General features: G+C 41.2%; 5 protein-coding genes across 6 annotated transcripts in view; all 5 read left to right on the top strand.

Annotated features, from left to right (window-relative positions):
* lgals3b (lectin, galactoside binding soluble 3b) overlaps positions 1–7,994 on the top strand; it is a 12,554-nt gene extending 4,560 nt beyond the window's left edge. Inside the window, exons 2-7 of the mRNA XM_042389064.1 lie at positions 606–627; positions 4,108–4,204; positions 5,236–5,579; positions 5,975–6,063; positions 6,746–6,914; positions 7,099–7,994. Coding sequence (XP_042244998.1) covers positions 622–627; positions 4,108–4,204; positions 5,236–5,579; positions 5,975–6,063; positions 6,746–6,914; positions 7,099–7,257 — 864 coding nt within the window. The 5' untranslated portion in view covers positions 606–621 and the 3' untranslated portion in view covers positions 7,258–7,994. The remainder of the gene's footprint in view (positions 1–605; positions 628–4,107; positions 4,205–5,235; positions 5,580–5,974; positions 6,064–6,745; positions 6,915–7,098) is intronic.
* Positions 7,995–13,974: 5,980 nt separating this feature from the next.
* On the top strand, positions 13,975–50,614 carry LOC121881322 (NLR family CARD domain-containing protein 3-like). The gene is given in 10 exon segments (XM_042389050.1): positions 13,975–14,081; positions 14,439–14,517; positions 14,694–14,922; positions 15,570–17,367; positions 17,469–17,642; positions 45,208–45,381; positions 46,022–46,195; positions 48,264–48,437; positions 48,966–49,012; positions 49,754–50,614. Coding segments are annotated over 10 exon segments (3,489 nt in total). The 5' UTR covers positions 13,975–14,016; the 3' UTR covers positions 50,329–50,614.
* Positions 31,195–45,292, top strand: LOC121881324 (NLR family CARD domain-containing protein 3-like). The gene is made up of 10 exons (XM_042389052.1): positions 31,195–31,264; positions 33,623–33,813; positions 34,167–34,277; positions 35,037–35,147; positions 35,281–35,359; positions 35,551–35,779; positions 36,019–37,810; positions 37,916–38,089; positions 39,681–39,854; positions 44,595–45,292. The coding sequence occupies exons 2-10, from the start codon at positions 33,725–33,727 to the stop codon at positions 44,605–44,607; spliced, it is 2,772 nt and encodes a 923-aa protein (XP_042244986.1). The 5' UTR covers positions 31,195–31,264; positions 33,623–33,724; the 3' UTR covers positions 44,608–45,292.
* A 713-nt stretch (positions 50,615–51,327) lies between the features above and the next one.
* On the top strand, positions 51,328–57,470 carry jmjd7 (jumonji domain containing 7). Of its 2 annotated transcripts, none has more exons than XM_042389060.1 (9): positions 51,328–51,514; positions 53,009–53,162; positions 53,253–53,391; positions 54,378–54,492; positions 55,658–55,714; positions 55,904–55,999; positions 56,090–56,166; positions 56,255–56,414; positions 57,270–57,470. In XM_042389060.1, the coding sequence occupies exons 1-9, from the start codon at positions 51,466–51,468 to the stop codon at positions 57,356–57,358; spliced, it is 936 nt and encodes a 311-aa protein (XP_042244994.1). In that variant the 5' UTR covers positions 51,328–51,465; the 3' UTR covers positions 57,359–57,470. The 2 variants fall into 2 exon arrangements, with proteins under 2 accessions (XP_042244994.1, XP_042244993.1); XM_042389059.1 differs by having other exon boundaries at positions 54,369–54,492.
* Positions 57,471–59,814: 2,344 nt separating this feature from the next.
* Positions 59,815–71,864, top strand: part of fbxo34 (F-box protein 34) — a 16,073-nt gene continuing 4,023 nt past the window's right edge. Inside the window, exons 1-2 of the mRNA XM_042389177.1 lie at positions 59,815–60,051; positions 67,240–67,408. The gene's annotated coding sequence lies outside the window, so the exon portion shown is untranslated. The remainder of the gene's footprint in view (positions 60,052–67,239; positions 67,409–71,864) is intronic.

The raw sequence follows: 71,864 nt of genomic DNA, 5'->3' as shown, positions 1-71,864 counted from the left end.
TACAAGGATTCTGTGCCAGTCGTCCACACGCTGCTGGTCCGGACTGGTTTTCTATGCCGACAGTAGTTTGTCCTGTTGATATGAAAAGATTTTCTCTTGTAGACCACGAACCAGATAGTTTAGTCATGTCAGGCGTTTTAGTGCCATTAAACTGGACATTTGAACCCAAACTGTGATCTGTCTCCGACTCTAACCAGGTAACCCAAACCACAGGAAGCACAAACGTTCCTCCTTTTTGAAACTATTTCAATTTTGTTCACACGATCTCGCACAATCAATACCGATGCACCTGTAATGATTCCATACCAATAATAAACGGAGGAATCTGAACCAATATTCACCTCATACATTAATATTTAATATCTGCTGCAAACTGGAGAGAAAAATATGAAAGTTTTCGTGTCATCGGTGAGTTGAGAGGGTTTGTTTTGGAGCGGAATCAGAGTTCATTTAAATAAAAGTAAAATAAATTTAAAAAAGGGGAAAATGAGTGAGGAGAGTTTGTGTGTGTTGTTGGATCAGTTTCATGTTGGGACTCGCCCACCACACCTTCACTCCTCTTCTGCTGCTGCTTTAAAACTCTCCTGTCTGTTTGTTTGTTTCAGATCACAGAGGAGCAGAATGAACGTAAGTATTATATTACATTATATTATATTATATTATATTATATTATTTGGATGTTGTTCATCTGTTTCACTGCATATGTAGAAATCAATGATGAGGTTTAGTTCAGTGACTTTAGTGAAAGTTTATTTTTTAATAATTTATTCTATTTGTTCATCTAGATGTGTGATTGTTTTCTTCATGGTGTAACCTTAATGCTCTTTATTTAAAGAAAAGACTGAACATCTGTCTTAACGTGTTGATTGAATCCGTTGTTGCAGCAACAGGTATCTCTGATAGATGATGTGTTAAATAATTAGTTAATACAGGTTGTAAAAACAGCTGTAGAACATTTTGGGTGCAGTTTTCTAGTAAGGCTCCCTTTATAGAGTTTACATGCTGTAACTAAAGTTTATAAGACATTGATAAAAACAACGTTTGGGTTGCCAGGTTGTTAAAAATCCTTCTGGCTGGTGTTTGTCCTGATCAGTCAGTTATTAAAACGTTATATATATATATATATATATATATATATATATATATATATATATATATATATATATATATATATATATATATATATATATATATATATATATATATAATCAGAATATTAACTCTGATTCACTGACGTGTTTGTTAGGAGGTCTTATCTACAATACTGCAAATTTCATAAAGTTATCAGATGTTTTCACGTAAATGGGAATACTTAAGTACCTCAAAATTGTGCTTAAGTACAGTACTTGAGCAAATGTAAAGTACTTAATAATAACAATAATAATAATAATAATAATAATAAACTTTGTATGCTTTTCAAAACACAGTTGCAAAGAGAAAGATAAAATAATACACACAATCAGATTAAAAACAACAAGAACAGAATTAAAACATAGAACATAAGACCTGATAAAACATATAAAAGTGATAAAAGGGGAATAGAAACCTGACAAACAACAGATTTACTATAAAAAGTCTTCCTGTGACTGTGAGTTTTGAGAAGCGATTTAACCGAAAACACTGAGTTTGCAGGAAGCTCCACAACTGCGGAGCTCTAACGGAAAACGCCGTTTACCTTTAGTAACGAGGAGGGAATAGTGAGGAGGGTCCAACCTGAGGAGGCAGCACGAGTCAATAAAACAACAAGTTCTCATCCCAGGGCGTCAAATACCGACGCTTTGTCATGGCCGTCGACCCTCGGCGTCAAATACCGACACACAAGGCGCCCTTCAGTGTCTGTATGAGACGCGCCGGGCTTTGTCCAATGACTAAATTCCTTCATCTGGTTAAAAAGATATAGTTAAAAACGACTTAGAGCTAAAAAAAAGCCATTGACCACCGACCAGATGAAACGGAGCGTTACCTTGATTAAAATGATGGATTTCTAAGGGTTTGAAACTTGTTGGGAATGTTGTTTGGATCATGTGAGGACACAACTGAACAAAATATATAACATAGGTCTACAGTTTAATGAAAAGTTACATATTGGGCCTTTAATATTATAGTTATGGATGATCTGACCCAAAGGAAGCATATAAATAAAAAAATAATACAGGACCGAGACATGAGCCCTGTGGAACACCACAGGAGAGCGGGGCTGGGCATGAAGAATTCTCCCATTACAACAGAGAAAGATCTGGATAGGAGAGAAACCAGGAAAGAGCAGCGTCCTTCATCCCAACACAGTTTTCCAGGTGATTTAAAATCATGATCGACTGTATCAAACTCAAATCGAGCAGAATTCAACGTAAACAGGCCTCGGAGTCGACGGCGAGCAGTAAGTCATCGGTAACATTAATGAAAGCTGTTTGTGTGCTGGACACAGAATCCTGAATGATGTTACTCAAAAATACTACAGTTATTCATATGAGAGACTGACTGAGAGGCAGCAGACTTCCAAAATTTTAGATAAACAAGGTAAATTTGAAATTAGTCAAAAGTTGTTTGAGACAAGAGTAAAGGTTTCTTCAGGAGAAGTCAAATTATTGCATTTTCAAAACTGGATGGGAAAGAGCCAACAGACAGCGAGCAGTTCATACTAGATAGAAACACTTTGAAACACCTCTTTCAGAAATCTAATGGGGATAATGTCTAATCGACAGGTGGAAGAACTGAACTGGGAGATTAACTCCTCTAAGTCTAACTAGAAATCTGCTTAAAGTGAAGCCTACTGGCTTCACTCAGTACAGATGAGGAGGTGTAATAAGGAGCCTAATGTCATCTATTTTATTTATGAAAAGATGGAGAAACTGCTCGCATAAAATACAGCAGAACTGAAACTGAAAAAATCTATTAACCATTAAGAGACATTTAGACATAAGACATAAACTTTATGGGAAGGAAGCAGCAGATTTTCCTTCGGAATTACAGGGTTGCGTTCGGATACTGGCTGAGATCTTAAAACCTCAACAAGTAAAACTACCTGCATGGAAAGAAATCATAGAGGGCGAGAGTGAATGAGGTTTTAAAAAATATTTAGGTGTGAATATGATTCGTTTTTGCTCAGTTTTACTCGACTGTTTCTTCTTTCTCTGTCTGAAAGACACTGAAACACTACGTCGACTCCTGGAGGATTTACTCGGATTCAGATTAACAAAAATAAAACACACACTGTAGCTGGTTATTTATCCAGTGTGTGTGTGTGTGTGTGTGTGTGTGTGTGTGTGTGTGTGTGTGTATGTGTGTCAACAAGGCAGCATTCATGTCTAAAAACAACACCTTCATACAGAACATTCCAGCTGAATCTGTCATCGGCTGCTGAACAGTGAACACACCCTCAGTCTGCACACACTCCCTGCACTGTGGGCTGTGCTGCGTTCAGGGACAGCTGGGACACTCAGGTTTACTGAGCTCACACAGAGGTGTCATTTCCACTGAGGTTGGGGAAAAAAACAACTTTAGCCCTGAATCAGCTATCTAGAAATAAATGAACCAATAGAAATATACAATAGACTTATAATTAATTCTGATTCTTTGAGTGATAATAAACACAAATGGTCATTTTGAATGGAGAGGGAGTTGAAGTTTGTGTTCATTAAACCTGATTTTGACCTTGACAGTGATGGTATTAGGCTATTAAACCATTACAGGCTGTAACTACACTGTTCCAGAGGTGGAAAGCAACTACGTACATTTACTCAAGTACAAAGCACAACTTTTAGGTACAGTTTTGACAGTTTTATTGTACTCTTGTTACTGTAGTTACTTGTTACTTTGCACATTCAGTTTTTCCATAAAAAAACATATTTGTAAAATATGATGCATTGTTACAAATTCACCAGCAACAACATGAAAATGCAGGACTTTTACTTGTAATGGAGCATTTTTACAATGTTATGTTGATGGTTTTACTTAAGTAAAACATCTGAATACTTCTTCCAGCACTTTTGATAAGACATTTAATGAATGTAACTGACTGAGTAGTTCAGTTTGATGTCAGCAGCATCTGGTGGACGTTAGAGGAACTGCAGCTCAGCATGTTTACCTTTCCTCTCTGTCTGTCTGCAGCTCTCAGACGCTCTCGGCGATTGGCCCAGCGGTGGCAACAACCAATCAGGAGGGGGCGGTCCTTGGCCTGGACAACCTGCCAATCCCACATGGCCAAGTAAGCTCACAACCATCATCATCATCTTCATCACACTCTTTTTGTTCTGATTCTTTGTCTTCTTCAAGTTCTTCAGCATGCAGAATATTCTGATTAATATGTGATAACAGCGTCTCTCACATTGTTCTGATGGTGCAAATTCTTCTTTGTGGAAAAATCAGATGACGTTTCGAGGTCTTCATAGGTCCAAAATTTTAGACTCAATCCAAAACAGATCTGTAGAAAACCAGAACCTGACGTGTATAAATCCACACAACACATGTTTGGATCCACTCAGGTATTAAGCCGAGTTACACCAGGATTTAAAGCATCGAAAGTTTTTATTTGTCAAGTTCAACTTGGTTGATTTTTGACCCACAAATTTGCAGCTTTGACCAATAACAAACCGTCCTGACAGAGCTGAGCTTTGAGAGAACAGAGAGTCCAAAATGGAGGAAGCTATTGTATCCTGATGGATGGATGTTACCAGTTACAGGAGGACATGATACTAATAAAGCTTTGAATGAACAGTTTGAACTTATTGTCCTGTTAGCAACCAAGCTAAGCTAACAGTGGATATAGTTTAAAGTGGCCACATTATGTTTTTTGTACTTTTCTGTTATATATTTCCTGTTCTGATGTCAGATGTTAAACATGGTCAAAGTTCCAAAACTTAAGGTGAACATATGTAGAAATGTTGCCTGCAAGTCAAAAGTCAGGGCTTCAGCCTGCCTTGTTTGCAACAGTTTTTTCTACCTTGTTGATGAGCTGATGTCGACTCGTCGCACATGCTCATAAACAGCTGTCTGTTCTGTAGCCTTGGTTGCTAAGGTTGTTGCTAAGGTGGTTGCTAAGGTTTTTCCGTGTGTTTTCACTTTTATATTATGATTTAACCACCAGGAGTCTCTAAAGTCAGACATTTTGAAATCCTACACATTGGGGCTTTAATAAAACTCAGACAAACAAAAAAAGAAAGGATAGAGAGATGTGTTTGTGTGATATTTGTGTGTAAAAATGAGCCTAAAATGAGAACTTTTAAAAATGTAAACCAGATCAGCCCTCCGCCAATCCGACGTGGCCTGGAGGTCCGGCTGGAGGAGGAGGAGGAGCATGGCCTGGAGGCCCAGCCGGAGGTCCAGCTGGAGGAGGAGGAGCATGGCCTGGAGGTCCAGCCGGAGGTCAAGCTGGAGGAGGAGGAGCATGGCCTGGAGGTCCAGCTGGAGGTCCAGCTGGAGGAGGAGGGGCGTGGCCTGGAGGTCCAGCCACAGGTCCAGCAGGAGGAGGAGGAGCATGGCCCTCAGGGGGCCCCAACCAGCCCGCCTGGCCCTCCCCGACCCCCCAACCCTCTGCACCTGGACCTGGTCCTGCTGTCCCTGTTGCCCCCCAACAGAACCTGGTGAGGAGAGTTTGAGGAAAATTATTGTATAAATATGTTTAAATGCTTGTGTGAACTTGTTCCTGTGTGAAAGAGAAGCAAAGAACATCCGTTTACTCTGAGTAGATCCTGCCATGTCTGTATAGTTATAACCACGCATAGAGAAGTCATGACAACTCCTAGAGGTTGGTGAGAAAGAGATAAAGGAGTCTTCGTCCTGCTGTTCAGAGCTCACTCCTCTGCAGCAGCTTGTCTGTTTGTATCAGTGGAGTGAACCGCGCTCTGAACATTAAAGACAGTCTGACAATACTGCACTGAGAGTTTCTCTTTCCTCATTGAAGTCAAGTGCAAGAGATGAATTACCACAACAAGAGACAGACGGATGGATATAATAACAGGTGTTTTCTTGTTGACAGTCGGTGCCGTACAGCCAGAATCTGCCCAGTGGAGTTTACGACAAACTGCTGATCACCATCGCTGGAGTCATCAAACCCAACGCTGATAAGTCAGTATTAACCTGTAAACCTTTAAACCTCAGCAGCAGACGGATGGATGTTGACTGAGATGAGAATTTTCATGTTCTCTCTCTGTGTCTGAAGTCAAGTTTCATCCCAATGTAGCTCAAATTTTAACATAATTTCCAGAAAATTATGAAAAGAAAATTCAAATTAATGTTTGTTTCCATCCGCTGCTGTTGTGTGAATATTAGCAGATAAACAGTCTGTGCCATCAAACCGTTGCAGAAGAAGAAGACACAACGAGAAGACGTCATTAAAAGCTCAAACGATGGGAAACATGATGGAAATATGAAATTTCTGTTTGTTTCATGTATTGATTTGAGGAAGGTTACAGTCTCCTCATCTCCAAAGGGGAAACTACAATAGTCACCACATGCCAACACATACGACAAGATGTAAAAAAACATATAAACAAAGACAATCAAAGCCGGGATGAAACTGTTAAATCAGTCTGACAGGAAAAAAGGACACAGACATCCGTCCACTGTTGGGTTAATGTCTCCATCCACCCTCCTCCTCTGAATAAAATGGCAGATGTCACTTAAACGAACTATAAGTAATTTTTTCTTTGGGCATTATGACCTGTTGTGTGGTTTTTCTTTGGAGGACAGTCTCGTTAGTTTGTGGTGACGGCTGCTGTACTCAGTGATCCTTTCTGCTGCCTTTCAGAATCACAGTGGATCTGTCTACATCACATGATCTGGCCTTCCACTTCAACCCTCGCTTCAACGAGAGCGGCAGGAAGGTGATCGTCAGGAACAGCTGCATCGGCAAAAAATGGGGCAAAGAAGAGCGAGAGCTGCAGAACTTCCCCTTCGTCCAGGGACAGCCCTTTGAGGTCAGACTCAGAGGTTTAGATTTACCGCTGATGATGATTAACTTTATACACAAACCTTTTAAAGTACGACCAAAGTCCTTTTTTTCCTTCTAACGTGGTGTCAGAGGTTCCTTGAACGCACCACAGTCTGAGGGTAAAGAGGTGAGCAGGTAGCTGACTGGTGTGTGTGGTTCTGTTGTTACAGATTAAGATCATGTGCACCAACAGAGAGTTCAAGGTGGCCGTCAACAACTCTCACCTGCTGGAGTACAAACACCGGATCACCGACCTGAGATCCATCAACAAACTCAACATCTACTACGATCTCAACCTGTCCAGGGTCAACATGGAGACTCTGCCCTGAGAGGAAACACTGGATCCACCACAGATCTACTGGGGATCTACTGTAAATCTACAGGAGATCCACCACAGATTTACTGGGGATCTACTGAAGATCTACAGGAGATCCACCACAGATTTACTGGGGATAATCAGAGATCTATTGGGGATCCAATAGAGATCGACCAAATCTACTGGAGACCCACCAAAGATCTACTGGGGATCCATTGGAGACCCACCAGAGATCTAGGAGTGATCCACTGTACATCTTCAGAAGATAAAACAGATCCATCCGAGATCTACATTAGATGATTTGTATATCTACAGAAGATCCATCACTGATCTACTGGAGATCCACCAGAGATCAAGTGGAGATCTTCTGTATATCCACAGGAAATTCACCAGAGATCTACTGTAAATCATTATCAGTAGATCTACAGGACATATCACCCTAGATATACTGGGATCGCTAGTGAATCTTTGGTAGAAAATCCCTCGAAGATTATCATAGATCTAAAATAGATCTACAAAACATTGTTGGTGGGTTCACAATAGATTTTCCCTAGATCTACTGGTGATCACTGTAGATCTATAGGTGATCATTGTAGTTGGAACAGATCCACAGAAGATTCTTGTTAGATAATATAATTTTCCTTTGACACATGAAACATTAACAGTAGATCCTCAGTAGATCCTCTTATACTGGTTTCCATCTGCATTTTGTAATCCTGTGACTCGTATAAATAAAGAGATCATCTTTAATCTGCTGGTGTTTGTGTGTTAATCTGTGCGACATGACCTCTGACCTCTGACCTCTGACCTCTGAACATTCACTAAACTAATTAAAATAAGTTTCTGCGACTTCCCAGCATGCATTGTTTGAGAGTTTAAACTCTCCAGAGACTTTTATTTTTTGTTGTTTAAAGAAAACATTCATGATGGAAACTGTGTCTTTAGTACATGTTAACAGAAGTCAGGATTGATTTTTTCATAATAATGAAAACAACACTAAAGGTTAGTGTTGAATTCAGCCTCTAAACTTTATTTAAAACACATAATGTAACAGAATTAACAGTAACTGACAGCTGAGAGATGAAGAAGTGACTCTTAAATCTGAGAAAATATAAATGGAGTTCTGACTGTGATGTTTGTCAGTGTGACTGAATATTTGTTGATTTACCTTAATATCTGTACGTTATTGAACTTGTTTTCTCTAATTGAGTTAATTTAGCTGGTTTAATATTTTCACAACTCATGAGACGACTTCAAATAATTATTCAACTCACATTTTTGAGGCAGCAGGGAAACTTATGTTACAGACATACCCAGTTTAAACTTATTTACAGTACAGACCTCTGCTGACACCATCAGAGCTGTAACAAGGCTGCAACAAAATATGACCTACATCACTTTATACAGTATGTGCTCTGTAAAAAGTCCTATTATACCACAAATATCATCATTTATTCTAAATAAACACAAAGTTCTCACAGACCCACAGGACTGCTGTAAAACATTTTGAACAGACACTCTGTGTTTTTGTCATATTTCTCTGAAGACACACTTCACTGTAAAAACTGAGAAGTTGATTAAAGTTGATTGAAGTTGATTAAACTCAAAACTGTTGGAGCAATATTAAGAGTTTTGAATTTATAAAAGAAAAATGTGTAGGATGCAGTATTTTGAGTTTGGGTCTGAATAATGTTATTTTGAATTATGACATATTAACATTAATTCAAGAAAACTGGCCATAAGGAGCCTAAAGCAGAATGTGGTTGATACGGATGATTACCTGGTACTCCCCTGTGCAGGTACTGATTGTGTAACAGTCTATTAGTAGGTCATTGATTTATTGGTTAGATCACAGACCGCACACATAAGTTTTAATCATTTAAGAATCCTGTCTTCGATCTTATTGTTTTATTTGAAAAGTCAACCAGAGCATATAATTTAATAAACATAATTTCAGTTATTGAAAAGTTTCTCTCTGTGCACCTAACCTCCGGTGGTCAAAGTAAGTTTAGTTGTTTAGAAAACCTCACAGCCACGAACTTCATCAACAACGACCTGGACAGGAAGGTGACGGGACTGTTTGATTGGTTTCTATGGCTGCTGCAGTGACCTACATTTATAATTGTTTCATTAAATTGTCTTTTTCTCCCTTCTGTCCTCTAGATGACAGAGTTGGCGTTATCTTAAATTGTGGTGACATTTTGGTATTTAAACAGCTGACATGACAATGGATGCGGATATGAATATTATGTGGGTTTGTGAAAAATGACAGCGTTTGATAGTAGTAGTGTTGTAGTGGCAGCGTTGTTGTTATTTTTGGAAAGTTTTCTTAATGTTTCACTTTTCTTTTTTTTCTTTCTTTTTTTTTTAATAAAAATGAACTTGTGTGGATGATTAGATCATTTTGAGAGATAATGGAGCTACAGAGAAGTTCAGGAGGTCAAAATCAAAATCAATAGGATTGATCCTCTGGGGTCATATTTCAGATGTCTATGAATGGTTTGAGGCCTAAAGAGGTAAAACTCTCCAATATTTTACAAAAACACAAAGATTAAAGAAAAGTTCTGAAAATGAATCCAGATTTATGTATCAGAACTTTGTTATTTCCTTCTTTCCTACCTGATCTATCATCTCAGGACCCCTTATTGACCTGCCATCCCCTCTCTCCAGAGCAGGAATTTCACAGGGGCCATGAAGGCCTTGCCTCCTCAGTTTAGCTGCCACAGTGGCTTTGATACCTGCTTGCACTGCTCCAGCTGATTTTGCTGTTTTCTACTCTGCATCTTTCCCGTCAGTACGGTTTTTAGACACTAGTGTCTTTTGTTGAGATCCTCAGTTCTTTTTGGGCAACATCCAGTGAAACGCTGCGCACATAACCAGTGGTGGGTTTGATTTCCAGCCTGGTCTGAACTGCTGGAAAACTGAACTATATATGATCCATCTTCAGTCCAGGGCTGAGCGTGTATGAACTTTTGAGTCAGGAGTTTGTACAAATGTTGGTAATTTGTAAATACCAATAAATTATTTTGTGAAATAAGCAGCCTATTTATTCATTTATTTCTCTGATAGTTACACTATGTTTTAAAAATAAAACCATCCTTAACCCTTAAGTTAAATTCATTATTTCCCTGGACTTTAAATCATTGTTTTATCTGATGGCCTTCTGGCTATCCCAAAACATTCCTGCTTACAATGTTCTTCACAGTCTAATAAAAAAATGTTTTTTCAGAAAAACAGAGCAGAATTACTTTACTATCTTACTTGCTTTACTATTACTTTACTTATCTCATTAAATCAGAAAAACAGAGCACTTTTTTCTCAAGTGAAGGCATTATGCTGCCACAGTATGTCTATAATATTTCTATGATCATTCAGTAGCGTCTGTGCTGAAATAAACCTCCAGACCAAACCACCTCTGTAACATGACACAGTTTTTATTACAGATGTTTGGTGTAACCTGGGAGTGTGTTGACCTGAATCATGTGACTGTGGCTGTGTCACCGCAGGTGGCCAATCACAGCTGGAGATCTCAGGAGGGAGAAGACGAAGAGGGAGGAGGTCTGAGGCACACAGGAATAACAGCAACATCGCCAGCCTCTGTGACTCTGAGGTCAGGCTGGTATCAGAAAGGACAGAAGGACGCTTGAACTTTGTTTATTTTTCAAAAAGAAGAAGAAAGGTGAGAAATAATGTTGGATTAGTTCCTGTACAGACAATTAAATATGTATGAATATTGTCTCATGTTACACATGTACAGATGTAATTACTTTTACCCTGCTTGTAGTGTATGTGAGAAACATGAGAAAACCCTGCCTGAATAAACTCAGTTCGCTGCAATAAATGTAAAAGTGTATTTACTCATTACTTTTAAAAGACAGTTATAAAAAGACAACTGTAGTCGGGACAGACGGAAGATAGCTGGATAAAATGGAGTCGAAGGATTAGAAGTGTCGCAGTTATGGTGAAAGTGTCCTGCAACATTATCCTCTGGGAGGTGAACATGGGTGTGTGTGTTGGTTGGAGGTATGCTCCCAGTGGGCCATCCCCCCCTGCTAAAAATAAACAAATCACCAGCTGCTCAGCCCTGTATTTGCTTACATGTTGGACTGAGTGTGTGTGCTTTATTTTGATAGTTGTTCTGGTGAATACAGTGGGGGAAATAAATATTCAACACATCAACATTTTTTTTAATAAAGATATTTCCAGTGCAGCTATTCAAATGCACTTAAGACCAGACATTGGTGTTAACTTAATAAGGCAACACAGCTAACAAAATCATAACATTCTGATCAATAAAAATAGTTTTTTTTTTTTAATTTGGAGTGACAGAGGAAAAAAGTATTGAACACACTAACTGAAATGTAATTAATACTTGGTGGAGAAGCTTTTGTTTGCAATGACAGCTTCAAGTCGCTTCCTTTATGAAGAAACTCATCTCGCACAGTGCTCAGGGGGGAATTTTGGTCCATTCTTGTCATGTGGCAACTAAGCAGATGAACTCAAGTGCGAACACAGACAGTCTTGGAGTGAAACAGTGTTTATTTTCAGGATTGCAGGGTTAAGTTAGCCAGGTGAGGCCCAGGGAATGTTCACAGCAGAGCCAGTCAGAGATCCTGGAGGTGAAGTATGGAGCTTGGTGGGTCCAGGTTGGGAGAACAGAGCAGACAAGATGTCCAGGAGACAGAGGCCCGAGGGCAGAGCAGACAGAACTGCTAATCAAAGATGAGACAGCGTCTTTCATCAGATGAAATGTTGATGAACAGGAGAACATTTCTCATCCATGGTCTTCTTACTGATTTTCATTCTGCTTCTAAAACTTCAGCTGCTGACAGTTTGGTCAAAATTCATTTTTATAAACTCATTGATCTGTTAATTGTTTGTTTGTATCAGGATGCAGCAGGAGAGAGCAGACTTTCCTGAACCCAGCTGTGTGTCCATGAGGAGTGACTGGTCTAAGGGTATTCCTATTCAGTTTCAAGATGGACAACCTGCTGATGGAAGGTAAGAATTTAAAACTGAAGTTTGTTATTATCTGAGACTCCTGACAAGAGGAATCAATATGTCAGCGGTGACGTCACAGTGTCCACCTGTGCAACAGTCACATGTCAAAGACTTCAGTGTTATAAGATACCAACATGATCACTATAGCAATATATGTGTGTAACTATGAAAACATCACATTCAATAATCAGAGCAGCAGCTAACTTGGATGTGTCTGTCTTAAGCTGACTTCAGATGGACCCTGCTGAGCAAAGGTCAGAATATTGATCTCAGGATTGATAAACTGAGTGAACAGATTGATAATTGACAGAAATGATTGTTACTTTTACTCTTCCAAATTTCAAAGAAGATACTAAACAATGGATGGATGAACACATTACACAAAAAGAGGAAGCTGATGCTATAATATCTCTAAAAACACATAAAACACCAGGGCCAGTTTTTAAAACAATGTCTGGATCACCTTGTACCTCCTCTAACAGAGTCTGTACAGAGTAAAAGCTCCTTGATGTTGTGTTCATCCATCTGAAGGGTGAACTGGGATATTTATATTTCCATCTTTAGTTATTGAGGTTGGCACAGATTGTTTCTGAGCTATAGTACTCCTGTGAAACATCTTCACTTCCTTCTTCTGTTGACTCATGACCAAGTCGCCTGCCATCCTCTTTTCATCACTGGAGGAATTTGAACTCATCAGTCACTCTGTTCTGAAATATTTATATTTAATTATGGGTTTTACACTGATGATTAATCCTTCATTTCTGTGGTTATAACTACATGCCTTTGTCACTGTTTTATCTGAATCAGGATGCAGCAGCAGAGAGCAGACTTTCCTGAACCCAGCTGTGTGTCCATGAGGAGTGACTGGTCTAAGGGTATTCCTATTCAGTTTCAAGATGGACAACCTGCTGATGGAAGGTAAGAATTTAAAACTGAAGTTTGTTATTATCTGAGTCTCCTGACAAGAGGAATCAATATGTCAGCGGTGACATCACAGTGTCCACCTGTGCAACAGTCACATGTCAAAGACTTCAGTGTTATAAGATACCAACATGATCACTATAGCAATATATGTGTGTAACTATGAAAACATCACATTCAATAATCAGAGCAGCAGCTAACTTGGATGTGTCTGTCTTAAGCTGACTTCAGATGGACCCTGCTGAGCAAAGGTCAGAATATTGATCTCAGGATTGATAAACTGAGTGAACAGATTGATAATTGACAGAAATGATTGTTACTTTTACTCTTCCAAATTTCAAAGAAGATACTAAACAATGGATGGATGAAGACATTACACAAAAAGAGGAAGCTGATGCTATAATATCTCTAAAAACACATAAAACACCAGGGCCAGTTTTTAAAACAATGTCTGGATCACCTTGTACCTCCTCTAACAGAGTCTGTACAGAGTAAAAGCTCCTTGATGTTGTGTTCATCCATCTGAAGGGTGAACTGGGATATTTATATTTCCATCTTTAGTTATTGAGGTTGGCACAGATTGTTTCTGAGCTATAGTACTCCTGTGAAACATCTTCACTTCCTTCTTCTGTTGACTCATGACCAAGTCGCCTGCCATCCTCTTTTCATCACTGGAGGAATTTGAACTCATCAGTCACTCTGTTCTGAAATATTTATATTTAATTATGGGTTTTACACTGATGATTAATCCTTCATTTCTGTGGTTATAACTACATGCCTTTGTCACTGTTTTATCTGAATCAGGATGCAGCAGCAGAGAGCAGACTTTCCTGAACCCAGCTGTGTGTCCATGAGGAGTGACTGGTCTAAGGGTATTCCTATTCAGTTTCAAGATGGACAACCTGCTGATGGAAGGTAAGAATTTTAAAACTGAAGTTTGTTATTATCTGAGTCTCCTGACAAGAGGAATCAATATTTCAGGAGTGACATCACAGTGTCCACCTGTACAACAGTCACATGTCAAAGTGTTCAGTGTTATAAGACACCTACATGGTCAGCCCTAAGTTGCTAGCCAGTTGTGTGTTCATGAAGAGTCGCTGGTCTATGAGTCATCCTATTAAGTTTAAAGTTGGACAACCTGCTGATGGAAGGTACTAGTAATCAAAGCAGCATTTACAGGAGTTCATTTTCTCATCATGACAGAACATCTTTAACAAGCTGTGTGCAGATTTGAGTCATTAAATGTCCTTAAACGTGATGTTTTCTCCACAGAGTTCAGCAGCAGAGCTCAGAGGATCCCTGTGATCCGTCTGCACAGCAGCATCAAACATACGTGGACCCCAGATTTATGGTGTGTACATGTACAAACACACCTTTTACTATTAACTACGTCAACCACAGATAAAATGCTAATGTACCATTTAGGTACTGCTCTGTTTAGACCAGCAGGCCTTCAGACTGACAGATGAATCACATCTTGTGCTCTACCAGTTTAAATGAAATGTTCAGTTTATCTTCCTGTTCCAGTTGCTGGAGGAGAACATCGTCACTTTTGTGAAAAATGAGCTGAAGAGAGTCCAGAGCATTCTGAGTCCAGATTACCCAAAATGCTTAGAGAGTCAGAGTGAGGATGAGGAGGTGTTGGACAGTGAGAATGAAGAGCAGGGGAGGAGCAACAGAGAGGCATTTCTGAAGATCACACTGCACTTCCTGAGGAAAATGAAACAGGACGAGCTGGCTGACCGTCTGCAGAACAGTAAGAGGATTTTAACAGATCTAACATGATGGAGGCAACTTGGGAGAGGTTTACATTTCAAACTCTGCTGTAAATATGCTGCACACATCTGCATCAGATTAGAGGCTGTTTGTCCCCCACTGATGAGCTGAATAAAACTAATGGAGGAGGAAAAACTATACAGACATACTTACATGTTCAGATTTCTAGACTTGCTGTAGGATCCACTCATTGATTTCTGATATTAGGTACTTTCTTTGAGTTGCATGCATCTTAATGAATGTAAGAAACTTTTAGTTGAGGCACCATGTTCATGTGTCATTAAGACAAACTGGACCAACATCTAGTGTGGGGCCCTTAGGTGTAAAGTCAGTAGCTTGATAGGAACGACGCTAAGATGTCTGACATGTTGACAGGTCCATATCATAATTTAACATACTAAGGAGAAACCCACTGATAATGGAAGACATATGTTGAAGAGGTGGCAAGGTATGAAAGTTCCCAGCTCAAGTTGGCTTGTTGTTCATTGTATTTGCATGTGACAGAACCCCGGCCGGAAAGAAAGCCATATTCAACTTATGCTTCTTTGAGTGTCTCACTCTATTTTTGGATCATCATAAATACATACATACATACATCACAATTTCATTTGTTGTTTGTTTATTCAGGAACTCCTGCTGCACTGTGTCAACATAAACTCAAGTCTACCCTGAAGAAGAAGTTCCAGTGTGTGTTTGAGGGGATTACTAAAGCTGGAAACCCAACCCCTCTGAATCAGATCTACACAGAGCTCTACATCACAGAGGGAGGGACTGCAGAGGTCAATGATGGACATGAGATCAGACAGATTGAAACAGCATCTAGGAAACCAGACAGACCAGAAACCACAATAAGACAAGAAGACATCTTTAAAGCCTCACCTGGAAGAGATTAACCAATAAGAACAGTGATGACAAAGGGAGTGGCTGGCATTGGGAAAACAGTCTTAACACAGAAGTTTACTCTAGACTGGGCTGAAGACAAAGCCAACCAGAACATACAGTTCACATTTCCATTCACTTTCAGAGAGCTGAATGTGCTGAAAGAGAAAAAGTACAGCTTGGTGGAACTTCTTCATCACTTCTTTACTGAAACCAAAGAAGCAGGAATCTGCAGGTTTGAAGAGTTCCAGGTTGTGTTCATCTTTGACGGCCTGGATGAGTGTCGACTTCCTCTGGACTTCCACAACAATGAGATCCTGACTGATGTTACAAAGTCCACCTCAGTGGATGTGCTGCTGACAAACCTCATCAGGGGGAAACTGCTTCCCTCTGCTCGTCTCTGGATAACCACACGACCTGCAGCAGCCAATCAGATCCCTCCTCAGTGTGTCGACATGGTGACAGAGGTCAGAGGGTTCACTGATCCACAGAAAGAGGAGTACTTCAGGAAGAGATTCAGAGATGAGAAGCAGGCCAGCACAATCATCTGCCACATCAAGAAATCACGAAGCCTCCACATCATGTGCCACATGCCAGTCTTCTGTTGGATCACTGCTACAGTTCTGGAGGATGTGTTGAAAAACAGAAAGGGAGGAGAGATGCCCAAGACCCTGACTGAGATGTATATCCACTTCCTGGTGGTTCAGTCCAAACTGAAGAACATCAAGTATGATGGAGGAGCTGAGACAGATCCACTCTGGAGTCCAGAGAGTAGGAAGATGATTGAGTCTCTGGGAAAACTGGCTTTTGAGCAGCTGCAGAAAGGAAACCTGATCTTCTATGAATCGGACTTGACAGAGTGTGGTATCAATATCAGAGCAGCCTCAGTGTATTCAGGAGTGTTCACACAGATCTTTAAAGAGGAGAGAGGGCTGTACCAGGTCAAGGTGTTCTGCTTCATCCATCTGAGCGTTCAGGAGTTTCTGGCTGCTCTTCATGTCCATCTGACATACATCAACACTGGAGTCAATCTGCTGGAAGAAGAACAAACAACATCCCGGTGGTCTAAAGTGTTCGGAGGCAAATCAACACATTTCTACCAGAGTGCTGTTGACGAGGCCTTACAGAGTCCAAATGGACACCTGGACTTGTTCCTCCGCTTCCTCCTGGGTCTTTCACTGCAGACCAATCAGACTCTCATACAAGGTCTGCTGACACGGACAGAAAGTAGCTCACAGACCAATCAGAAAACAGTTGAGTACATCAAGAAGAAGATCATTGAGAATCTGTCAGCAGAGAGAAGCATCAATCTGTTCCACTGTCTGAATGAACTGAATGATTGTTCTCTAGTGGAGGAGATCCAACAGTACCTGAGATCAGGAAGTCTCTCCACAAATAAACTGTCTCCTGCTCAGTGGTCAACGCTTGTCTTCATCTTACTGTCATCAGAAAATGATCTGGACGTGTTTGACTTGAAGAAATACTCTGCTTCAGAAGAGGTTCTTCTGAAGCTGCTGCCAGTGGTCAAAGCTTCCAACAAAGCTCTGTAAGTGCACACAGAACTATCCGGATTAGCATACTTTAATCCTTGCTCAAGGAGTAAAACTAATACTGTTGTTCTCTTTTGTTCTGCTTACACTTCTTCAGGCTGAGTGGCTGTAACCTCTCAGAGAGAAGCTGTGCAGCTCTGTCCTCAGTTCTCAGCTCCCAGTCCTGTCGTCTGAGAGAGCTGGACATGAGTAACAACAACCTGCATGATTCAGGAGTGAAGCTATTGTCTGCTGGACTGGGAAGTCCACACTGCCCACTGGAAACTCTTAGGTAATTTTGATTACTTTTATTGTATATAAAGTAATAAAAAAGTAGTAGTAAGAGTTTCTGATACTAAAAAGATTGTGTGTACTGTCTGAACTGAAAGGTTGTAATATCTAGTATACAGTAAGTAAAACTCCTTTCATGCCAACATGTGAGGCAGTCTTCAATGAAAACTCAATGTGCATAAAGTCATAAAATTCTAGTATAAGTGAAAGAATAAGAGAAAATACACAGCACAGAGTTACTCCCATGTCTTCTATATGCAGGTGAACATACAAAACAGATCTGCTGCTCAGGAAATGTGGCACATGATTTTCTTTACATTTAACTTTTTTTTCTGGAAAATACTACAAATTAAATGTTTAAACACTGAATGAAATGAAATCAGAAATATGATGGAAGATGCTAAGTTGGCTAATTGAATTACTGCAATCACACAGTGAGCATCATTGAGATGAAAATATGAACTAACATAAAACATGAGTAAATTTCTATTAAATCTACTTACTGTCTTTATTTATGCTGTGGAACAATATTTAACTTTAAAGGCATGTCTTCTGCCAAAGTAAAAACAGAATTGCATCAGATTAAACCCTGAGTTTCAGCAATTGCTATGCTTTCTCTCCTACTACTAACCTAAAATGTGTCTGCATGACACCAACATACAGCAGGGGGTGCCAAGTGTAACGCACACAACAAACATGAAGACCCAAAAGACAAAATACTGTTCATTGAATTGAGAATCTTTTTAAGCTCATTAGAGCAACTGTTGTGTGTGTTCAGTCTGTCAGGATGTCTGATCACAGAGGAAGGCTGTGCTTCTCTGGCCTCAGCTCTGAGCTCCAACCCTTCCCATCTGAGAGAGCTGGATCTGAGCTTCAATCATCCAGGAGACTCAGGAGAGAAGCTGCTGTCTGCTGGACTGGAGGATCCACACTGGAGACTGGACACTCTCAGGTATGGACAGACAGGTGGATTACAATGTACAATTTTACAGTTTCATTTAGCAGACACTTTTATCCAAAGTGATGTACATCTGAGAGTTGATACAACACCAGTAATGATCTAGTCAGGAAAACAATGATCCAGTCAGGAAAACAATGCAAGTAAGTGCCATAAAGCTAAGTTTGATACTGATAGGACATAGGTGTCAACTGGCAGTGCACAGAGGCAATATATAGAATGCATAGAAGCAGGGTTTTTTCCCTTCAGTCCATTAAGTGCAGAGGTGTTCGCAAAAGAGCTGGGTCTTTAGTCTTTTCTTAAAGATTGAGAGGGACTCTGCAGATCAAACAGAGTTTGGTAACTCGTTCCACCACCAGGGAACTACAGAAAAGAAGAGTCTGGCTAGCAACTTAGGGCCCTGTTGTAGTGATGGAACCAGGCACCTTTCATTGGCAGAGCGTAGTGAGTGGGAGGGAGCGTAGACCTGAATGAGTTCAGGTAGGCGGGAGCTGTTGCTGTTTTGTAAGCAAGTGTCAGGATTTTGAATTTGATGCAGGCAGCAACTGGGAACCAGTGGAGGGATATGAACAGTGGAGTGATATGTGCTGTATTGGGCTGGTTGAAGACCAAATGCGCTGCTGTGTTCTGGATCATCTGCAGAGGTTTGAAAATACATGCAGGGAGGCCTGCCAGTAAGGAGTTGCAGTAGTCAATGCGTGATATTACAAGAGCCTGTACGAGGAGTTGTGCTGCATGCTCAGACAGGTAGGGTCTGATCTTCCTGATGTTGTACAGGGCAAACCGACATGACCAAAAGATTGAGGCCATGTGAACCTTAGATTACTTGGTCATCAATTATGACACCCAAGCTTCGGGCAGATTTTATGGGCATGAGTTGGGTTGATCTGAGCTGGATGTTGATCTGTTGTTGTATAGAAGGACTGGCTGGGATGACAAAGAGCTCAGTCTTAGAGAGGTTAAGTTGAAGGTGACATTCTTTCATCCATGCTGAGATATCAGCATGGCCTGATGAGATCTGAGCTGAGCCTGTCAGCATAATAATGGTATGAGAAACCATGGGAGCAGATGATGTCGCCAAGTGAGGTGGTGTTTGATATTGAGAAAAGAAGGAGACAGAGGACTGACCCTTGAGGAACCCCTGTGGATAAGCCGTGCAGTTTGGACACTTCTCCCCTACAAGATACTCAAAAATATCTCCCTGACATCTCCCTGAGATACCAAGCTCAGTGAGTATGGAGAGGAGGATTTGGTGGTTAACCGTGTCAAAGGCAGCTGACAGTAGCAGAGCTGAAGACTGACCAGCAGCTCTAGCTGAGCGTAGTGATTCCATTGCCAACAGGAGTGCAGTCTTGGTAGTGCCCCCGCTTAAAGCCTGACTGATTTGGGTCATGTAGGTTGTTCTGAGAAAGGAATTCAGAGACTTGGTTAAAGACTGTATGCTCAAGTCTTTTTGATAGGAAGGGCAGGAGTGAAACCGGTCTGTGGTTTTCATCCTGGGCTTGGTTGAGTGTAGGATTTTTGAACAGTGGGGTGACTCAAACTTGCTTATATGCAGTGGGGGAAAACCCTTGTAAGTGAGGAGTTGATGATGTGTGTGACTGCAGGGTTGTGTGGGGAAAATGGTCTGTAGAGGACTTGAAGGTATTGGGTCTAGTGGACAGGTAGTGGGACAAGCAGAATTTTCAGACTTCCTCCTCAGTCAGAGAGGAGAATGACGAGAGAGAAGCCCTGTTAGCTGGCAGCTGATGACTGAGTTGGTCAGGCTCAGAGAACTGGTTACTGATGGCAGAGACTTTATCAGTAAAGAACAAGGCAAACATGTCAGCAGTGAGCAGAGTGGAGGGCGGAGAAGGAGGCAGATTGAGTAGCGAGCAGTAGCAGAGAGCAGAGAACATTTTTCGCACGTCTGTGGCGCTGTAGATCTTGTTCTGATAGTAAGTGATCTTAGCAGTTTTTAGCCTGGAGCAGAATGATGCAAGTAGACCCTGATAGTCACTGAGGTCAACAGACTCTCTGGATTTACACCATTTTCTCTCTGCTGCTCTGAGTTCTGCCCTTTGCTCTCTGATGACTTCAGTGAGCCATGGACTTGTTGGGTGATGCAAGCAGGTTTGGAAGTTAGAGGGCAGAGATTGTTAAGAGAGGTGGCTAGTGAGAAGCAGTGTGTGTCTGTAGCCTTATTGACTGTGAGTGAGGAAAATTCATTATGAGGAAGTAGGGTAGCCAATACCTCATTGGAAAGTTGAGTTGGTGTGAAGGACCGGATGTTGTGGCAGAAGGAGACCATTTATGGAGAAACATGAGGATGTTCTGGTAAGGTGATTGCGAATTAAATAAAGAAGTGGTCAGACAGATGTTGGGCTGTGACAGTCAGATTTGTTGTGGAGCAGTTCTCAGTCAGATCAGATCAAGAGTATTGCCTGCTTTGTGTGTGGGAGGGGTGACCTGTTTGAGGTTAAATGAGGACAGAGGTGAAAAGAAGTCAGCTGCTTGGGTTTTTTCAGTATGGATATTCATGTCTCCCAAGACAATCAGTGGTGTCTCGTCATCAGCAGTACCACAAACTCCTGGCCGCTTCTCCCTCCCACAAGCGTTGTAGAGTGTCTCCCTCTCCTACTCCCTCCATCTCCCCCAGTCCCCCCGCAGCAGTGATGGCAGGTGCCATGGCAGCTAACTCAGTTAAAGTTAGCAGCCTCCTCTTTCCACCTCCAGAATATATCCTCGTGGGTGATTCCATGGTTAGATCCGTCGCTATCCCAAATGGTATTACATACTCTTTCTCAGGTGCAAAAGTCATTGATATTCTTACTCATATCCCCACCATCATTGAGAATCACCCATCTGCCCACACCATGGTTGTACATGCTGGAACGAATGACATCAGGTGCAGGCAATCAATTCAGCTCCAGCAGCACTTTGAACTCCTAGCAGTGACGGTTGAAAGCCTTGGCAAAACTTGCATATTCTCTGGTTTAATTCCAACCCTCCGAAGGAGCTCAGAGATGTTCAGTCGTCTCTACAGTGCTGATCGATGGCTATGTAACTTTTGCGCAGCATGCGGTTATGGATATATTAGCCACTTCGACTCATTCTGGAAGATGACTGATCTCTACAAACATGTTTTTATTCTCTTCTATTAATGCTGAGTAATAGGCGGCTCTGGCATTACAGAGGGCCTTCCTATATGTTTTAGTCTGACTATCTTGCCAGACTAAGTGAGATTCTTCCACTTTGGTGGAACACCAAATCCTTTCCGGTTTTCACGATGTTTGCTTTAATTTGCGGGTTTGGGAGTTATACCATGGAGCTAACCTCTTATGTTTTATTATCTTCCTTTTTAAGGGGGCGATGGAGTCGAGTGTTATTCGTAATGAGCCTGCAGCACTATCAACAAGATTATCAATTTTGGAGGGACTAAAGTTAACATAAGAGTCCTATGTAGTATTGAGACATGGCATTGAATTCAGTACTGATAGAATTGCTTCCTTAAATTTATCTACAACACCTAGTGAAGACATTTTTGTCTAATGGTGTGTCATCCAGTAATAGGAATTCAAAAGTTATTAACAAATGATCTGATAAAAGAGGATTTTGTGGAAAAATTATTAAATGTTCAATTTCAATCCCATAAGTCAGAACAAGGTCTAGGGTGTGGTTAAGACAGTGAGTGGGATTATTTACACACTGAGAGAAGCCAATTGAGTCTAATAATGAGACAAACACAGTACTGAGACTGTCACTATCAACGTCCACATGAATATTAAAATCACCTACTATAATTACTTTATCTGTACTAAGGACTAAGTTTGATAAAAACTCTGAGAATTCAGATAGGAATTCAGAGTACGTGCCAGGAGGACGGTACACTATGACACATAGAACTGGCAGTAAAGTTTTCCAGGTTGGCTGAGAGAGACTACGAACAAGACTTTCAAATGAGTTATAATTAAATTTAGGTCTAGGATTGATGATTAGGCTTGAGTTGAAAATGGCTGCAACTCCACCTCCTCGGCCAGTGTCTTGAGGAATGTGAGTATTAATATGACTGGGGGGAGTGGATTAATTTAGGCTGACATATTCTTCATGACACAACTAGGTTTCAGTAAGACAAAATAAATCAATATGATGATCTGAGATTAAATTGTTTACTAATACTGCTTTAGATGATAGAGATCTAATGTTCAAGAGTCCACATTTAATTCTCTTATTTTGTTGTACTATTGCAGTATTGGTTTTAATTTTTACTAGATTTTTATGAATGAATCCTCTTCTTTTGTTTACTTTGGATTTAACTGATTTAAGTGGTCGGGGGACAGACACAGTCTCTATGTGGTTTTGGGGACAGACACAGTCTCCATGTGGTTTTGGGTGGGTAACTGCTCTAATGGAGGTGCAGAGAAGCGTGTAGGACTGCAGCTCTGCTTCCTGGTCTCAACTCTGGGTTGTCATGGTTTTGGTCTACTAATAAACTCAGCCATATTACTAGATATGAAAGCAGCTCCATCCAAAGTGGGATGTATGCCGTCTCTCCTAATCAGACCAGGTCTTCCCCAGAAAGTCTGCCAATTATCTATGAAGCCCACATCGTTTTCTGGACGCCACCTCGACAGCCAGCAGTTGGATTGTGACATGCGGCTATACATGTCATCACTGGTCAGATTAGGCAGCGGTCCAGAGAAAATTAAGGAGTCCGACATTGTTTTTGCAAATGTACACACCGACTCAACATTAATTTTGGTGAGCTCCGATTGGCGTAATCGGGAGTCATTACCGCCGACATGGACGACAATCGTACCATGCTTCGGAGCCATGCTTCCAATTCACTGAGCCTCGCCTCCAGTACTGCAAATAAACTACACTTATTACACGTACCATTATCACTAAAGGAGGCAGAGGAATAACTAAACATTTGACACACCGAGCAAGAGACAAGGAGAATGAGAGGGAGGGAGAAGACATCGCTAACTGCTTAGTTTAAGTTAGCTGCTAATGCTAGCTGCAGAGCTAAAATAACTAAGAACTGTGCGATTGGCGAGAAAAGTCGCTAAGAGAGAAAGCACTGAGAGTGCTTGTGTAGAACTAGCAAAAATTTAAATATACAGCAGGTATTAATCCACAGTAATGTGATATATAGCACAATCAACTGAGTTGAGAGCAGCAACAATGCTATCAGTAGACACAGTCGGCAACCGGAAATGACACAAAACGCTTACCATAGCACGTCAGCAGTGAAATTGCTTTTCCTGCAACTGTTGTGTATTGGATATGCCTGTCACTGATCATAAAGCTGTCACTTTTAAAGTACCATGCCAGATCCGTACTCCTACTCCCTACACCACAATAACCTCTCGCATTCTTAATGCTGGTTCCGCTGCTAATTTCTGTGATGCTTTTAATTCTATCATCCTTTAACTTGTTTTTATCTCTTCTTAATCCTAATGCTTTTTTAAATTCTTTTAACGATCAGTGCCTATCTATTTTAGATGATATTGCACCGTTTAAAACAAGGACACAAAAACCAGATAACCTCCCCTGGCTCAATGACCACACTTGGGCACTCAGAAGACTTTGCAGAAAATCGGAAAGACAATGGAGGGCCAACAAGAATCGACGCATATCACCCTCAAAAACCTAATGTCAACTTACCAGAATGCAATAAAGGATACCAGATCTGCTTACTTTTCAGACTTAATCTCCAGAAACAATCATAATGCAAAAGTTCTCTTTGCAGTCATTAACTCTGTTATTCGTGACACCTCCACCTCTTCTCCTGAACCAGATGTTGAGCTCTCTAACAGATTCCTTACTTATTTTATTAGCAAGATGGAGAACATCAGGTCCCAAATCCAGCCTGCCTCCCACATTTTCTCCATTCAACATCATAATCCGGCCTCTTTTACCCAATTTCAACCCATTATAATGGTAGAGTTAGAAAATACAGTTTCCCACATGACCTCTTCCTCCTGCACCTTAGACACCATCCCCACCAAGCTGCTAAAGGAGGTATTTCCCACAGTTAGTCCTGTTATCTTGTACATTTTTAATAATTCCCTGACCTCCGGTTCTTTTCCAGATAGTTTTAAGCATGCCATTGTCCACCCTTTACTTAAAAAACCTAATTTGGACCCTCTGTCTTTAAGCAACTACAGGCCTATCTCCAAACTGTCTTTTTTATCTAAGGTTAGGCTGGAGAAAGTAATTTCTTCTCAATTGATTTTGTTTATGAATCGTAATAGTGTTTTTAACTGCTTCCAGTCTGGTTTTAGAGCATTTCACAGTACCAAGACAGCCCTTGTTAAAGTAACTAATGACCTACTTTTAGCTGCAGACAGAGGTGACTGCTCGATTTTAGTTCTTTTAGACTTAAGTGCCGTATTTGACACTGTCGACCACAGTACCCTCCTAAATCACCTAGAAAACTGGGTGGGGATCAGGGCCCCGGCTCTTACTTTATTAAAATCATATCTCCTCAATAGAACTTTTTCTTTTTACCATTAAAACCCTCGGATCCTAGCACCCTAGTCAAACTTAAATCATGCCTCTCTGATATTAAATCCTGGATGTCCCAGAATTTTCTTAAATTCAATGACAACAAAACCGAGGTCATTCTATTCGGTCCACCAAATTCTGTCAGCTCTTTTGGAGCAAACCTTGTCGATCTGTCAATGAATTTTACAAAGGCTGCTAGGAATCTGGGGATCATATTTGACTCCAACCTCTGTTTTGAGAATCAAGTCAAAAATGTTGTGAAGTTGTGTTTTTACCAGTTGAAGATCATCTCTAAAATTGGGTCATTTTTATCTTTTGCTGATCTTCAAAAAACTATACATGCTTTTATTTATTCTCAACTCGACTATTGCAACGCACTTTATTCAGGTATCAGCCAGGGCTCCCCTCACCGTCTCCAGCTGGTCCAAAATGCTGCTGCTCGTCTCATTACTGGGACAAACAGGTATGAGCACATCAACCCTGTGCTTGCCTCCCTACACTGGCTCCCAGTTAGCCTTCGTATTGATTTTAAAATTTTATTACTTACCTTTAAGGCATTAAACGGCCTTGCTCCCAGTTACATATCTGCACTACTGAACTGGTATGCACCCCCTCGACCCTTAAGATCCACAGCTGGTCCTTCCCAGGTGGGGTGGTCGGGCTTTTGCTGTCAGAGCCTCCAACTCTCTGGAACTTCTTGCCCACTGAACTCAGACACACTAGGTCTCTAGCTTCTTTTAAAACTTGTCTTAAAACTTTTTTCTTTGTGAAAGCTTTTGGAAATGTTTGATATGTTTTAACAACTGTTTTTACACCTATTAATTGATGTTATTTTATCTTATTTTTTATCATTATTTTATTCCTGTACATTCTATTGTCCTATTATTATTATTATTATTATTATTATTATTATTATTATTATTATTGTGCATCTTCTATTGTTACTATGTACTTCTGCCTTTACCTCTTTGTTCCTCTTTGCTTATTTTATCTGCCTTGTTGGTTTTATTTTCCTTTGTAAAGCACTTTGTAACATTGTTAAGAAAAGTGCTATATAATATAATAAAATTTATTATTATCATTATTATTATTATCAGGAGTGACAAGTAGCATGTCTAGTTGAAGTTCCCCAGTTGACACCCTGGTGGGCGGTATATGATAACTACAACAAGCTTAACAGGAGCAGTAACTCTGATTGCGTTCAAAGGAGGAGTTGTTGCTTAGCAGAGAAAGCTTAGTGAATTTCCAATGTTTGGAAATGAGGACCCTTGTACCGCCTCCACGCCCAACAGGACGGGGTGTGTGAGAAAGTGGAGTCGACAGAGGGTGCGGCCGGTGTGGTAGTGTTTTCTGGACGGATCCAGGTTTTGGTCAGGGCTAGTGCCTGAATGTCTGACAGACTATCAAGGGCTTGGATAAATTCTGTTTTGTTTACAGCCGATTTGTAATTCCATAGGCCAAGAGCAAATGAGGAAGAGGCTTTTCTGAGTGAATAAAGGTTCTCGGGGTTGCACTGTCTATGACAGGTGTAATTTTTTTTGCCTTTTTGATGACAGGGATGTCTTTGTAGCACATGTTGAGCGAGGCAGACTACATGAACAGATAGTAGAAAAGGACTAACCAGTAGCTGTCCTTGCTCAGTGGACTCATAAAGGTAGACTTGCAGGTCTTTACCCAACCCAGTCTTAACACGATGAGGGCTAATGGTTCTGCTGATGCTACAGCACAGTTTGTGTGTTTAAGTACCCGGAAGTATCATGGCTGAACCCGCCCCTTTCAGATTTTCACAGCAATGCAACAATAGAGGGTGTGACCTGCGTCAGCTGACCCACCAATTGAAACTCAGAGAGTGAAACCAGGAAGTGCTCTGCTCCAACAAAGACTGATAACAGCTTAAATCTGAATCAAATTCAAAACAAAGTTTCAAAAACACCAACCAACTACCTGCTATCTCCTAGTTCTAGTGTTCTAGATCAGAACTTGTTCTGTTTGGAGGTTAGTTCAATTTCTCTTTATAGGCTTTTAGTGAAAATCCTCCCCTTTCAGATTTTCGCAGCAAGGCAACAATAAAAGGTGTGAACCCCATCAGCTGACCCACCTATCAAAACTCAGAGTGATACTCTCTGGTATGGACAGACAGGTGAATGGACACTCTGATTATCTGAGGGACTCTGATTGATGTTTAATGGTGTATCTGAGTGAAGGTGTATGAAGTTGATTGTGACTTTGTCTCTTCCTCCAGGCTGGACCATGGTGGACTGCAGAGACTGAAACCTGATGTGAGGAAGTGTGAGTGTCTTTTCAGTTTGAGTCATGAGAACTTTGAGAAAAACTGGATGAAATATGTAAAAGAAGTGAAAAAAGATCATAATGTTGGAAAATCTGTTTTGGCCTAAACTGACATTCATCTTGAACCAATTAATCCATGAAACAGAAATTTTCTGCTGTTGGTCACAGTTCAGGAGTTCAAAAAGAAATGTTTTATAAATGGCCACATGGTGGTACTCCTGCTCCAAAATGTCACTCATGTTTCTCCTGCAGATAAAATTCATTCATTCATACTGACTTCAGCTGTTTGGAGCATTTGGACAAAAATCTGTTTCTAACAGATGACAATAACAGACTTAATGTGCAAAGACCTTCACTTTACATCAAACTTCATTTAATAAAACATGAATATTACTGACGTCTGTTACTGACTGTTAGTATTCTAACTGAACTGCTGAGTTTACATTTAGACAAACATCAGATGCAGCTGGAATGAAGTTTAAGTTTGAATTTGGTCAAAAATTCTCATCAAAAAGTCCACTTATCTCCAAAGCTTTCAGTCACATCTCATGGCCTTCCTCAGTTGATGGAGTGTCTCAGTTGTCATGGAGTTGGTTTAAGTTTGAATGGTTTAATTTCAGTGATTGTCAGTAAAGTTGTTAATAAATCAACAGATGATAAACTGCAGCTGTATTGTGTCTTGTTCTCTCCATCAGATGCCTGTGAACTGGAACTGGACACAAACACAACAAACAGATTACTCAAACTGTCTGACAACAACAGGAAGGTGACATGTGTGTTCCCGGATCAGTCATATCCTGATCATCCAGACAGATTTGACTCCTGTCCTCAGCTGCTGTGTACAAATGATCTAACTGATCGCTGCTACTGGGAGGTCGAGCAGAGAGGAGAGGTTGAAATATCAGTGACTTACAGAGGAATCAGAAGGAAAGGAGACAGTGACGACTGTGTGTTTGGAGGGAACGATCAGTCCTGGAGTCTGAACTGCTCTGATGAGGGTTACTCTGTCCGTCACAATAACAGAGAAACATCCATCTGCTCCTCCTCCTCCTTCTCTTTGTCCTCCTCTTCCTCCTCCCCTCCTCCTCTCTTCCTCAGCCCCCTCCTCCTCCTCCTTGTCCTCCTTTACCTCCCCCTCTCCCTCTTCTTCCTCATCCCCCTCCTTTCCCTGCTCTTCGTCCAACTCCTCACCCTCCTCTTCTCACCCTCCTCCTCCTCTGTCTCTGACAGAGTAGCAGTGTATGTGGACTGTCCTGCTGGCACTCTGTCCTTCTACAGAGTCTCCTCTGACACACTGATCCACCTTCACACCTTCAACACCACATTCACTGAAACTCTGTGTGCTGGGTTTGGGTTTGGGTTAAACTCATTTGGTTCCTCAGTGTCTCTGTGTCCTCGGTAGGAGGGAGAGGTTCTCCTGTGTACAGAAATTGCTGACTGAAGATCAGCTGCTGAAATCAAACATCACACACACTTTGCACACCCTGTAGTACTACAGTACTACTAATTAGGGATGTGCAGAGATCCCAGTATTTGTATTTGTATCTGTATTTGTTGAGGCAGTAAAATTATTTGTATCTGTACTTGTATTCGAATAACAGTGGAAAGGCTTAAAAATCCTGTTTTTGTTTCTATGACACTTTTAATTTTAGAAAATTATAGTTATAATAAGTGTTCATGAATAAACTACCTTATGAAGGAGGTCCACACAATGGGTCTTGAACTGGAGTCTCCCAGATCATTGACGACTGCACTGATTACTGAGCTAAAACTTTACTCATCGCCTCATTGCAGACAGACCTCTACCTATTTATACACCCATAACACAGAGACAGCACACCATGTAACATGTAGGGAGGAACTTCAAAGGCAATTATTGCTTTGCACTTTTCATTTACTGCCTATTTTTTAAAACCTAACTTTGTGGAAAGGAGAAGTGGAACAACAGGTTATGGAGAGTCCCTTTGGAGCACTTTGCTTGTGTCAGTAGCTCAGCTTTATCTTTGGGGAACACCCCCAACAAATATTTTTTTAAATATTTGTATGAAACAAATATTTGTATAAAACCCACTATTTGTGCTTTGCCAAATAATTATTTGTATTCGGGCACACCCCTAATACTAATACAACAATAATAATACTACACTACTTATACTACAGTACTACTAATACAACAATACTAATACTATACTACTTATACTACAGTACTAATATAACAATACCAACACTGTACTACTTATACTACAGTACTAATACTATTACTAATATTACAGTACTAATGCTACTACTAATACTACAGTTCTAATACTACTGTCATGAAATGCGGAGCAGAAAGACCCAAACACAGGACACAACAGACACAAGGAACTGAAGAATATATTTATTAACCAACACAGGAACTGAACACAGAAGTGCAGGCAGGCAAAACAAAACAGAACCAAAAACTGAAAAAAATGATCCAACAAGACTGAACTGAAAACCAGGACTAAAATACAGACTAAACTGATGAGGGAATGGGGAACAGGTGACTGGACAAGGAACAGGCAAGGAGCTGATAGGCTGAGCGAAACACTGGGAGCAGGGCAAGACTAACAAGACTAATGCAGGGCAGGTGTGGAGGGAAAGTGTGTCACAGGAGGAGAAACACAGAGCCAATCAAACACCCAGAAACAACACACCAATACTCCAAACCCTCAAACACACAAGTGAAACCAACACAAGGAACAACAAAAATCTGACAGGCCAACACTGTCAAATCACTCTAGCATATTAGATATCTACAAAACAGCCAGTTTTTGTCCACTGACACATTCCCCTTCAATCTGCCCATAAACATCGATAGAGGACAGATCAATAAACACAAAGGGCATCTATGGCAACATAAGATCACAGGATTAAACAGTCAGTTCATCTTAATATGTCCAGACCTAACATCACAGGGAAAACAGCTGAGGGTCTCTGGTGGACTAGTGGAGAATGGCAGCTAGGGACATAGAGTCAAAATCACACACACTTCTCATAACTGAATGAACACACTATTAAATGAATGAATTATGAGAGATGAGAGAATTATGAGAATGAATTATAACTGATGCTTGCAATCCTACTCATGTTTATCTGGTGGTGATAGGCTTAATCAGCATTGTGTGAACGTGTTTGACAAGTGCTTAAATGTAACGGACGCTCATTTATATGTAAAAGGTCTGCATTGCAGTGTGAGGAGTGAGTCACACAGAAAGTCACACTGACCGCATGGCAGTTGATTTTCTCTGTGCTCAGTTCCTGTTTGCAGCAGTTTTTTGCTTTCACCTCCTCCTCCGCTGTGACAGATTTTTTCACTGTGTGAAACTTTGGTAATTGACAGTTTTCAGACTTAGTTTACTGTAAAAAGTGTAAATAATAATGTAAAAGTGTAGATGTGGGTCTGTCTTATTCTCTCTTGTGTAGAGGAACACAACAGCAGACGGAGGAAAAGAGAAAACCAGCAGCAGCATGACAGAGGCAACACTAACACAACTTCCAGAAAAAGTGCCTTCAAATATCCATAAACTTTTTTTTTTTTTTTGCTGTTCTCACTTGTTATTTTTCAAATAAAACAAATATTTCTGCTACAAATTGAGTGTTTATTTGACAATATAATGTAATAATTATACAGTATTTCAGAGTTAAGAAAATGATCCTAAAATGCAGTTCAAGGGGCAAAAAATGGGCTGAAAAAAAGACACAAGGAAGTCCTCCTTCCTCTTTCCCTTCTCTCCTCCTACATGTTAGGATGGGGGGGGGGGGGGGGGGGGGGTCGAAAAGAGGAAAGGCAGTGAATTTGTGGCCAGACTGGTATCAGAAAGAACAGCTGGAACTTCGTTTATTTTTCAAAGAGAAGAAAGGTGAGAAATAATCTTGAATTTGCTCCCATTGGGCCATCTTCCCCCATACCTGCTGCTCAGCTCTGTGATTGTTTCTGTGCTGTTTACAGGTTGGACTAAGTGTGTTGTGTGTTTCTGTTGTGAGTGTGTGCACTTTAGTTTGATAGTTTTCCTTGTGAATATGTGAAGGTTGTTTAATGACACAATAACAAACAGCAGCAGAGGAGCTCTGAGCTGCAGGACATCCAGGTGATAGTCTGAGCCCACAATCACCTGCAACTCACAAACAGCACACAACCACATAAATACACACACACACACAGAGCCTGACTCTGCTGAATGTTTACTTATTGATTATTTATTTGCTGATTTGTATCGTGACTTTTTCTCTCATTGTTACCTTTTGTTTTATTGATATAAACATTAATATTTCACACTGACACATGATTGATTGTCTCAATAATAAATGTATAATAACCTGCAGGTAATGTGCTGCTCTGTCATATTGAATAAGTGTTTAAAAGGTGACGTCACCACAGAAGCCCTGATGTGATAAAACCTTCCAAAGTAACTTTTCTTAGAAGGAAGTGACTATTGGTACGGATTCCTCCGTGTCAATAGTCCGTTTATTGTTGGTATGGAATTATTATGCATGTGCATTGGTATTGATAGGGCATGATCACGTGATCAAATTCAAATTGTTTCAAAATGGAGGAACGTTTGTGCTTGCAGGTGATACTAAAATATCTGAAATGATGGTAAAAAAATGTCCAATTAGTGATCTACAAGGGGCCCAGCAATAAATTCTGGAAACCCTTTTCATACCAACACAACAAACCAATATTGTCACAGAAAACGAGTCCGGACCAGCAGCCTGTCCTGTCAATAGTCGGTAAATTATTGCACTGGTTCTGTAGCTGGAGCCTTCTGATAATCCCAAAATATTTCTCCTCACAATCTTCTTGACTGAGTCTATTAAAAAATAAATATCATCAAATTTAAAGTCACTTTACTGAAAATTAAAGAGAAAATGCATTGTAACACATTGACTGGGTCCTAAAGTTTGATCTTTTCATTTTCCTTTAAGAGGTTTACTGAAAGATTCAATTTAATCCACAATGACCCGAATAAAAGCATCTAAAATTTGAAATCATTTTACAGTTTTGGAGAAAATTAAACAATTGAATTACTGACATTTTTCATTCAGTTCACACTGAGTAATTGATAATTAAAAATAAACCTATCAAACAATCTGCTAGATGTTGGTGTGATGTTGGACATTTAGTTTGTATTATTTCAGATCAACATTTGAACAGAAAAGTGACTTTATTTGTCCTGAGGTTCAGCTGGTTGTGCAGCAGGGAAAAACACACACATCACATAAATACAAACCAGAAATGTGTGAAAAATACAAATTAAAACCTTTAAAAAGAAATGAAATTTTAACTGAAACTGTAAAATCATCAAATATAGACTTTGTGTGCTGATGTCAACTTTTCCTCACATAGTTGAGTTGAGAGATGCAGACGGGATGAAAGAGGAACCTGTCATATTTTCACTCGTGAGCAGGTCATGTGACACACAGACATGATACAAACACATACAGAGTTGATGTTTGGATCAAAGTATTTCATTAATGTTCATATTGAAATGATCCTTCTGAAGCATGAAATAGGTTTGGAGTCAGATCCAACATGGAGGATGTTTCCAGCACTTTGAGCTGCTGTATCACTGCGTCTTATTTCTGATCCATTTTTTAAGTGTGTGTGTGAGCAAAAGGTTCAAGCTTCAGCTTTACTGTCATTACACAATACAGGACAATGAAATGCAGCTGCAGCTGCTCTATGTGACACATTCAGACAACACAAACACAACATTCATTAGAATCACAATAGAGTCAAAGAAGTGAAATAAAGCAGTTTTAGTCAGTTTGTGAGGTCCAGCGAGCTCAGACTGCTGCAGTGTGATCCAACAGTCCTGCAGTAAATCCTCCCTCATGAAGCTTTAATGTTCAGTTTGTGTTCAAACTGTTTCAGAGATGTAGTTTGTGCTGCTGTTGGATGATATTGTGTTATACTGACAGCTGTTTCTTATATTTAGTCCACTCCATCTCTATCAATGAGGGAGGACTAAATATTAGAAGCAGCTGATGTTCAAACCATCAGAGAACAGTAGAGTGTAAATGATGCAGGAACCTGAAGCTGTTCACCTGTTCCACCTCAGCTCCTTTCATGTAGACAGGCTCATGTGTCTTCACCTCCCGTTTCCTAAAATCTATCAGTTTTGATGTCTGTTGACTTTGACAGTGAAGTGATGATGAAGTGATGGACTGATGAAGGAGAATCAGCAGCATCTTCTCTCTCTGTGTTTCCTCTACAGCTGAAGCTACAAAGTCTCTGTGACTGGATGTGAATTGAGCAGCTAAGCATCTTCCATGTTGGAGTGACGGAGTGCAGCTCTCCCAGCAGCTGTTTCGCTGCTATGGATCAGTGTGAGGACAGAGAGGAGGGAGTCCCTCCCTCTAAAAGCTCTCTGTGTGGGGAACATGACAGCCAGACCAAAGCTCAGAGGTGAGATGAGGATCTCTAACTGTCCATCACTGTTCTCCACTCACATCACACCACCATCATTATTCATACTCACTGTCAGATCTGACACTCAACTACTGAATAATAACTCTTCATAACTCAGAATGAACTACTAACTTTCTGAGTTAACAAAGACCTGAATGACTGATTAGTCAACTAATCAACTAAGATGAAACATCTTTCATCAGATGACATGTTGATGAACAGGAGAACATTTCTCATCCACTGTCTTCCTACTGATTTTCATTCTGCTGCTAAAACTTCATCTGCTGACAGTCTGGTCAGAATTAATCTTTTTTAATGTCTTTGATTTGTTAATTGTTTGTTTGTATCAGGAAGCAGCAGCAGAGAGCAGACTCTCCTGAACCCAGCTTTGTGTCCATGAAGAGTGACCGCTCTATGCGTCCTCCTATTAAGTTTAAAGGTGGACAATCTGCTGATGGAAGGTAAGAAATCAAAACTAGTTGGTACATCAGCTGTTTCGGCTGAATAAACCTCCTGTGTTATGTGGGGCAGAGCAAGTAAACCCAGGTGCAGACACCACAGACAGGTTAAATGGAAAGGCCTTTAATGTTCAAAAACCAACAGACAGGATTACAGGTCATAATGGGAAGGCAGTCTGAATCAGGTGAAACCAGCAGGAACAGATAACAAAAGGAACAGGAACAGACAGGAACAGGATCAGAATCTAGTTGACTAGAACAAAAGTTTCCAATGAAGCAACTTTGACAAACTCGCAGGGAATGAATGAATGAGACCGGTATATGTACTGAGGAGCTGATGAGGGAATGGGAATTACAAAGTGGCAACAGGTGAGAAGGTGGGTGTGGAACTGAAAGCAGTTGTAGGTAGAACTGCTCTGGAGGAGGACAGATGCTCAGGGCAGAGACTTTGAGGCCTGAGGTGTCAACAAAGCCACGTAGAAGGGCGTCCAAGAGGCAAGAGGTAAGGGTGGCCGACGGCTCGGGAACTTGCTGTATGTCTGTGGAGACACTGGGCAGCAGAGACTTTGAGGAGCTGGGCAGCGGAGAAGTCAGGATCTTGGCTGTCCTCAGCTCATAGTTTAAGGGTTTAGGCTGCTTTTCCTCCACTAGGCCAAATATCTCTCTCTTCAGTTTGATTCTGACATTTCAACTGGCAGTCAGTCTGTATTTGTTTGGTGTTAACTATGTAAATGTTTTTTGTCACTGTTTTGTTTGTATCAGGATGCAGCAGCACAGAGTGGACTCTCCTGAACACAGCTGTGTGTCAATGAAGAGTGACGGATCTATGTGGAATCCTATTGACTTTAATATTGGACAATCTACTGATGGAAGGTAAGAATCTGACATCCAGTAATCAGAGCAGCATTTACAGGAGTTCATTTTGTCATCATGACAGAACATCTTTAATAAGCTGTGTGCAGTTCTGAATCATTAAAGGTCCTTAAACGTGATGTTTTGTCCACAGAGTTCAGCAGCAGAGCTCAGAGGTTCCCAGTGATCAGTCTGCACAGCAGCATCAAACACACCTGGACTCCATATTTATGGTGTGTACATGTACAAACAAACCTTCTACTATTAACTCCATCAACCAAAGATGAAATACTAAAGTACTATTCAGGTCCTAACAGTGTCCATGCTGCTCTGTTTAAACCAGCAGGCCTTCAGACTGACAGATGAATCACATGTTGTGCTCTACCAGTTTAAATGAAATGTTCAGTTTATCTTCCTGTTCCAGCTGCTGGAGGAGAACATCATCACTTTTGTGAAAAACGAGCTTAAGAGAGTCCAGAGCATTCTGAGTCCAGATTGCCCAGAATGCTTAGAGAGTCAGAGTGAGGATGAGGAGGTGTTGGACGCTGAAGAGGAAGAACAGAGGAGGAGCAGCAGAGAGGCATTTCTGAAGATCACACTGCACTTCCTGAGGAAAATGAAGCAGGAGGAGCTGGCTGATTGTCTGCTGAGCAGTAAGAGGCTTTTAACAGACTTAACATGATGGAGGCAACATGGGAAAGGTTTACATTTCAAACTCTGATGTAAATATGCTGCACACATCTGCATCAGATTAGAGACTGTTTGTCCTCCACTGATGAGCTGAATAAAACTGATGGGGGAGGAAAAACTATACAGACAAATTTACATGTTCAGATTTCTAGACTTTCTGTGGAATCCACTCACTGATTTCATTTGTTGTTTGTTCATTCAGGAACTGCTGCGTGTCAACGTAAACTCAAGTCTAACCTGAAAAAGAAGTTCCAGTGTGTGTTTGAGGGGATCGCTAAAGCAGGAAACCCAACCCTTCTGAATCAGATCTACACAGAGCTCTACATCACAGAGGGAGGGACTGCAGAGGTCAATGATGAACATGAGGTCAGACAGATTGAAACAGCATCCTGGAAACCAAACAGACCAGAAACAACAATCAGACAAGAAGACATTTTTAAAGCCTCACCTGGAAGAGATGAACTAATCAGAACAGTGATGACAAAGGGAGTGGCTGGCATTGGGAAAACAGTCTTAACACAAAAGTTCAGTCTGGACTGGGCTGAAGACAAAGCCAACCAGGACATACAGTTCACATTTCCATTCACTTTCAGAGAGCTGAATGTGCTGAAAGAGAAAAAGTACAGCTTGGTGGAACTTATTCATCACTTCTTTACTGAAACCAAAGAAGCAGGAATCTGCAGGTTTGAAGAGTTCCAGGTTGTGTTCATCTTTGACGGCCTGGATGAGTGTCGACTTCCTCTGGACTTCCACAACAATGAGATCCTGACTGATGTTACAAAGTCCACCTCAGTGGATGTGCTGCTGACAAACCTCATCAGGGGGAAACTGCTTCCCTCTGCTCGTCTCTGGATAACCACACGACCTGCAGCAGCCAATCAGATCCCTCCTCAGTGTGTCGACATGGTGACAGAGGTCAGAGGGTTCACTGATCCACAGAAAGAGGAGTACTTCAGGAAGAGATTCAGAGATGAGGAGCAGGCCAGCACAATCATCTGCCACATCAAGAAATCACGAAGCCTCCACATCATGTGCCACATGCCAGTCTTCTGTTGGATCACTGCTACAGTTCTGGAGGATGTGTTGAAAAACAGAAAGGGAGGAGAGATGCCCAAGACCCTGACTGAGATGTATATCCACTTCCTGGTGGTTCAGTCCAAACTGAGCAACATCAAGTATGATGGAGGAGCTGAGACAGATCCACTCTGGAGTCCAGAGAGTAGGAAGATGATTGAGTCTCTAGGAAAACTGGCTTTTGAGCAGCTGCAGAAAGGCAACCTGATCTTCTATGAATCAGACCTGACAGAGTGTGGCATCGATATCACAGCAGCCTCAAAGTACTCAGGAGTGTTCACACAGATCTTTAAAGAGGAGAGAGGGCTGTACCAGGACAAGATGTTCTGCTTTGTCCATCTGAGCGTTCAGGAGTTTCTGGCTGCTCTTCATGTGAAACTGATATTCATCAACTCTGAAGTCAATCTGCTGTCGGAAGAACAAACAACATCCTGGCAGTCTGAAGTGTTCGGAGGCAAATCAACACATTTCTACCAGAGTGCTGTTGACGAGGCCTTACAGAGTCCAAATGGACACCTGGACTTGTTCCTCCGCTTCCTCCTGGGTCTTTCACTGCAGACCAATCAGACTCTCTTACGAGGTCTGCTGACACAGACAGGAAGTAGCTCGCAGACCAATCAGAAAACAGTTGAATACATCAAGAAAAAGATGAGTGAGAATCTGTCTACAGAGAGAAGCATCAATCTGTTCCACTGTCTGAATGAACTGAATGATTGTTCTCTAGTGGAGGAGATCCAACAGTACCTGAGATCAGGAAGTCTCTCTGCAGATAAACTGTGTCCTGCTCAGATGTCAGCTCTGGGCTTCATCTTACTGTCATCAGAAAATGATCTGGAAGTGTTTGACCTGAAGAAATACTCTGCTTCAGAGAAGGCTCTTCTGAGTCTGTTGCCAGTGGTCAAAACCTCCAACAAAGCTCTGTACATGCACACAGAACAATCCAGATTAATGTGATTTATTCTTTGCTCAAGGAAGAAAACTAATGTTTATCATTTTTTTCTGTTATTCTGCTGATTCTTCTTCAGGCTGAGTGGCTGTAACCTCTCAGAGAGAAGCTGTGCAGCTCTGTCCTCAGTTCTCAGCTCCCAGTCCTGTCGTCTGAGAGAGCTGGACATGAGTAACAACAACCTGCAGGATTCAGGAGTGGAGCTGTTGTCTGCTGGACTGGAGAGTTCAAACAGCATAGTAGAAACTCTGAGGTTAGTGTTCAAGGGCCCTATTTTAATGATCGAAAGTGCACGGTCTGAAGTGCATGGTGCAAGTGCATTTAGGGGGTAGGGTGTGTTTTCAGCGTAACATGCAATAAACCAATCAGAGTGTCATCTCCCATTCCCTTTAAAAGCCAGGTGCACCTGCACCTTGGCAGATTGCTATTATGATGATGCATTTGCCAAGTAAAAAGAGGGGACACTTCTCTGTAGAGGAAACAGATCTGCTCGTGCGCAAAGTGAATAACGAGCACACTGACCCCTGCTCATGGACCCTTCCATGGCCCCAGACCACCAGTTTAAGATCCTGTTCATTAATTTGTTCATTTGGTTTTTGAAAAGGTTTATTTTTTTAATCACAGCTTTGGTTTCTTTAAAATCATTTTGTTCAGTCATGGAGTAACAGGTCAAATCAGCAGGGTTTTCATTGCTGAAAGTATGGAAATCTGATCACTGTACTCTCAAAAATGTTAAAGATATTTGTTAAATATTGTTCAAAAATTAATTAATTTTACTCATGTAAAGGATCATTAACACAGTTATCAGGACTTGATCAGCTCTCCAAGGTGCTGATCCTGCTGCTGGCAGCAGCTAGAAGCTATTTCCTTCTTTTGTTTAATCATTGTTTTCATCTAATTTTTTTTCCTCATGTGTTCCCCATGTCCTCATGTATTGATGCAGCAGGAAAGTCGATCTGTGTCTGATCCTTGGTTATCCATCTGTTTAAATACCTATGTGTATTGCCACGATTTGGTCAAATAATTTGACATTTTTAACTGCAATCAGTTAATTCTGAAAAATATTAGGATTTAGCATTATGACATATATTTTTTTAATTATGTTGATGTACACAATAATAATCTTTCACATTGTAATCACTTTTTGCATGTTTGTGTACTGCTGCCGGTCCTGTGCGTGTAATAAGCAGAGTGTATGTTGTGCACCTGCCTATGTAGGCGCATATTACTTGATAATTCACCCTTAAAATAACTGCGCCATTGACTTCAGACCAGGTTTTTGTTGGTCGATAGCGCAATCGCTCTCTGCTGTCTCAAGATAGCAATGCGCCAACAATGCACCTGACCACACCTCATTTTAAGACCAACACACCCATGGGCGCTCTGATGGGTGCAAGTGCATTTACTATTTAAACAATGTGGGTGCTGGATGGGAAAATGACAACTGCATCTGTCTTAAACTAACAAAGACACTTGCATCGCACTTGGCGCCGCTTTGCGCCAGGCGTAAGATAGAGCCCCAAATGTTTGAAAATCAAGACCCTATTATAGTTCATTTACTTCATATATTCATTATGTGAGGTTCCTTCTTAAATAATTAAAAACTAAACAAGCAAAACTTTTGTCTAGCACTCCTACTTACACCTGTTGTCACATTATAACACATTTCATGTAAGAGCAATACTCAAGAAGTCACAACAGTCAGCTACCTGAGAATATTTACCACCGCTCTTTTTGAATCACTCTAATGTCTGATCATTTTTATCTCACTTGTTAATCACTTTGGATAAAAGCATCTGCCAAATGACAAAATGTAAAATGGACTGATTGAAATTCTTCTTCAGGCTGAATGGAAGTAACCTCTCAGAGAGAAGCTGTGCTGCTCTGTCCTCAGTTCTCAGCTCCCAGTCCTCTAGGCTGAGAAAGCTGGATCTGAGTAACAATGATCTGCAGGATTCAGGAGTGAAGCTGCTTTCTGCTGGACTGGAGAGTTCAAACAGCATAGTGGAAACTCTGAGGTTAGTGTTGAAAATCAAGATGCTGTTATCTTTTATTTACTTCATATATTCATTATGTGATGTTCCTATCTTAAAAATTTTAGTTGTAATACATGGCAGCCACTAGATGTTGCACTATAGCACAAACATCTCAGACCAAAACAAACATGTCGTTTACTCAATGAAGTTGGGGAAAAAAGAAAGCCACAAACTCAAAACTCAGCTCAAACTGTCAAACTAGGCAGTGCTTATCATATATGGATTAAGATTCTGTTACTGCATTGCCTATTTCTCACCTGAAATGATTTCAGAAACATATTTTAGTGTACTATTCAGCTGTAATTTGAGTATGTTTGCCTTCTTGGAAACGAACATGGAGGACACGGAGGAACGCACATGCACTAACATGCATGCACAAATGCACAAACATGCATGCGTGGCTAGTGCGGCCACCAAAACAAAGAACAGAGAAGCTCAGATAACAACCCACACAGACAGAGTGACTTCATTCAATGATCAGGTTGCCATTACTCCACTACATCCTTACTTAGCAAATAGTTGTTTGATCACATCAACTGAGGCTCAAAGTCATTTATTGGACCTTTAAAAACTAAACAAACAAAGCTTCTGTCTAGCTTTCTTTCTCATCACACTTGTACCTGGTCAGTGTCATGTATTGTGATTTACGGCATCCTGCTGACACCTGTTGTTCAGAATACCACATTACATGTAAGACTCACTAGAGGGCACACTTGGTGTGGAAGGTTGAGTAAATCTTCTACCGATGCACTGACAAGTCTACCTCCATCTAATTATTGTTGTAACTTGTAGTATAGGTTGGAGAAATATTCAAGAAGACACAACAGTCAGCCAACAATCAGGCAATTCATGATTTCCTCAATCCTCAACAGCAATAAAAGAATACATGGATTACTTTAGTCTTGGTGATAGCTGGAGGCTTAAAAACTTAACTGCAAAAGACTATTCCTACTTTACCCCCCAACATCAATCATTTTCACGAATTGACTTTTCTTATCCAGCAATTCTATCATTCCAAATATACTAGACACCAAAATCAACCCATAATTAGCGAACATGCACCTGTAACACTCACCCTGACGATTGAATCATCTGTTAAATCCCACCCTACATGGCTCTTTAACACTTCACTACTTAAAGATCCTCATTTTGAGAGCTTAATCAGGGAAGAGTTGCCATCCTTTTTGGAAATGAATGACTCTCCAAATATCTCTCCAACACCACTATGGGAAACAGGTAAGGCGGTAATTAGATGGAAAGTTATTTCATACTCCCCTCATAAGAAAAAAACAAGAGCCAAAACTACAAAGTACCTTAGAAAGCAAAATAAAATAATTAACAGATAACTATGCAAACAACCTCACAGAGCACACCTGGAATGAATTACAAACCCTCAAATTTCAATTAAATAATATATTGACAAAAAAACAGAATTTGTCCTCCAACAGCTGAGATACAAGAACTATGAGGAAAATAATAAATCAAGCAAATTTATAGCAAATCTACTTCAGTGCAATAAAGAGAAATCACTCACAACAACTGTAAAGAATTAACAACAGTAGGGAATTTTACGCAACCTCCTCAAGCCATAAATGATACAACTATTTACTTCTTTCTAGATCATCTGCTATTATCACAAATATCCACAGATCAAGCAGACATTTTAGATGTTCCGTTAACACTTTTGGAACTACACAATGCTCTTACACAGATGCCTAACAATAAAGCACCTGGACCAGATGGATTCCCTGTTGAATTCCTTAAACACTTCTGGCAGACGCTGAGCCCATTTCTCTTTAAGATGGTAGCGGAAATTCAAGACAAAGGTCAATTCCCTCCTCTAGATGAACACTGCTGCTATAAACATCTCATTAAAACAAGACAAGGACCCAACTCTTCTCTCTAGCTACTGCCCAATATCGTTAGTCAACACAGACATTAAAATGATTTTCTGGGTATCTGGTTAGAAACAATACTCCCATCCTTAATCCATAAAGACCAAACCGGCTTCATCAAGGTAAGATAAGGTCCTTACCTGATAAGGTCCTTACCTTATCTTACCTTGATTATCTTACAATTTTATTATTGGGATTAGGCTTTTTTAAAAGCGGTTTATTAACTGCGGTCTTTAGGACCCCTGAAAACACATCTGGTTGAAGGGAACTGTTTAGTATTTGTAAGAAATCTGGTGCTGTGCAGCTAAAAACATTTTTTTTTAAAGTTTGTAGGCAGGGTGTCAAGACAGCAGAGAGTGGGTTTAAGGTGTCGGACAATTTCTGTCAATGTTGCGCCATCTAGTGGGTGAAAATGTGTTAAATTTACTGGGGTGGCTTTATGTTGAGGCACATGTAACATCTTGCCCAGGACAGAATTACATTTGCCAGATAGTAATGAATTGCGTGTATTATTGCTCTTTTTATTAGTAATCTCTGAGAGAAAACAGTCTTGCTCCTTTTAGTTCTAGGTTATAGTTATGAAGTTTCTGTTTATAAATGTTAGAATGAATTTGATGTTTGGTTTTATGCCGCAGTTAAGTGGGGGGAAGGGACCGGAGACGTAGAGCCGCTTATGATGGGCCGAGAGGAAGTCAAGAAGTTTGCTGAGGTCAAGTTTCATTATTTATGAGGTCTGACTGGGAATGTCATTACAGCTGAAATGAAGGACAACATCACAGGTGAGTGGATGATCAGCTAGGATGCTGGGGATTTTCTCCATGATGTCAGTCACCTTAGCGCCAGGAAAACAGAAAGTTGCCGCCGATTTTCTCTTCACGTTTCTCACAATCGAGTCACCAATAATAAGCATGGTTGGAAGGAGAGTGGACGGTGGGGAAAACTTTACCTGTGATGGCAGCAAGGAAGGAGAAGGATGGTCAGAGAGGGGGGCAGGAGCTCTCCTCAGCACTGGTGTTAACTGCAGTGTGGAGCGGCAAGCCCTGATGCAGGAGCAGTGCTCAGGTTTGGCTGGTGGAGGGACCAGAGGTGACAGGGGGCTGTGGGACTGGGGCTACTCAACCAAAAGAGGTGGAAAGTGGTGCAAATCAAAGATGTCATATTTATTCTCCAGCTGGATGTCAATGCTAGAAGATATGCGAGAGGAGCCTCTCCCTCTCCTGTTGCAAGCTCCGACCAGGGTCCAGGGCTCGTGATGAGATGGGGTAGAGCTGAACAGGACTTTAGGTCTAGCCCCGAGGTGGACCCAGGACTCATAGGGCTTGGTGACCGAAGGAGAAGCAGAACCACCAGCAGTCAGTGTGTACTGGACCAAGAATAGTGTCCATATACTGTTCAGCCTCTTGGATTTTGTGCATTGTGGAGATTCGTTCCTCCAGTTCCACAATCTTCTGAATGTGATGGGCACAGCTGACACAGTCTGGTGGAGCAGTTAGTGGAGCCATTGGTTCCTGGTTTCTTCATTACCATCTGGCAAACCAATTACAGTATCTTGTTAAATGGATCTAATCTAACCCAACTCTCACATTCTGATCTCTGATTTACCCTTCATTGGCTTGAACATCAAACATCACAATTGCTTCAAAAACCCACTCATTTCCTCAACTCTGACATCCCAGTGGAAAACTTCACTTCAATACATGAGAGCAAAAAGGAATCACACATTTCCACCATATTTCAAGACAACTCATTTATCTCATTTAAAGACCTAATCTAGAGATACAGGGTCAGAGGGGGAAACTTTTTTCAATACCTGCAAAGTAAATCAGTCATTAAAAATAAAATCAAAATAATACGTAATCCACTTCAACCACTCCAACCAGCAGAATGAGATCATGAAATATTCTACATCCACTGAAATTCTTTTAAATCTATATAAATTAATCTCCAATATAGATAACAACATCCACTTGCCAACTGTTAAATGGGAAATAGATTTATCTCTCCCCTCTGAAGCCAACCTCTGGATGGTCTGCAGAAATTCATTTGAAATGACAAAGAATATAAATCTACAATTAATCCAGTATAAAACCCTCCATAGAACACATCACTCAAAGCAAAATGCATAAACTGGGTTTCACCAACACAGATAAATGTTCACAATATACACTAGGCACCACAGATGACTACCACCTCTCCTTATGGTTCTGTCCACCTGTATATCACTTTTGGTTTAAAGCAACACAGAAGCTCTCCTCAGTCTTGGGTTGCAGCATTCCCCTCTCTCTCTCATTATGCATACTTGATGATTTATCCTCAGTTGAACTTCCACCAAACACACAAAACCCACACTAGTTACCCTAGCTATCACCAAGAAAGTCATCCCCGCAAACTTTTCCATTTCTACCTTTTTACAAGCACAATAATACACACGCATCTTCACATTCAGACCATACACAGACATACAATTGAAAATTACATAGAACCTCCTCACTCAACATCCCACTCTGTTAACCTGCATCTTCTCTTCTTGTTCTATTCTCATTATCTTCTCTATATCTCTTATTTCTAATTTCTTTATTTATTATCATTATTTACTCATTTATTTTATTAACTTGTTTCATACTCATGTATCTATCTTTTGTTTTGTATAATTCTGTTATGCTTTATTCATCCCACCATCCTAACCATATCTGAATGACTGGGCCTTGGGGACTGGGGGGGCTTTGGCGCTTGAGGGACTGGAGTGGTTTGGGAGAGCTTGGAGTCAGAGGAACCCCGCTAACTCCCTCTCCAAATAGAAATATACTACTCTGATCCGGTTAAACAGACCCTTCCTGTAGAAGTAGGGGCTGTTCTAAAGGGGATCTGACTTCCAACAGGCCAGCCACCTCCTACGGGCGTGGTCCAGTGGCAGCCTAAAGCAGGTGAGAGCAAAGAAAGCAAATAAGAGGAGACAGGGAAAAGAGATAAATATTAAGAATTTAAAAGGGATAAAACAAACAAACAAAAAGAAAAAGAAAATTCTGCTAAAATTCTGCCCTGACCCAGCTGTCCTGACCCGGATCCACCCTGGTGTCTATTTGTCCTATTTTGTTTTCTTTCTCTTTCTTTCTTCCTTTGGTTAATACTTACCCTCCTTCCTTTTTTTGCTATTCCTCCGCTCTATATTCAAACAAACACACACATACATACACACAACACACAACACACATCTACATACATGCTTACTACAATGAGAGAGCCTAAGCTAAACACGCTTTTTTTCTTTTTGCTTGCCTATTATATTGTTGTTGTTATTATTTTTACTATTTTACTTGTTTTTGTTTTTTGTCTTTTGTTTCTGCTTGTTTGAGTTTAATTCTCCCTCTCATACTGTGTCATATGTGTGTCCATGTTGGACACCTGTGTTGCACAAAGAATTGATTGAAATTCTTATTCAGGCTGAGTGGCTGTAACCTCTCAAAGAGAAGCTGTGCAGCTCTGACCTCAGTTCTCAGCTCCCAGTCCTCTAGTCTGAGAAAGCTGGAGCTGAGTAACAATGATCTGCAGGATTCAGGAGTGAAGCTACTTTCTGCTGGACTGGAGAGTCCACACTGCAGCCTGGAAACTCTCAGGTCAGTATTCAGCTGTCTATAAACCTTTACCCACCAAGCTTGTATTACTCTTTATATATTGGATCTGTGAATTGAGTTAATAAAATTCATCTTCAGGCTGAGTGGCTGTAACCTCTCAAAGAGATGCTGTGCAGCTCTGTCCTCAGTTCTCAGCTCCCGGTCCTCTAGTCTGAGAGAGCTGGACATGAGTAACAACAACCTGCATGATTCAGGAGTGGGGCTTCTGTCTGCTGGACTGGAGAGTCCAAATAGCATAGTGGAAACTCTCAGGTTAGTGTTCAAATGTTTGAAAATTATAACCCTGTTATCTTTATTTACTTCATATATTCATTATGTGACTTGACTGCTTAAAATTCTTAATTCTTCAGGTTGAGTGGCTGTAACCTCTCAAAGACATGCTGTGCAGCTCTGTCCTCAGTTCTCAGCTCCCGGTCCTCTAGTCTGAGAGAGCTGGACATGGGTAACAACAACCTGCAGGATTCAGGAGTGGAGCTTCTGTCTGCTGGATTGGAGAGTCCAAACAGCACAGTGGAAACTCTCAGGTTAGTCTTCAAATGTTTGAAAATTACGACCTGGTTATCTTTATTTACTTCATATATTCATTATGTGACTTGACTGCTTAAAATTCTTAATTCTTCAGGTTGAGTGGCTGTAACCTCTCAAAGAGATGCTGTGCAGCTCTGTCCTCAGTTCTCAGCTCCCGGTCCTCTAGTCTGAGAGAGCTGGACATGGATAACAACAACCTGCAGGATTCAGGAGTGAAGCTGTTGTCTGCTGGACTGAAGAGTTCAAACTGCAGACTGGAAAGTCTCAGGTCATTTAAATAACTATTATATTAAATAATATATATAGTATATTATTATATTATAGTAAATTAGTGCTTTTTATTAGTAAAATAGTTACTTCTAGGCTGGATGTTACTTCTATGCTGGATTATTGCAACTCATTATTATCAGGCTGCCCTAACAAGTCTCTAAAGACTCTCCAGCTGGTCCAGAATGCAGCTGCACGTGTACTGACTAAAACTAGAAAAAGAGATCACATTTCCCCCATCTTAGCTTCACTGCATTGGCTTCCAGTAAAATCAAGAATTGAATTTAAAATCCTTCTCTTCCCATACAAAGCCCTTAACAGTCAGGCACTAGTGTATCTTAAAGAGCTCACAGTACCCTATTACCCCACTAGAGCACTGCGCTCCCAGAATGCAGGCTTACTGGTGGTTCCTACAGTCGCCAAAAGTAGAATGGGAGGCGGAGCCCTCAGCTATCAGGCTCCTCTCTTGTGGAACCATCTTCCAGATTTGGTCTGGGGGGCAGACACCCTCTCTACATTTAAGAGTAGGCTTAAAACTTTCCTTTTTGATAAAGCTTACAGTTATGGCCAACCAAGCTCGCTTTGGACCAGCCCTTAGTTATGCTGCTATAGGGCTACATTGCTGGGGGACTTCTCATGATGCACTGAGCTCCTCTCCTCTTCTCCATCTGTATGTATTCTTTTACCGTTAATGCATGTTACTAACTTGACTTCTTCCCCGGAGTTCTTTGTGTTTCCTCATCCGCAGGAAACCCCATAAACCATGCTGACATGTTGAGGTCCTTCTTCTGTCCTTCACCAGCTGTTCCTGCTGTTGTTGCTGTTTGTTGCTGCTAGTCATGTATCTATGACCCTCCCACCCCCCACCCCTTCCCTCATCAGGAAAAAAGCTAATTACTAGCCCAACTTATGGGTCCTCTCCTATAGTACTGCAAAAGTTACCTATGACAGTTCCAGCTCTGAAACCAAAAAAAGCTAACTTGGTCCAGCCAATGCAACCAGTAAACAGCATGGAGGGAGAGAGTTTTCACCAGAGAGCTAATTTTTTAATGCAAAATGCACATCCTCCTCACAGAAAATCACATCAACACAAGCTGTGTATGCACTTCAGCAAAATAAAGGGGCATTACAACCACGCTTCCTATTCCACAAATAAATTGTGAGGGAAATTATTGCGTTACAGCAGTATAGTCAACTATAGTCAAGAAAAAAATGACAATAACATATGACAACAAATAACAAAAACTCTCTTCCCAAATAAATTGTAACATACACAACAGTGGCAGCATCAGCCAGAATAATAATATTAGTTGGCACTGCGGCTGCTATTTGATTTTAAAAACTTACCCTTTGCTGCCCACATTAATGAAAGTTACTTGAAAACGAAACCCTGGAGTTGCCAAAATAAAAAACGTAAGTTTCCCCCCAGTGCTTAAAAAATTATTTGACATGCCTCCCCTGTTTTGCACCACCCCCCTCCCTCTCATAAATAATGAAGAGTCCCTAACAGAAAATATAAATACAGAATTACTGTCATGTCCTTTACATGCAGGTGAACATACACCTGCATGTACACCAGCTGCTCAGGAAATGTTGTACATGATTTCCTTTACATTTAACAGTTTTTTTGTAAAATACTACAAATTAATTTTTTAAACATTGAATGAAATGAAATCAGAAATATGATGGAGACGCTAAGTTGGCTAATGAAATTACTGCAATCACACAGTGATCATCACTGGAATGAAAAATATGAACTAACATAAAACATCAGTAAATTTCTATTAAATCTTCTTACTATCTTTATGCTGTTGAACAATATTTAACACATTTATTCTGCCCAAGTAAAAACAGAATGGCATCAGATTAAACCCTGAGCTTCAGCAATAGCAGCCTCCAGCAGGAACATGTGCTTTCTCTCCTGCTACTAACATAACATGACACCAACAAACAGCAGGGGGTGCCAAGTGGAACGTACACAACATACATAAAGGTCTAAGGGGCAAAATACTGTTTATTGAGTTGAGGATCTTTTTAAGCTCATTAGAGCAACTGTTGTGTGTGTTCAGCCTGTCAGGATGTCTGATCACAGAGGAAGGCTGTGCTTCTCTGGCCTCAGCTCTGAGCTCCAACCCCTCCCATCTGAGAGAGCTGGATCTGAGCTTCAATCATCCAGGAGACTCAGGAGAGAAGCTGCTGTCTGCTGGACTGGAGGATCCACACTGTAGATTGGACAGTCTCTGGTATGGACAGGTGGTCAATCTAAGCTATGGACAGACAGGTGGACACTCTCAGGTATAGACAGGTCGTCAATCTCAGGTATGGACAAGTAGACACTCAGGTATGGGCAGGTTGACACTCTCAGGTATGGACAGACAGACAGACAACAGACACACTGGGCCTTTCTCAATACCAAGTATGCCAAGTTCAGACTTGTGTACTCACTGTTTCGGACCTTGCAAGTTTGATTCAGTAGTACAAACTTCTGAGGATGGGAGGAAGCAGTACGATCATTCTGCAGTTGGAACTGCAGCATACTTGCTGTCAGCTCCTGATGCATCCCCAATGAAAGGGGTGGAGCAAGAACACATATAGGTGTTTGGACTGTACTTGACTAGATACAGACTTTGAATTATGACAAGAACACAAGTACAGACAAGAACACAGATTGAGAAACGTCTTCTGACTAACTGAGGGACTCTGGTTGATGTTTAATCGTGGATATAAGTGAAAGTGTATGAAGGTGATTGTGACTTTTTCTCTTCCTCAAGGTTGGACCATGGTGGACTGCAGAGACTGAAACCTGGTGTGTGGAAGTGTGAGTGTGTTTTCAGTTTGATTCATGAGAACTTTGAAAAAAACTGGATGAAATATGTAAAAGAAGTGGAAAAAAAGTTCAAAATGATGGAAAATCTGTTTTGGCAGAAATGGTCATGGCCTAAACTGACATTTGTCTTGAACCAATGAATCCATAAAACAGAAATGTCCTTCTGTTACAGTACTACACAGTTCAGGAGTTCAAAGAGAAATGTTTTATAAATGGCCACATGGTGGCGCAACCTGCTCCAAAATGTCACTCATGTCTCTCCTGAAGATAAAGTTCATTCATTCATACTGACTGCAGCTGTTTGGAGCATTTGGACAAAAATCTGTTTGAAACAACAGTTTGAGATGAAAACAACAGATTTGATGTGCAAAGACCTTCACTTTACATCAAACTTCACTGATAAAAACATGATTACTGACATCTTCACTATCATGTTGACTGTTAGTGTTCTAACTCAACTGTTGAGTTTACATTTAGACAAACATCAGATGCAGCTGGAATGAAGTTTAAGTTTGAATTTGGCCAAAAAATCTCATCAAAAGGTCCACTTACCCTGTATCTCCAAAGCTTTCAGTCATATCTCATGGCCCTCCTCAGTTGATGGAGTGTCTCAGTTGTCATGGAGATGGTTTAAATTTGAATGGTTTAATTTCAGTGAATGTCAGTAAAGTTGTTAATAAATCAACAGATGATAAACAGTCCAGCTGTATTGTGTGTTGTTCTCTCCATCAGATGCCTGTGAACTGGAACTGGACACAAACACAACAAACAGATTACTCAAACTGTCTGACAACAACAGGAAGGTGACATGTGTGTCCCTGGATCAGTCATATCCTGATCATCCAGACAGATTTGACTGCAGGCCTCAGCTGCTGTGTAGAAATGATCTGACTGGTCGCTGTTACTGGGAGGTTGAGTGGAGAGGAAGAGTTGATATATCAGTGACTTATAGAGGAATCAGCAGGAAAGGAGGCAGTGACGACTGTGTGTTTGGATGGAATAATCAGTCCTGGAGTCTGAACTGCTCTAATGATGGTCGTTACTCTGTCCGTCACAATAAGACAGTAACAGCCATCTCCTCCTCCTCCTCCTCTGTCTCTAACAGAGTAGCAGTGTATGTGGACTGCCCTGCTGGCACTCTGTCCTTCTACAGAGTCTCCTCTGACACACTGATCCACCTCCACACCTTCAACACCACATTCACTGAACCTCTGTATGCTGGCTTTGCAGTCTGGCCTGGTTGGTTTGGTTCCTCTGTGTCTCTGCATCTGAGAGACTCTCCCTCCTACAGAATCTCTGCTGACTGAAGATCATCTGCTGGAATCAAACATCAGACACACTCTGCACTGTGAAGCAGATCTGTCTCAGACTCAAACACTCAATTATTTTTCCTTCTACATGATTCATTGATTTGTCTCAGTTGACTCTGCTGTTGTTACTGTCGGGATCCAATGAGCAGCTTGCAGCTCTATTCATGGTTTAATAGAATAACATCTGTCCAGCTGTGGAAGCCCAAGGTGTTTTTGTACTTGTTTTGTACTTTTGTCACTTGTATTTTATCACATCATCATCAATAAAAACTATTCATGTCATTATTTTTGAAAGCATCCTCACTTTACTGACACAATGGATAATATAACAAGCTTTTAAAATACAACACATAGTTAAAGATGAAACCAGTGTTTTCCAACCTTTTTGGCTTTTGACGTCTTACAAAAAGCAGTGTGTAGTCAGGGTCACATTTCAGATGTCTATGAGTTGTTAACAGCTCCACCAAAGAGACGTTTCCCCTCACATGGTTTCAAATAAATAACTGTTTGAGGCTCAAAGAGGTGAAATTCTCCAAGATTTCACAAAAACACAAAGATTAAAGAAAAGTTGTGAAAATGAATCCAGATTTATGAATCAGAACTTTGTTTTTTCTCCTTTCTTACCTGATCGATCATCTCAGGACCTCTGACCTCTGATTTATCTGGTGACCTTCAAAAAGTTCAAACTGGCTCCACCTGCAGCAGCTGCAGCAATAACATGCTGCTAATGCACCGACTCATCAGTATTAATAATGTTCTCTGTTACATTGATTTATTATATCAGTCATAGACCCATTTTCTGCAAAAACACTTTTACTGCAATACTTTAACTACATCAAGCTCATAATACCTATGTACTTTTACTGTAGTAAAGTATCTGAGTACTTCTTCCACCACTGATAGTAGTACTAATATGACGCCACCAGCAGCCGCCGCAGTTCATCCTCCAGCCTGCAGGGGGAGATCTGCTGACGTCAAACACTCCATGAGCGGATCTCCGCGCATGCGCACCGGATGTAAACAAAGCAGCATGGCAGCGTGAAGTGAAGTGTTACACAAACAGCTGAGACTTTATTGATTATTGATCATTTCTGAAGATCGAACCTGTCAAATCTGTGATGACGGAAAAATAATATGGAGGCTGTGAAGAAACGTCTGGCTGAGTTTTCACTGGAGGCTCACGGTGAGAGAAGTACTAATAATATAGTACTAATACTACAGTACTACTGATATTACAGTACTAATACTACAGTACTAATACTACAGTACTACTGACACTACAGTACTAATACTACAGTACTAATACTACAGTACTACTGATACTACAGTACTGATATTACAGTACTAATACTACAGTACCACTGATACTACAGTACTAATACTATGGTACTACTGATACTACAGCACTAATACTATAGTACTAATACTACAGTACTACTAATACTACAGTACTACTGACACTACAGTACTAATACTACAGTACTAATACTACAGTACTACTGATATTACAGTACTACTGATACTACAGTACTGATATTACAGTACTAATACTACAGTACCACTGATACTACAGTACTAATACTATGGTACTACTGATACTACAGCACTAATACTATAGTACTAATACTACAGTACTACTGATACTACAGTACTAATACTATGGTACTACTGATACTACAGTACTAATACTAGTACTCAAAAAGCTTCAATTTCAGAGCAGAAACACATGAAAACATCTGGATTTGGTTCTTTCTCCAGCAGAATGATTCTCCTGCATTCAGACAAACCTGCAGGGACATAAAAAGACGTTTTAAAGCTAAACTGACAGAAACAGAGTAGAGCTGCAGCCATTAATCAATTAGTTACCAACAAAATGAATCACCAACTATTCTGATTATCCATTCATCGGTTGGAGTCATTTTTCAAATAAAAAAAGTCCAAATTCTTGGGAAACATTGATCCACATTTTTCACCATTTTCTGACATTTTATGAACTAAACAACTAATCGATTGATCCAGAAAATAATCAGCAGATTAATAGATAATGATTAAAAATATTGTGTAACTTTGATGTAATTCATCAGTAAATATAAAGATATTTCTCTTATAGAATCATTATTAAACATATTTATTCAGATGTGTGTTTGTTAGTTTAGCAGATTAATAATAGATTTTTATAATCAATAATAAGGTTCAGACTCTGATCAGCTGATCTTTCACACATCCAGGAACAAAAAGCTCAAATAAACTGTGAAGCTTCTTGTTTCACCTCTTTATTGATTGATTGATTTATCTGAAGTCATGTGATCAATATTTTTATGTGATCTACAGCTGCAGCTAACGATCGTTTTCATTATTGATCATTTCTTAGTGTCTCAATGTAGAACCGGTTTAATACAGAAAACAGTCAGTTATTGATCAGTGAAACTGAAATTCATCAGCAGGTCTCTAGAGCATTTAACGAGCTGCAATCAGAGAAACGATGAATGGATTATCAGAATAGTTGGTGATTCATTTAATAATTGATAACTGATCGATTAATTGATTAATTTCTACAGCTGTCATGTTGACTTATGTTGATCTAACATCAGTCTGATTCTGTAACTGATTTATTTAAACTCGTTAATAAAGTATCCTGCTGCTCCTGATCACTGATTGATCACTGATTACCTTTCAGATCTGTATCTGAACCAATCAGTGCCTTATCTGGAGGAGCCACCTGACCCGCTGCAGTTCTACCGCGACTGGATTGGTCCAAACAAACCTTGTATCATCCGCAACGCCTTCAACCATTGGCCGGCTCTGACCAGGTGGACGCCGGCGTACCTGAGGTCAGGAAACCCCGCCCACCATCACCTGCACTGATCCGATTTTCTTCTGTGGTGATGTCATCGGATTCCTGTTCTCCTCTGTCTCTCCAGGGAGAAGGTGGGGTCAAAGGTCATCAGCGTGGCGGTGACTCCTAACGGCTACGCTGACGCCGTGAACGGAGATCGCTTCGTGATGCCGGAGGAGCGGCAGATGAGTTTCTCCTCGGTGCTCGACGTCATAGAAGGAAAGGTGAGCGGGAGGCCGGACACGTGGTCCTCCTCCAATCACAAACAGGTTTCTCTTCTTCTGCCTTCAGCTGGATGTTTGAGCTTCTCTGTGTTTGTTTTCACATCATCTGCTGAAGGAGGAAAGTTTCTCTGAGCTCAGTCAGCAGCAGGATGTGTGACATCACAGCTAGTTTGGAGCCAATCGTGGTTCAATATGCGAGTTACACACAAACACTGAGATGAACTTTACAGTGAAGGAGGAACATCTGGTGTCCAGCAGGAAAACTTTTTACAGATTCACAGATTCTGCACTTTTAATGAGGGAGCATTTTAAAAAAACGTTTCAAACATAAATTATTATTCAGAGCAGATTGTTTTTATATGTATCAAAACATTTAGATCCATGAGTCACTGATGGAGGAAACACTGGAATCTTTTAGTCAAGTAAAACTACAACAACAGAAAAATTCTGTTCTTCAAGTAGCTGTAATCAATATTTTAATAATACTAATATATGAGATGACAGTGTGTAATGTGTATAATATATAAATATATATGAAAAATATTGATTATAAAGACGTCACAGTTGTTAAAGTCTGAACATTAGAACTTCTGAATAAAACACAGACTGAAACTGAGACTGGAGATATTGTGATCAAAATCAGAACTTTGTGATCAATAAGATGATCAATCTGTTTGATGATTCCCGGTGCTTCAGTCAGGAAGTTAAACGTGACGGTTTGATACGGAGCTGTGAGTGTAAATCTGCAGAGTTTCTACAGCAGCTGTCAGATACACGTAGAAGATAAAACACATGAAGAAGAAGAAGCTGCTGGACTGAAGGACGCCACTGTAACAACTGATTCTACACACAAACCAAAGGATTTTTATATCTTTAAATCTTCAGATTGTATTTATTTTTACAGCATGTGTGAGATACTTTTATATTTCAAAGCTGTGTGAGTGTGTAAAGTTTCCTGAGCTGATCATCATGTGGAGTCCCGTCAGGTGGAGAAGCGCGGCGTGTTCTACGTGCAGAAGCAGTGCTCCAACCTGCTGGATGAGCTGCCGGAGCTGACGGACGATGTGGAGCCGCATGTTCCCTGGATGAGCGCGGCGCTCGGTGAGTTCACACTGAGCACGCTCAGACCGGAGGCGGGTCACAGTGGGGTCAACGGGGTCGCTGATACATGTAGAACTGAAACCATTAATCACTTCATTATCACATCTGTCTTGGAGCAAAGATGCCAAAATCCATACGTTCAGTTTCTGCAGGTTCAGACTCTTTAATACCAGCAGGGAAAAAATGTCCGACAGTTATTTATTAAGTAGATGAATTAATTGACTTTTATATCTATACTTCTTTATAGTACAGCATTAGTATAGACGCATAGAGTATTTTCAAGTAAAGACCAAAAACAAAAACCTGCTCCAGATGTTTTCTTCATTCTGCAGTCAGGATGTTGGAATACAGGCAGTCCCACAAATATAAAATATATAAAATATGTAAATATGAAGAGAAATATGAGCTCTTGTCAAACAGTCCTCCATAAATCTTCTCTGACTGTCTCCTCAGTCAGTCAGAAACACAAACTGTTGCAGCTTCACTAAAGCTGTGAAACTGTTCTGGTCTGATGTGAAAGACACATCGAGCTGCTTTCATGACTTCTGTCCAACGCTACAGAGAATACAGACAGGCTCAGGCTACTTCCTGGATAGTTCATATGTTTATCACCTGACCCATGGAAAACTTGAACATGATTCTTACATGGTAATCAGATAAAATACATCATTTAATAAAAACCTCTGCATGGATCTGAGGCAGGAAATAGTCGTATCCCAGCTAGGGTTGAAGGTCTTCCTGTTCGGTCCGTCCAGGTCGTTCATCATGTCTTTACGCTGCAGAAGAAACATCTCAGATTGTCTCACAGTGCTGCTTTAATGTTATTAATAATCAGCTGTACACTCTCCGGTTCCTTTTGACTAATAGTCTTGTTATCTGTCTTTTTACAACAATTGTTTTCAATGTCATTTAACCTGCAGATTATTTTCTTGTCAAAAATGAGAAAGTAGAGAAAACTGCACGTCATGGTTCCCTAAAGTGCAACTTAACATCTTCAAAGGTCTCGTTTTGTCCGACCAACAGCAGTCGGCTTTTCCAGCTCAGTTTCACTCTTTTCAGCAATCACACTAAATGTGTTGGATTCTGTTCACCATCAACTGATTCATGTTTAAGAAACTATTGTTTTCTCTTTATGATCATATCTGATCTGTTATTCTTCTTTTAGGAAAGTTACCAGATGCAGTGAACTTTTGGCTCGGAGAGGCGAGAGCCGTCACATCCAGTAAGATCTGACAACACATCACATCAGTCAGATATTCTGTTTACTATGTAGAAACAATATGTTTAATATGGAGAAACAATATGTTTAATATGTAGAAACAATATGTTTAACATGTAGAAACATTATGTTTAATATGTATATTCAGTGTGTTTAATATGAACATTTTATGTTGTATGTTTTGTGTTTCAGTGCACAAAGATCACTATGAGAATCTTTACTGTGTGATTTCTGGAGAGAAAAACTTCATCCTGCTGCCGCCCACAGACCGACCTTTCATCCCCTACGGTAACCATAGCAACCACCCTCCATCCACTGCAGTGACCATAGTAACCACTCTGCAATCTCTACAGTAACCATGGTAACACTCTGTCTCAGGTGTGTATCAGCCGGCTGTTTACCGTCAGCAGGACGACGGTGAGTTCGAGGTCGTGGATCAGAGCGACTCTGAGAAGGTGCGTTCAGGTGTCTGTTAATCTCAGCGCTCTCTGCTTTGTTTAAAACACTCCAGTTCACCCTCCCTGAACCCCCCCCCCCCCTCAGGTCCCCTGGATCCCTCTGGACCCTCTGGACCCGGACCTGCAGCGGTACCCGTCGTACCGGCGAGCTCGACCGGTCCGCTGCAGCGTGAAGGCCGGAGAGATGCTGTTCCTGCCATCACTCTGGTTCCACCACGTGCAGCAGTCGCACGGCTGCATTGCAGGTAAAAACACTGCAGCTGTACCAGGTACCCACACCTAAACTACACCTGAACTACACCTGAACCACACATGAACTACACCTGAACCGCACCTTAACTGCACCTGAACCACACCTGAACTACACCTGAACCACACCTTAACTGCACCTGAACTACACCTGAACTACATCTGAACTACACCTGAACCACACCTGAACTACACCTTAACTGCACCTGAACTACACCTGAACCACACCTTAACTGCACCTGAACTACACCTGAACTACACCTGAACCACACCTGAACCACACCTTAACTGCACATGAACTACACCTGAACTACACCTGAACTACACCTGAACCACACCTGAACCACACCTTAACTGCACCTGAACCACACCTGAACTACACCTGAACCACACCTGAACTACACCTTAACCGCACCTGAACTACACCTGAACCACACCTGAACCACACCTGAACTACACCTTAACTGCACCTGAACTACACTTAAAAAAACACCTGAACAACACCTGAACTACACCTGACCCACTACATGCAGCTCTGCCTAGATGTCAGGTGACAGCAGAGGGCAGCACTAAACCAGGATGAGTCATTTCATCCACAGAAGAAGACAAAAAGCAAATAATAATAATAATATTGATAATAATAATCATAATCATAAGCTGTAATCATATTTTGAAACACCTGAATACATATTTGTGAAATGTGCAGCAGGTCATTTCAAAAACCTGATGTTCAGTTTTTGTTTTCACAAACTCAGAAATAAAAATATTAATTTTAAAAGTTGAGTGTGTTCAGTCAGCTGTTGTGTTTTAATAAATATCAACGTTTTCTGTATGTTTGTTTGTTGCTGCAGTGAATTTCTGGTACGACATGGAGTACGACATCAAGTACAACTACTTCCAGCTGCTGGAGACGCTGTCTGAGGTCACCGGGGCGACGTGACATCACAGCAGCTGCATGATGTCATAGTGACAGTGTGACAGGTTTAGTGTTTGTGTGTGATGTTGATGTGATGTTTGACAGCAACTGACCAATAAAGTTTGGTTTAAAACTCTGTTAATGAAACATCATCTTTCAGTCTTGTGTAATGTGACACCTGGTGGACAGGTGTGTAGTAAAGATTTTGATTTTGGGACTCATGGAGGGAGTAATGACTCACTTCCCATCCTGTTACATCATCAGTGATGTCATCCTGTAACTACAAACATCTTCAAGCTTTCAGCCTGTTCAGACTTTTAAACATTTGAAAGAGGCACATGTGAACTGAACATTAGAGCTGCAATGACTTGATTCATTTTTTAAGAAAAAAAATTCTCTGATTGCAGCTTGTTAAATGTGAATATTTTCTGGTTTCTTTAGTCTCTCTGACAGTGAACTGAAGATCTTTGTGTTGTGGACAAAAACAAGACATTTGAGGACGTCGTCTTGGACCAAACAACTAACTGATTAATTGAGAAAAGAATTGACAGATTAAATGAGAATGAAAATACGTTCTGGCCTGTCGATCGGGGAAATTGAGAATGTGATCTGTTTTTAGACTAAACTATTAATTGAGAAAATCAGTTGGTTGCAGCTCCATCCTCATCTGACAAAGATGAACATGTTATTTTCCAGATGGAGGACAGAAACCATTCTTCGTTTAGTTCAAAAATGCATTTAAAAGTCTGTGTGAAGCTTCTATTCAGCTTCATCAGTCTGAGTTAGTCATATCAAGTGGATATCTGACACATTTACAGTCTTTTTAGCATCAAATTCCCTCTTTGTGTTTCCTCGGACAGTGTTTCCCTGTTGAGCTGCAGGTGGAAGTATAGTAACAAAAAGAGGAACTTTGGCACTAAAAAGACTGTAACGTTGAAAGATATCTACTTGATTTGACTCATTTGGACGCTGAAGCTTCATATTAGCTTCAGATAAACTTTTAAATACATTTTTGCACAGAAGGAGGACTGTGGATTTTGTCCTCCATCACTTCCATTGTAAGGTCATTATGAAGGGATCTTCTAATGGTCAGTATGAACAGGAGGAATGATTACAGCAAGAAAAACAGCTTTAATGTTCATTTGATGACTGACTGTTTAAATGCTGCCTAACAACTTGTCATTGTTACTCATGTCAAACTATATAAGTTGGTGTTTCTACAGTGTTTTTAATGTGGGTGTTTTACTGTCAGTGCTGATCCTGATTCTGTTAATGTGTTAAACTCCTCTCAGCCACCAGAGGGCGACACTGAAACACCTCCTGTTATACTGGAAGGTGGGGAACGGTCTAAAACCTCTCTGACTGTTTGTGAAGCAGCCTGACTGAGGAGGAAAGAGGAAGAGGACGGTGACTTTAGATTCTTCTCCTTAATGCAGCAGCATCAGGAGGCGTCTGATCATCTGCAGCAGGACAACAAACATCCAGCCAGAGTCATAAAGATCTATCTTCATCAACAAGAAGAACAAGGAGTCCTGCAACAGATGGTCTCATCATGGAGTCAGTCTGGGATTAACATGAAGAGACAGAAGCAGCAGAAGAAGAACTGTGGCAACTTCTCCAAGATGCAGGAACAACCGACCTGCCGAGAACCTGAAACACTGTTTCAAAGCTGCTCAGATATTGATTTACTTTCTGCGGTTTACTCAACTTTGGATCAAGTTAACTGATCAATAAAAACTATTCATGGTATTATTGTTGAAAGATCCTCCCTGACAGAATCAGTGTATCAGACAAACAGATCACTCTGACCAATAAACCTCCTCTGATTGTATCCTGACAGTCTCAGCTGTGACCTTTGACCCCGGGGGTTCTGGGAGGACTCCTCTGATGTATTTTTCATGATGGAAAACCTGCAGCAGGTTTTCTTACTGTTGTTGTTGTTGTTGAAACTGAAGTCGGCTCACAGATGAATTATTGATCCAGACGACGTCTCTCTCGCTCTCTGCTGCTGTGAACCAAGAACACTGTCAGACTGTTTAAACAAACCAGGACTCGTGTTTAAAACTTCTAAAAATGTCACTTCAGATAAACTCAGTGTTTCTAAAATCCTGGCTAGAAATAAAATGAACAAAATATAAACAATAAAATAAAGTGCATTTACATATGAAATATTACACATCAAGTAGTAATTAAAATAAAATAATGTAAGATGTAAAATAGAAAATAAACATATAGTGTATTGGTGTAAAGTATTGGTGATTAATGTATAACTTTTTTTTTTTTTAAATACTTTTTTTTTTTAAAAATTCAATCTAAGTTTGAATTATTGTAAATGTGTTAATTAATTTATTTGTTCAGCCTGACTGATTGAACCACACATGGCAATAAAGTGAATCGAGTGAATCTCCTCGATCATGTACGTCATGACGCAACTGCCTCAGCTGTACGTCATGACGCAGCTGCTCCAGCTGTACGTCGCTGCTCGATCAGTAAGTTAGTCAGTAACTCGAAGCAGTGGACAGGTTCAGCAACGACGGAGCTCCGCTTACACCGCGATTTAATGTTTTAAAACAAGATTTTATGCAGTGATAGCTGCAGGAACAGACAGCCAGAGAGTTGAAGAGCTACAGGACGAACCGTGAAGAGGATTTTTGTTGTTTTTGTGGCTGCCAGCAGCTTTTCCTTCCACGAACAGACGGAGCGATTTCCCCCAGCAGGTCAGTCCGAGTCCCGGCCTCTGCTGCTGTTAGCTGGCCGTTAGCTGCTGTTACCACCTGAAGCTAAAACTGTCTTTATGTTAAAATAAACCGAGTTAAACACAGACAGCTTTATTTTAAAAAAAACTTCTTGCTCGTTTAAATGTCGTCGCGCTGTTTGTCTCCCTCCCAGGTCTGTTTGCTAAAGCTCCAATTAGCTCTAGAGGCTAGTCAGTTAGCCAGGTGTATCATGGCTTCAGACGGCCGCAGCATCTAGCATGCTAGTTAGCTATTGGCTAGCAAAGTTTGTGTACTTGTGTTTGAGGTCTGTTCCGGTTTCTGACGGCTTGTTTTCTGCTGAACAGTCTGTTAACCGTCTGTGTCATTAACATCTATGAACTCTGGCGTCATGTGGGCACAAGTGTGGAGTGTTTATTCCAGCTAAATGCTAACTAACTTAGCTGTGATGAAGAGGCCGCAGACAAGTTTACAGCAGCTGTCAGCGGAGGAAAGTAACTAAGTACTTTTACTCATTTACTGTACCGAAGTACAGTTGTGAGGTACTTGTACTTTACTTGAGTATTTCCATGTGATGCTACTTTCTACATTTCAGAGGGAAATATTGTACTTTCTACTCCACTACATTTATTTGACAGCTTTAGTTACTTTTCAGATGAAGATTTGACACAATGGATAATATAACAAGCTTTTAAAATACAACACATTGTTAAAGATGAAACCAGTGGTTTCCAACCTTTTTGGCTTTTGACGTCTTACAAAAAGCAGTGTGTAGTCGGGGTCACATTTCACATGTCTATGAGTTGTTAACAGCTCCACCAAATAGTGATTTTTCCCTCTAAACTTCTCACATGCTTTCATTTCAATAAATGTTCAAATGATCCAATATTTCAGCAAAAATCAAAGATTAGAGAAAAAGTCCAAAAACTGAAAACAGATTTGTTTAAAGTGGTTGAAAGTAGCTCCAACAGTAACGAGATCTGAGACAAGAACATGTTTCAGAATCAGATTTATTCACCGAGCAGCAGGAAGAAGGAAGTCAATGTGTTCCAGATGTCAACAGAAAAAGCAACAAACATCAACATTAAACAATAAACATAAACAGTGTAAGAAAGAGAAGGACAGTCATTGAATAACAAAGGTTCTGTGTAGTAGAGGTGAACTAACATACATACAAATATACATCTAAACTGTGTGTATTAAAAGGATATAAACTGTATATACATTTAATTAAAATATAAAATCTATTAACATCTACACAGTGCAGAACAAGGCTGCATTTAATGATTAATTTCATTTGTCATTGATTCTTCTGCTGATTGTTTTTTCTATAAAATGTTGATGAATTGTCAACAGTTTGAAGTCATCAGCAGATGTTTGTTCTCTTACTGGATGAATCACTCTGTGACTCATCAGTTATTATAACTGTGTCATTGATCATTTAATAACTACTTAGTTATAATCTCAAAGATTTTCATTTCAATAAATGTCTGTCTGTCTTTTTACTTGAACTGTTATTAATTTTTCTGACAAACAGAAACAGCATATTTGACCTTCAACACAGACATGTGAACAAGGTGAACGACAAATAAGAGACGAGAGACGAGTAAAAGTTAACACAGTAACGTAGAATAAATAAGTTTATCTGTCTAAAACAGTAATAAACCAGAGAAAAGAAGGAGGGAAGATGTTTTATGTTATACAGTTATAACCTCAGAACTATTATCTGCAGCTGCTTCCTGGAGATCATCCGTCCCTCTTTCATCCTGTAGTCTTTATTTTCTATCATATCTGCAGCTTTAAGTTTAGCAAAAGTTATTAATTTTCTGTCATGTAGATTTCTCATCATCTAAAGTCCTAATTAAACCTTTTCTAAGTTCCTTCAACATGAAGCTGCAGCTGTTGGAACATCTGGTGACTGACTGACCTTAAAACTGATCATTTCAATAAGTGACCAGACGACAACCATCACCGAGCCGCAACCACAGTTCAAAGACGCAATTTCAAATAAATGTTTAAGTCTCTCTCGTTGAAAGAGGTAACACAGTGGTGACTGAGCCTGTGGCCCGCTGACATTATTATCATTATTATTATCATTATTATTATTATTATTATTATTATTATGGCGACTTTCCCGCCATGCATTGAGATCACAAGCGGCGCAGTTAGTGACGCATCTCCGTTAACCAATGGGTGATTGGCCAGAGACTGTAGGCGGAGCCAACCGACAGACCTGCTCTTGTCCAAAAACACACCTGCAGTTACCGCTAAACGCCATGTGGCGGCGCCGAAGAGAACGAAATGAGACGTTCGAGTTCCACACTTTAAAGAGCTTTAAAGAGCACGTCGTCAGAATATTTCCTTTTACCAAATATCATTTAATCAATTAGTCTGCAGCTGTTTTGATAATTGATTCATCGTTTCAGTCGTATTTGATGTAAAAATGTAAAAATGTTTGTTTTGGTTTCAGCTTCTAAAACGTGATTCATGTGTTTGTTTGACTCTGAGAAACTAAGAGGCGTTTACACTGTAATAATGAGAAATGCTCGTTAGTGTCGTTTCCCGGAGTCACAGGTGACGTCTTCAGATGTCTGAAGTTTAGTTTAAAATGACAAACTGTTGACTAATCAATTAATTGATTAATCGTTGCAGCTCAATAACAGATATGATGTTAAATATCAACATGGGCTGCAGCTAATGATCATTTTCATTAAAGCAGTTGTGTAAAGCGTCTCTCAGTAAAAAGTAATCAATCAATCAATCAATCAATCAATCAACTATCATTGTGCTGCTTCAGTTTCTTACATCTTTAATCTGTCTTTTCCTTCCTCATCTGCTGATACAGAGTATTGATCTGAAACCCAGATTATAAACCAGTAAAGGTCTGTGTGGAGTCACTGGGATCATTTTGATTTACAGTAACATGATGTCTGATGACATCGTCTGTGTGTGTGTGTGTGTGTGTGTGTGTGTGTGTGTGCGTGTGTGTGTGTGTGCGTGCGTGCGTGTGTGTGTGTGTGTGTGTGTGTGTGTGTGTGTGCGCGTCTGTGTGTGTGTGTGTGTGTGTGTGTGTGTGCGTCTGTGTGCGTGTGTGTGTGTGCGTGTGTGTGTGCGTGTGTGTGTGTGTGTGTGCGTGTGTGCGTGCGTCTGTGTGTGTGTGCGTGCGTGCGTGTGTGTGTGCGTGCGTGCGTGCGTGTGTGTGTGCGTCTGTGTGTTTGCGTGTGTGTGCGTGCGAGTGTGTGTGTGTGTGCGTGCATCTGTGTGTGTGTGCGTGTGTGTGTGTGTGCGTGTGTGTGTGTGTGTGTGTGTGTGAGGTTAAATCAGTGCGACTCTGCTTCAGTGTGTTTGTCCAGTCGATCACATGACTCAGGTCGTATCAGCTGATCGTTTCTTATCTGTGTTTGTCTGCTGTCTGATTTCTCTGCTGCAGAGTCACTTCCTGATTTTCTTTTGAAAGTCTATTTCCTGTCAGCTGTCTGAAACTCATCGGTCCAGTTTCACATCATCAGCGGTGGAAGGTGTTTTAAACCTGAACATCAGGAAGTGAATGTTTTAAAGTTAGTTTTAAGGTTTTCTATATAAACAGCAGGATTAAATATATGTTTTATGATGAAGATATTAGAAGAATGATGTTATGAGTTAAGAGGAAGAGGTCATAATATTCAGAGGAAAGTGTCTGATCCACAGGCTGCAGTTATCTAACCTGTGAAGAACATGTTTGGACTTTATTGTTTCCTCATAACTTCTAAATTACACACATGTCGACTCCATCGATCAGCTGGCTGATACGACTACTGTCAGAGATCGTTTGATTCCATTTATACATTTCAATTTAACAAAATAAGTCAAAATACAACTCGGTCATAAATTCAAACAGTTTCCTGTTCAGTCACAACACAAATCTGTTTATTTACAAGAAAAACAATCTGCAGAGAAACGTGTGTGTGTGAATGTGTGTGTGTGTGTGTGTGAATGTGTGTGTGTGTGCGTGTGAATGTGTGCGTGTGAATGTGTGTGTGTGTGTGTGTGTGTGTGCGTGTGTGTGAATGTGTGTGTGTGTGTGTGTGTGCGCGTGTGTGTGCGCATGTGTGTGTGAATGTGTGTGTGTGTGCGCACGTGTGTGCACATGTGTGTGTGAATGTGTGTGCGTGAATGTGTGTGTGAATGTGTGTGCGTGTGAATGTGTGTGCGTGTGTGTGTGTGTGAATGTGTGTGTGTGTGTGTGTGTGAATGTGTGTGTATGCGTGTGTGTGTGCGTGTGAGTGTGTGTGCGTGTGTGTGTGTGTGAATGTGTGTGCGTGTGAATGTGTGTGTGTGTGAATGTGTGTGCGTGTGAATGTGTGTGTGTGTGTGTGTGTCAGTGTCAGTGAAACTGCATTTTTCTCTTTTATTAAAGTTTGACTCACTACTGTTGGATGTTGTAAACATTATCAAACCGGTTTGATATGAAGCCAAATACTGGACCAGTAATACCAGTAATACCAGTATTTATATATATATTTATATCTCTGCTCCTGACTGGACCATAATGAGTGACTGAGAGACGCATCATCATGTTATTATTTATTCAGCTGAACTCTTGCAGCCACATCTTTCACCATCTTATAGATAAAACAACTAATCGATTAATTAGTGGATATTAATCAACAGATTAATTGATAATGAAAATAATTGTTGGTTGCAGCTCTAATGTGATTAATTATAAGACTTCAGATTGTTACAAACTAAAGTGCAGCTTCAAACTGTCTGGTGACCTGCTGTGTGTGTGTGTGTGTGTGTGTGTGTGTGTGTGTGTGTGTGTGTGTGTGTGTGTGTGTGTGTGTGTGTGTGGGTTAAACTGAGGAAACCAGTTGGTTTGTAAAACAGCTCTGTGGGTTTTTCTCTCTCAGAAACATGATGTATACACACACACACACACACACACTCTCAGGCTGCTGGTGTTTTCCCAGCATGCCTTGTGGTTGAGGTAGTGGAGGGTGTGGTTTTGTGGGTGAACGTGCTGAAACGAGCCTCAGACTGTTTTTACAGACGAACTGAAGGTGTTTCTGTAGTTTCACTCCTGACCAATCAGAGGCTGTAAACACAGTCACATGACTCAGACAGCTGATCGAGTCCTCCGGTGATTCTGTGAGAAACAGATGATACAAATAATATAAAAGCCGTCGTCTCCGAGCCTCATGACATCACGATGACATCATCAGTTATGTTCTCAGACTCCTGATTGGATCGTACAGAGTCTGAGCCAGGTGATGTCAGAGGTCAGAGGTCACAGCGTCGAGGCTCCTGAAGCTGCTGTCGCTCTGGGGCGTTTGTTTTACTCTCCTGTTAGAGGCGGGCGGGTGGAGTAAAGGCATGTGCTTCCATACATGTTACAACCACGGCTCTGCAGACACACATGATTATTTTCATTAACGATTATTATTATTTTTGGAGTTAATTGATTAGTTGTTTGGTCCATAAAATATCAGAAAATGGTGAAAAATGTGGATCAATGTTTCCCCAAACCCAACGATCTTCAGTTTACTGTCAGAGAGACTGAAGACACCAGAAAATATTCACATTTAAGAAGCTGAATCACAGAATTTGGACTTTTTTTTCTTAGAAAACAATTAATTGATTATCTAAATAATTGTCAATCAATTTGATGTGGATGGACTGATGGTTGTTTCCAGCTGTGATGTAAAATCCCGTCTGTGAATATTACAAACACGCTTCGTGCACGTGGAAGTATGAATTAGCTCTAACAAATCAGGACCTGAGCCTGACTGAGCGCTCCTGATGCGGTAAACTCCACCCAGCTGGTACATCAGGGAGGATAAAATAAACACACACACACACACACACCAGTAACCACAGTGTGTGTTTGGACGTGACAATCTGTCACACACCCAGCGGAGGCGTTCCTAACTTATTGATTACCTGCTGCCTTATATAGACACAAGGAGAGAGTTCTAGCAGCTGATTGGCTCGTGTGTGTGTGTGTGTGTGTGTGTGTGTGTGTGTGTGTGTGTGTGTGTGTGTGTGTGTGTGTGTGTGTAAGCAGAGCTGAGTCTGACAGCAGCTGCTCGGTGTCACATTATAGAAGCAGCTGGACCACGTGCTGCTGTTGTGGTCCAACACACTCACACACACACCCCACACTCACACTCACACACACACACACACACGACCCACAGACACACGACCCACAGACACACACACACGCACACCCCACACTCACACACACACACACACACACACACACACACACACACACACACACACACAGAAGGAGGATCGGCATGTTCGCACCATCAGTAGTGGTAAAATCAGCTCACATAAGATTCTTTTTTTTTCCATCGTTAATAACGTACGTTGGCGGCTCAAACAGGAGCTGATTAGTTGATTAATTGGAAGATGTATATTTTCCAATCAATAGCAATGATCAACTCTCATCAAAACGTCTCAAATACAACCAGTAAAGGGTTAACAGATGTAGGCGGGCCCAACCTGGTGACAGGTGAAACAGCAGCATCTTTGATTGGCTCTGAGAGGCTGAGCTGCGATCTGATTGGACTAAACCAGCAGGAGCTCGTCTGAGCTGAAGATGCTGTTTGACGGCAGTAAAAACTCGAAAAACTCGACACATCTGTGTTCAACAACAAGCTATATATATATATTGTTCTTCAGTACAGCCTCCTAGAAGAAATATCATTCATGTCTCCACCCGGTTAATGCAGTCAAATCAAGCGCACCTGCAGAGCCGCCACCCTGCACTAAACTGATATAACGGCTCTGTGACTCGCATGTTTTCGTGTATGAGACTCGAGTATCGCGTCAGTTTACTTGTTTATTCCTGAAAACATTTGTTGTTCAGCAGGCGATCGTCAAAAATCTCAGCGTCCTTGAACACATCAGCTTCTTCACTGCTGTAAACATCTGGTCCAGATGTTAGAGGTTTCCAGGTTCAGGTAGTGAAGGTATCCAGGTAACTCTACCTGTTAGAACACGTCCCAGCATGCAACAGTGCTGCCTCTTTATTGGTTTATGGTAGTTGAGACGTTTTTGTGGTCGTTTGCGAGCGTTTTCTTAGGTTTTCCAACCAGTTTAAAACCGTTCAGTATTTGTGAAGGTGTGTGTGTATTCATTAATAATGTGTGTGTGTGTGTATTCATTAATAATGTGTGTGTGTGTGTGTGTTTTTTCCTGCAGTGTGTGAGTGCATCTTGAGGGGGCGGAGTCACACGAGAGGCGGCGTCGGGTTGTGTTTCCTGTCGGGGGAGGAGTCACAGTGAACGTGTGAGAAATGTGAAGCTGAAGGATCAGAGGGGCTGTCACTCAAACCAGGACCACCACCAGCCAATCAACACGCAGTCTGGAGGTAAGCCCCGCCTCCTCTGCACACAGCTGCCCAATCACAGGCCGGTCTCCATCCAGGTTCGATGACATCAGGAGAGAAAACTACTTGAGCAGCTGAGTCTGATAAAGTGTGAGATGTCCTAAACAGGCCACCGTACAGGCGTAAACATACGAGGATGGAGCTGCAACCAACCCGTTCTCTCAATCAATCAATCAATCAATCAATCAATCAATCAGTCGACAGGCCAGAACCTCAATATTCAGTTTACAAGGAGAAGTCAATCTTCACACTGAGAAGAAAAACAGAAACTAATTGATATGAAAATAGTGAGCAGACAGGTGACACATTCAAGTAAAACCTGGTCCAGGTGTGAGTGCTGGACCCCTACAGTGAGGGGGTCTGGTCCAGGTGTGAGTGCTAGAACCCTACAGTGAGAGGGTCTGGTCCAGGTCTGAGTGCTAGAGCCCTACAGTGAGAGGGTCTGGTCCAGGTCTGAGTGCTGGACCCCTACAGTGAGAGGGTCTGGTCCAGGTCTGAGTGCTGGACCCCTACAGTGAGGGGGTCTGGTCCAAGTGTGAGTGCTGGACCCCTACAGTGAGAGGGTCTGGTCCAGGTGTGAGTGCTGGACCCCTACAGGGAGGGGGTCTGGTCCAAGTGTGAGTGCTGGACCCCTACAGTGAGGGGGTCTGGTCCAGGTGTGAGTGCTGGACCCCTACAGTGAGGGGGTCTGGTCCAAGTGTGAGTGCTAGAACCCTACAGTGAGAGGGTCTGGTCCAGGTGTGAGTGCTGGACCCGTACAGTGAGAGGGTCTGGTCCAGGTCTGAGTGCTGGACCCCTACAGTGAGGGGGTCTGGTCCAGGTCTGAGTGCTGGACCCCTACAGCGAGAGGGTCTGGTCCAGGTGTGAGTGCTGGACCCGTACAGTGAGAGGGTCTGGTCCAGGTCTGAGTGCTGGACCCCTACAGTGAGAGGGTCTGGTCCAGGTGTGAGTGCTGGACCCCTACAGTGAGAGGGTCTGGTCCAGGTCTGAGTGCTGGACCCCTACAGTGAGGGGGTCTGGTCCAGGTCTGAGTGCTGGACCCCTACAGTGAGGGGGTCCGGTCCAGGTGTGAGTGCTGGACCCCTACAGTGAGGGGGTCTGGTCCAGGTGTGAGTGCTGGACCCCTACAGTGAGAGGGTCTGGTCCAGGTGTGAGTGCTGGACCCGTACAGTGAGAGGGTCTGGTCCAGGTCTGAGTGCTGGACCCCTACAGTGAGAGGGTCCGGTCCAGGTCTGAGTGCTGGACCCCTACAGTGAGGGGGTCCGGTCCAGGTCTGAGTGCTGGACCCCTACAGTGAGGGGGTCCGGTCCAGGTGTGAGTGCTGGACCCCTACAGTGAGGGGGTCTGGTCCAGGTGTGAGTGCTGGACCCGTACAGTGAGGGGGTCCGGTCCAGGTGTGAGTGCTGGACCCGTACAGTGAGGGGGTCCGGTCCAGGTGTGAGTGCTGGACCCCTACAGTGAGGGGGTCTGGTCCAGGGCTGAGTGCTGGACCCCTACAGTGAGGGGGTCTGGTCCAGGGCTGAGTGCTGGACCCCTACAGTGAGGGGGTCTGGTCCAGGGCTGAGTGCTGGACATAGCTTGGTCTCTTCCAGGATGAATCACATGTTACGACCTTCACAGTCACCAGATCTCAACCCACCATCATCATCATCATCATCACATGAGGAAGAAGATCTTTATGAAGAACGATGAAGAGTTCAATCAATCTGTAGGATCAATAACAAGAGGAGGTCCAAGACTGTACTGACCCTTTATGCGTCCCCGTCTGTATAACATCTAGTAGACCTGCAACTGATGGTCATTATCAATGAATCTGTTGATTCTTTTCTCAATTAATCAATTAGTTGATTGATCCATCAGTGTTTCCTAAAGACGACGTCATCAAATGTCTCGTTAGTTTACTGTCACAGAGACGAAAGAAACCAGAAAAGATTCAGAATTAAACAAGCTGCAACCAGAGAAATTAGACTTTATTTCTTTAAATAAATTATTCAAAACGATTGATCGATAATCAAAATAGTTGGCGATTAATCGATTAACCGACTAATCGCTGCAGCTCTGATGTTCAGTTCACATGTGACTCTTTCAGATGTTTAAAAGTGAACAGGCTGTTTGTAGTTACAGGATGACATCACTGATGATGTAACAGGATGACATCACTGATGATGTAACAGGATGAAGCCATTCGCCCCGAAAATCTGAAGTTGATACGTGAAACCTGCTGCGTTACTGTGAAACTGTAGAACGTCTTTCATAAAGCAGATAAATGTGGAAACGATTAGCTTTATTACACAAGCTGGAGTCAGAGCAGAGTGATAGAAAACACTGACGGAGGTCAGAGGTCAGAGGTCACAGCGCCAGTCACAGAGCTGCACTGATTAGTTCATTCATCAGTGCAGCTCACCGTTTCTTTCGTCTCTCTGACGGTAAACGTCGTCTTTAGGAAACACTGAAGCACTTTTCACCATTTCCTGACATTTTCTGGAGCAAACAACTAATCAATGAACATAATGGACAGATTAATCAATATAGTAAACAGAGTAAATCTGATCAATACTAAGAGAGAGAGAGAGAGAGGAACAGAGCTGCATCACATCTGTGCAGAAGAGTTTGACTTTATGAGCTGAACAAATGTAAGTCAGGTCTGTTCATGCTGGGCGTGTTAGTGGGAACCAGTCCAGACAGCTGAGGTCATGCTGTGTGTGTGTGTGTGTGTGTGTGTGTGTGTGTGTGTGTGTGTGTGTGTGTGTGTGTGTTTGCTCTGCACAGTTGTTGATGATGTCATCCTGTAGTTAGCGTGTGTTCCTGCACATGTCTGTACATGTGGTCAAAGGAAAACAAAGAATGCAGCAGCCTGGAGATCAGCAGCAGCATGAAATGATGTTTTCAGGTCTTCAGGGGCGGAAACACTCGACCGCTGACGCATCATCAGGTCATAGAGCAGCCGCGGGGCTAACATGTTAGCACGTCCACAAGAGACAAACAACAACCGTCTCAGGTTCTTCACAAGGTTTTCAACATGTTGTTAAAATATATTCATAAGAGTGGTTGAAACATCCACAGCGTCTCCAGGATGAAACTGCGTCTACAGCACCTCCGTCAAGGTCAGCCACAGAAAACCAGTGAAGAAGAAACTGTTTCCTGTTTCCTGACATTTAGTTTATTGCAGCAGATTCCAACAGTCTGAGCAGAGAAAGGTTGTCGATAGATACGTTTAACTCTGAGCAATAAAGAGAACAACACTCGCTACTGCCACCGTCTGTTCTGTCAGTGATACGACGGCGTTTCTGCAGCGTTTCTGCAGCGTTTCTGCAGCGTTTCTACAGTGTTTCTAAAGCGTTTCTACAGCGTTTCTAAAGCGTTTCTACAGCGTTTCTACAGCGTTTCTAAAGCGTTTCTACAGCGTTTCTAAAGCGTTTCTACAGCGTTTCTATGGCGTTTCTGCTGCGTTTCTACAGCGTTTCTACGGCGTTTCTAAAGCGTTTCTACAGCGTTTCTACAGCGTTTCTACAACTTTTCTGCAGCGTTTCTACAGCGTTTCTACGGCGTTTCTAAAGCGTTTCTACAGCGTTTCTACAACTTTTCTGCAGCGTTTCTACAGTGTTTCTAAAGCGTTTCTACGGCGTTTCTAAAGCGTTTCTACAGCGTTTCTACAGCGTTTCTACAACTTTTCTGCTGCGTTTCTACAGCGTTTCTACGGCGTTTCTAAAGCGTTTCTACAGCGTTTCTACAGCGTTTCTACAACTTTTCTGCAGCATTTCTGCAGCGTTTCCCTGTACACACTACAACGCCAAGCGGGTGTTTACACATTCTGGAGGCCGTTTTGGAAAAGCTCCGTTTTCAGGGAGAAAAAGGTTGTTTTTAGTCTGAAGAAGAAAAGGGAAACAAACAGATGCTTTTACTAATGTAGGCGGATTAGTGTCAGTCCCGTCTCCATGGAGACGAAGATCACAGAAAGAGTCTCAACAGCAGCTCACATGTGACAATTAAGACCCATGAAAACAGAAGAACAGAAGAGAAAAACATCACAGATAGTTTCTCCTCCCTCTGACTCAGTCTGAGTCTGTCTGTGCTTATAAGGCCTTCTTCATCCTGCAGCTGATCAGCTGTGTGTGTGTGTGTGTGTGTGTGTGTGTGTGTGTGTGTGTGTGTGTGTGTGTGTGTCACGTGATAAACTGGCAGTGATGTTCAGAGGTGTGTTTGTGTTCGGGCAGCAAATCTGTCCTTGAAAGGTCTGAACTGACTCATTTTAACTGAGTGTTGATCTCAGTGTGTTTGACACGTCACTAACACGCTGTAACATCAGTTAGTGTGTGTGTGTGTGTGTGTGTGTGTGTGTGTGTGTGTGTGTGTGTGTGTGTGTGTGTGTGTGTGTAGTATATAACATGAACTACAGCATTTATAGCCTGAAGTAGTTTGCGGTGCCTGTTCAGAGATT

Source organism: Thunnus maccoyii, chromosome 16, assembly GCF_910596095.1.
Source record: "Thunnus maccoyii chromosome 16, fThuMac1.1, whole genome shotgun sequence".
In the NCBI taxonomy this organism is placed as follows: Eukaryota; Metazoa; Chordata; class Actinopteri; order Scombriformes; family Scombridae; genus Thunnus; species Thunnus maccoyii.
Note: the sequence above shows the minus strand (reverse complement) of the source record. Positions and strands in the feature narration are given on the sequence as shown.

Bases quoted from the DNA above. Each gene is read 5' to 3' on its own strand.
- LOC121881324 (XM_042389052.1), top strand. From the start codon at position 33,725: ATGGATCAGTGTGAGGACAGAGAGGAGGGAGTCCCTCCCTCTAAAAGC. The intron at 35,360-35,550 runs GTGTGTACATGT...TTCCTGTTCCAG, and splicing joins ACCTGGACTCCATATTTATG to CTGCTGGAGGAGAACATCAT. The intron at 35,780-36,018 runs GTAAGAGGCTTT...TTGTTCATTCAG, and splicing joins GGCTGATTGTCTGCTGAGCA to GAACTGCTGCGTGTCAACGT.
- jmjd7 (XM_042389059.1), top strand. From the start codon at position 51,466: ATGGAGGCTGTGAAGAAACGTCTGGCTGAGTTTTCACTGGAGGCTCAC. The intron at 53,392-54,368 runs GTGAGCGGGAGG...CATCATGTGGAG, and splicing joins TCGACGTCATAGAAGGAAAG to TCCCGTCAGGTGGAGAAGCG. The intron at 56,167-56,254 runs GTGCGTTCAGGT...CCCCCCCCTCAG, and splicing joins ATCAGAGCGACTCTGAGAAG to GTCCCCTGGATCCCTCTGGA.